Source organism: Rosa rugosa, chromosome 7 (genome assembly GCF_958449725.1).
Source record: "Rosa rugosa chromosome 7, drRosRugo1.1, whole genome shotgun sequence".
NCBI classification, from domain to species: domain Eukaryota; kingdom Viridiplantae; phylum Streptophyta; class Magnoliopsida; order Rosales; family Rosaceae; genus Rosa; species Rosa rugosa.
In genome coordinates, this window is record NC_084826.1 from 25,235,915 (window position 1) to 25,296,862 (window position 60,948).

General features: G+C 38.8%; 2 protein-coding genes and 1 pseudogene across 3 annotated transcripts; all 3 read right to left on the minus strand.

Annotated features, from left to right (window-relative positions):
* Positions 1-30,044: 30,044 nt before the first annotated feature.
* LOC133720733 (xylan glycosyltransferase MUCI21-like) lies at positions 30,045-32,987 on the minus strand. The gene is made up of 3 exons (XM_062147190.1): positions 32,212-32,987; positions 32,019-32,096; positions 30,045-31,589 (listed from the first exon to the last, which is right to left on the minus strand). The coding sequence occupies exons 1-3, from the start codon at positions 32,426-32,428 to the stop codon at positions 30,277-30,279; spliced, it is 1,608 nt and encodes a 535-aa protein (XP_062003174.1). The 5' UTR covers positions 32,429-32,987; the 3' UTR covers positions 30,045-30,276.
* Positions 32,988-54,727: 21,740 nt separating this feature from the next.
* LOC133723105 (xylan glycosyltransferase MUCI21-like) lies at positions 54,728-56,028 on the minus strand (annotated as a pseudogene).
* A 1,295-nt stretch (positions 56,029-57,323) lies between these two features.
* Positions 57,324-60,659, minus strand: LOC133721731 (xylan glycosyltransferase MUCI21-like). 2 transcript variants are annotated; one of them, XM_062148423.1, is made up of 3 exons: positions 60,175-60,659; positions 59,994-60,077; positions 57,324-58,768 (listed from the first exon to the last, which is right to left on the minus strand). In XM_062148423.1, the coding sequence occupies exons 1-3, from the start codon at positions 60,383-60,385 to the stop codon at positions 57,504-57,506; spliced, it is 1,560 nt and encodes a 519-aa protein (XP_062004407.1). In that variant the 5' UTR covers positions 60,386-60,659; the 3' UTR covers positions 57,324-57,503. The 2 variants fall into 2 exon arrangements, with proteins under 2 accessions (XP_062004407.1, XP_062004406.1); XM_062148422.1 differs by having other exon boundaries at positions 59,994-60,095.
* Between the last annotated feature and the right edge of the window lie 289 nt (positions 60,660-60,948).

The window sequence follows — 60,948 nt, forward strand, 5'->3', positions numbered from 1 at the left end:
ATGTCTAGTAATTTTGTAGACATCATTTCTATTTTTCAAAACCGATGTCCTGTATTTCATGGTAAATCAGTTTACTTTATAACAGCTGATTTGTACGTTGACAATAGATAACGGTTTGGTGTTTAGATATCGATGTGCATTGGTTTTGTGTACATCGATTTTTGGGTGATATTTCGATATGTTCATAATCATTAGACATCAGTCCAGTTTTAGGTACTGATTTGTAATCTCTGAATTGACATCGTTTTCTTTGACATTAGTGTTTTGTTCCCATTTATATACATCAGTTCATATATATATATATATATATATCTCAACATCTTAACTCAAGCACATCATCCAAAAATGGGACATTCCATTAATTTTCTTTCCAAAGTCATGATCCAACAGAAAACTCCAAGCCTACAAAAGCTAGCCTAGAGACATATGAATAACAAGTTACAATCAGTTTTATCAACACACATTGCCTCAAAGAAAAAAACTAGCCTTACTCCAAATCATTTTAGTAGTCAAAATTCTATACCAAAGTCTGTATATAATCAGCCACTTCAATGCACACCTCATCGCTGTTGGCTATATGATTTCTGAGTCTTTACCGCCCACTACAACTGTATAAACCAACACAATCAAGTCACAATCATTGGGTAAACAAGTTAATATTTAATTAACCCAAAAACAAAACAAACAAACTCAAACAAAGAAACAAACAAACTGCAGCACCTGAACTACAAGATGGATCTGCACAACTACAAGTCACATCCAATACTAATATAACTGGACTTTACCAAATTTAAACACACATAAATCAAGAAAAATGAATCACCCATATACCATACATGTGCATACATGCACGCTTTTAGAATTCTCATGTTGCACCAAATTAAATGCACGTATTTCTTAACGCAAGCAAGCAAACCTCTATTTTAGTTACATCATTTACTTTTTAAAGAAAAAAAGAGCTAATACTTTAGAAAAAAAATAAATAGATGGAAGAGACAGTACAACAGAAGATGTATTACCTGATAGAAGGCGAAGCATAGAGGCCATCAAATGTTATTTCAAATTTTCAATTAAGTCATGACTATACATGTACCTCTATACCATCACGAGTATAGTTGATGAAAGTAGGCAAAGCTCTTGATCCTGTTTGAACGTCTGCCACGATATTCAGGTTCTCGTCCCGCACTTCCACCTTTCAAATCTCCAATCCCACTCATTGAGTAGTGTAATTTAGAATCATAAGTCAACATTTGCTGAACTGATCTAAACTCAACATTTGCTGAAGCTGAACAAAACAGTACCTGCTTGCATAGGTCCTTCAAGAAACTCAGAGTATGCAAAGGGCTTTATGTCATTGAACTTAGCAATGAACGAGTGCTTTACGATATCGATGATCATTTCACAGACGAATACCACACCAGCGTTCTGCAGTACCCAAATGTTAAAACAGTTTCCCATCAAATGTTTCCTCCAGAATGTTTTGAGCTAGGATGAATATGATAAATGCATAAATGTGGAACCTCTCCACAGAATCTGGTCACAAACAAAAAATAAAATAAAATCAAAGAGGATTTAGGACCATCTGAAAAGAATATAAGACTAATCTAATTTAATTCATCGGACACAGAACCACATCGATCTAGTTTAATTAACATAGTCGCTATAAGCCAATAAAAGGAAGCAAACTCACCAAAGTATACCAGGCTATGAATGTTTTCCTTACTATATCGCTTGAACACATTGCTTTTTATCTCGGCAAAGTTATAGGACACCAGCAAAGCGAACAAGTCATTATTGTGAGCAACAATGCAGTTTGACAAAGTAATTGCCTGAACAAAGAGGATAAATGCATGAATAAGTACGTAGAGTCAAGGATCCAATGACATTGAAGGGAAAATAACAGAACAAAAATCATAAATTTCTAAAGTAAGGATATTTGAGGTAGTCACGGCTAAAGCTTGGTCGCAAGTAAATCTCCAAATCCAGAATCTCATGTTTTCTGTTGGACAACTACCAAGTCCGTCTACTGAGTTGTAGAGATATGACAAAGATTAGCTCATTGACTTCAGATGACTACTTTTGAAGCACTATGAAAAACAAAATTTATATAACTAAACACTTAGACACCAGATAACTAGAACTCTTAGTTCTACAAGATATTGTACACAAAGAGCAAGATCATATTGTGTATAAAACTTCACATAATTAGTACCTAGTACTCTATCGGCCTTCCAATTGTGCAACTTATAGTTTTCACAGACAAGACACAATACCACCACAATCACTATTCCAAGATACAAGTAATCTCCACTTCTAGTTCGCAAACTGAGCTGATAAATTAAACAACGATCGAAAAAGCTAACCCAAGCATACAAAAATTGCTGAACATGATTATGGCAGTTTCAGCAGAACTTAAAGCATGAAAAACCATGTAGATATAACTGAACTCCTAATATATCAAACCTCCCATAGTTAGCAGTAGTAAAGAAGCTTACAAATCATTTTCAGATCCCTCCTCATAAACAAAAGTGCTGAAAACCGGTCCCATTGATCTTTTTGAATCATTACCGATCGAGCTACCATCTCCACCTTTGCTCTTCTAGCAATACAAAACAAACAATCCGACAAGAAAACCAAACAGAAAGTAAGTAACTACACCGCTGTACTAATACAGAGAAACATCAAAAACAACAAGGACTAGCGAGACCACTCACCACGTACAATCAAACCATCAGTCCAAGTAGGATCGATATAGCTCACTAACAATATCAATGTACTTCTGCCATGCTTGCTAAATCCTCAATCACCAAATCCCCAAGAAAAACATTTCAACCTCCAGACCGTCCAATCTCAAAACCATAACAAAATCAACAGTACGTTCAAACTCAAGGTGACCATACAAATCATAGAATAAAGCAATTAAAACCAAAATTCATTGCAATAGAGAAGTTAAGAAATTCTTTGCAATAGAGAAGTTAAGAAATTCATTGCTAAGTTGCTAACTCTCCCAGTGATCTTTAAGCTGTCAAGCACTCAGTCTTGCATGGCTTGCAGAGGCTATGTAGACCATGAAGCCTTATCTCAAAATTAAACCTCCAAACATCCAAAATAGATAAAACCCAGATGCAAGCAATGACCATTTGACTTGAAAACAGACAATCCCACAGTTTATCTTGGTTATTACCTTCACTCACTACCCAAAACCTAATTAAGTAAAATTCCATCAATTTTCTTCAACAATATTCTGAATAAACCAACAAAACGACATCAAAATCGCACCTTGATGAGGATTGTGTTGCCCCTAAAGAGCTGGAGCTTCTCCATGGTCTCAGGGTGGAGCGCGACGACAGAGTTGACATCATTGATGGCCTCATCGACGACAAGGCGATTCGCTGCCTTCTTCCGCTCGAGAATCGCAGAGCTGAAATCCCTCTTAGTCCCCTTATTGCAACAATTTTCAAAGCAATCGCATCAGAAATCAAAATCCCTAAAAATTTCAGAAAATCAAAAAAGTTAGCTTAAAATCAAAAAGAAGAGGAATTGGATCTGAGGGATTACGGGTCGGACGATTTAGCTTTATCGGTCATGGTGGAAGAAGAGCAGGAAACTGACTCACCCAACTCATTCTCCTTATATGTGAGGTCGGGCTCTAGCCCACAAATCCATAGAATAAAAACAACTAGAAGAAAACATCGAAGAGCGAAAAAGAAAAGGGGGGCTGGGTTTAGAAATTCATACACCGATCTGGAGAGAGAAGCTGAGATGAGATGAGATGAGAAGCTAATTGATCTCGGTCAAAGGTGAAGAAAGGTCGAGAAGGAGCTCGGGTTTCTTCGACATTGTCAGGATCTATGTTTCTTCGACTCTCTTGGCGTTTCAGAGTCCGCCGGAAATGGAGGAGGAAGGATTGTGATGGTGAGGAAGAGCTCGAGTTTGGGAGCCAGCTCAACTGAGCTCGAGGGTTTCGATCTGTTTCACATTTGGGGTCGGGCGCAATTTTTTTCTGAGTGTGAAAGTTTTGAGTTTTAGTACCTACTTCTTCATTTTACTTAAAAACTTAGCGCGTTTTGCAAAAATAGGTTCCCGCAAATTTTCAAACAAAACTTTTAACACCGGTCATTTTAAGACCCGATGTTAATGATATACATTTAAATCGGTATTTTCTTAAAACGATGTTAGATTACGTTTTTACATCGTGTGCAAGTCTGACCGATTTAAAACATGCGATGTCTATGAACAGATTTCTAGTAGTGCGAGTTCATATTATTTCAAACAAAGCATTAAATTTGAAAACGATTTACAATTATCACAACAATTCCAACAATTAATTAATTCGGTTCGTAAATGAACATTGTGAGATTTACTCACCTTAAAGTCCCGCTGCGTCTTCTCTAACAATCAAGATAAAATACCGGACGTACTGCCAATCACCTAAAGCAAGTACAACCCCGATTCAGTACACGAATTAACAAAAACCATTAAATTCCGAAACTCACGAAACACACTAAAAATCCGAAAGTGAAGCCAATCGAGGCGAAACTTCATCCAAGACCACCCGAGGTCTCCGGAATACTTATACGATCAATCTATCAAAATTTCAAGTCAACAGGACGGCCAAATCCTCACGGATCGAACATCGATCGAACCGAAAACCCTAAAACCCTAACATACATCAACTTTCTCCAAAATAACCTTATAATATATCAAAACGACCGTATCGATGTGTAGATGGATAAACTGAAAACAGAACACAAAAATAAGGCCAGACGCGCCACCACGCGCCGCCACAAGCGGTGGTTCAGAATGTGGTCAACCACGGCGGTCAACGCCGGATCAACCACCTCCGATGCCAAAGTCATCAACTACAAACTTGTTCAAAATGAAGGGATGAGCCACTTTCATACCTGGAGCTAAGTGAGATTCGGTATAGATCGTCCTAGATCAAGCCTGGAAGGTGGATCAATCTCGTGCGTCTGATCAGATCCTAGATCGAATCAGGGACGTCGAAAACTTCAAACCTTGATCTTTCGCTCCACACTCAAAATCGTGATGCAAGGCTTATATGTGGATGATCAGGAGGAGGAAGAAAACCCAAAACGGGGGAGGATCGGCCCGTGCAACGCCGGCGTGGAGGAGAACCGGCCGCGTCGGGTTTGGGGCTCGGTGGAGGGCTTCGATCCAGCCCTGGAGGCTGCAACGGAACAAAGCGACGCCACGGGGCGTATGGGCGGCTCGCGGCGAACGCGGGAAGCGCCGGGTCGTGGCCGGAGAACGCGTGACGGCGCCGCTGGCGTCGGGTCGTGAAGGAAGTTTTCACAGAATCCTAACGTATGAAAAGTCAACCTTCGCATCCCCCCTAAAACCATACTTTTCTAATAAATAATCGTCCGAAATACTTCCGCTCCATCCACGAACCACGAAATCGTATCAACGAACTCTTAAATAATTCCCGAAGCATTTAGGAATTAATTACGAATTTTCATGGTATTACATTCTACCCTCCTTAAAGAAATTTTATCCCGAAATTTAAGCGTACAACAGTCCACCAAAAGGTGCGGATACCTTATTCTCATAACTCACTCGTGTTCTCACGATGCGTCACTCATGTCGCTGCGACTTCACAAAACCTTAACCAAGTCACTCACTTCCTTTCAGGTCGCCTTGCCAACCTATCCAGTTACGATAGGTTCAACAACAAGGTCACATTCGCATTCCCTTGATCGTACCATGATCAACCACAAGTGACTCATCATGGATATACTTCCTCAGCATGAACACATGGAAACGTTTTGCACACCAAACGTACACATAGAAAACATTTCGTACAGCAGACATACTAGGAGGTAAAGCAAGTCTATATGCCAAATCTCCACCTTCTCCAAAATCTCAAAAAGGTCTGACAACCTTGGTGTAAACTTCCCTTCTCGCCAAAAGTCACACTTCTCAAACTTGGCATAAAATTTTCCTCATTCAGAACCTGTAGCACAATCCGAAGATGCTTATCATGATCCTCCAACGACTTGGAGCAAATCCAGATATCATCCATGAATACTACCACAAACATATCCAAGTGAGGATTGAACATGCGGTTCATCAAGTTCATATAGGTAGGAGGTGCATTGGTTAGACAAAAAGACATGACGACAAATCAAAATGTCCGCACATAATCCCAAAAGCAATCTTAGGAACAACCTGCTCCTTATAGCAACATCTGAATTCGGACATCGATAATGAAATACTGATTGTCCAGGAACAGATAACACATCATCACTTCTGCCTCTAGTCCTTAAATAAGATTGCTCTCATTGTGATGACTTTGCCAACTTAATAACAAGTCAAAAATTTTCACTCAACGTTGTTCGATCTGTAGTCTCGTCTGGAATACAAACCGACTACAAACGATGGTCGCACCAACTTCCACTTCAACTACCCTACGATCACGCACACTGAACCCTCATAGACTTTCTTCTCCAGCTTGGCACACCAAGACATTCCCCAACAGATAATCTAGAAGACGAGGTAACCATAAACACCAAAGCTCCACCTCACATCATAATGCAACAGGTCCGACAGACCTCAGTCTATACTTCACATTTGAAGTTAAAACCGCATGCCTTAAACATCACCTCCAACACCTGATTCACTCGTTCAGTCCATCCAACAATCTGTGGATAAAATACTACACTCACACTTCGAGTAATTCCTCATAGCATTCTAGAATAGTCCCCACTCCACACGTACGACATGTCTAGGTCAAACATCTGATACAGGTACAATACCTAGCATCACTACACTACGACACTCTACCACTCCACTTGATGATCATTCAAACATTCTATGCGTCACAACTTCTGTAATTGCAGCACATCACTAGGTTCCGCACAGTAGGAACACTAGGAGATAAAGCAACTCAAATGCTGAATCTCCACTTCTCACCGAACTCGCAACAAGTTTAGCGAACCTTAGTCTTAACTTCACTTTGAAGTTCAAAACAAATGCCTTCAACATACCCTCAATCACTTGATTCATCTGATCAATCGGTCACTCAATCTGTGGGTAAAATGATACACCCGCATCTCGAGTGATCCTTGTGGCATTAGAGGATAGTCTCGAAACTTCGAAATGAAATTTGCCTAGACCCACAATTAATAACAACACCCTACCTAGTATCACTGCACTAGTCATCCTCACCACAGCACTTGGTGGTATCACAACCATCTCCAGAATTCCATTCCCGTACACAGCCCAACAATGGCATCTGAAACTACTGCACTATACGCAGACTACTCAAAAGTCCAGAAATCAGTTATCACAACAGTATATGTAACACCTCGTTGATAATGTAACTCTAGCACTACGAGAATTTGGAAAAGAAATCTGGCATTCACTCGAATCAATAATACAACATTCTTTTACAATCAACATTTCATAAAATCACAACAAGTTCTGCATGCATCAAAATCACACAAAAACTCATTCATAAAGACAACAAAGCATGCATCACAATTCAATAGGTGCTCTACCACCTCAGAACACAAAATCATGCTAAGGTCTAGCCTCAACTAATCCACGCACAAATCATCACATGGCACTGCACACATAATTATCGTCACACATACCACTACCCAGTACTACCACAAAATCACACAAGCACTGCTACAAAAGCTGTTACAAAAGGCACTGCCACAAAGGCTGCCACACAATCTCTACTACCACAACCATGAAGGGTGCATCACACAACCAACCACTCACAACAGGCAGTCACCCTCAAAAGTCTAACTACAGACATCAAGCAGAAATCCAACACCACACAATATAAATATGTATCACCAAAACAATTCATTCTCAAAAGCATACCAATAAAACAAGTCACCCAGTGATCTAGCTAGAATCATTTGAGTCAACCAACACAAAACAAATGTGTAGAAAAACAATGCTTCACTAAAATCAAGGACTAATAAATGCTAAACACCTCCCATTCTGAAACATCTCAAGGCTCTACCTGCCTAACGAGTGTAGTCAAACTAAGTTCAGCAACTACACCAATTGAAGTCTACTTATGGGTCCTCTGCCCTTTCCAGGACCCACCCTGAGTACTTGACGCACTACTGCTCTCTGTAACTATCTTTTCCCCTTTTCTCGGAATTCTCCGTAGTTGTCATCTCCTTCCAAGATGTCTAGAGTTCCTGTATAATGGCAAAGCACTAGCAAGGATGAGTGCTACATGATGCAACTGAAAAAGAACCACTCCCACTTTGATCACTAGACTCAGTTCCCCCTTGGGACTTCCGAGTCAAGAACACTAGATCTATCGGCCAAACAAACCGATACAACCACAAGAACCTGGCCTCATAGTCCCTGACACTCTTAATCCCTTGAACTAGAGTAATTGATGTCAAACTCCAATTTCTCCATCACTGGAGCAGAAAGGCATATGTCCCGGAAGAGTTCCACGAAACCCTCCCAAGTCATGGTCGATATATTCCTAATCCTCAACAATAAATCCCACCAACGTCCTACTTCACTTTTAACTAGGAACGTAGCTACCTCTTTCTTCTTCACGTCAGTATAGACGACCATATCAAAGTAGGTCTCCATGTTTTCGATTCATTGATCGGCCAACAGGAAATCTGAACCAACTTGAAATCCCCTTGCCCCAGTCTAGTGACCTCCCTAGTCAGTCTAGATAGGTGAGTAGCATCAACTGCCTCAACAACAAATGAAACAAGTTGTACTACCTTCTCCACAAGATAGAACTCCTCCAAAGAGGAAACCATGCCTTCACCCCTGGTCGGGCCTCTCTGAAGATTCATCACCTAGTGGACATAGCGTCACCACAAAGCATTCTCAAAATCACACTAAGAACTCAAACTTCACACAAGATTAGCATAGATACCTCGGAGTCACCTTAAACACATAATAGTATGCCGAATAAAATGCTCCACTAAGACACCACGCTATTAAACAAGATGACTATCCCTTGATAAGCACCTTCCACCCAATACCTCTATCGATCCAACTTAGGGGAGACACAACTACAATCGATCAAATACTTATACCGATATTAGATACAAGCACAAGTCAACGCCATGACCTTAACCAACCAACTTCAATCGTATAAAAGGACATTGTTTCCATGAAACAATCCTCGCCAACTCCACCAGAGTTTAAATCCAGAGGTTCCCATTCCTCAAAGACAACAACTCAAAGGAGCTACACAAAGCTCCACCACTTCACCTACAGGATAAACCTAAAGTTCCAGAGACTTATGCCCTGACTGACACCTAACACTACGACATACCCAATGATTATATCAGTACTGAAGAGCATCAGATGGGGATCCGCTGCAGACGGGCCATCACTCGAGTAGTACTGACAATCACCAAATATGTACCTTACGCTGTGATACCAAACTGTCACGCCCCGAATTTTGAATAAAGGAATTCAAATCCGAAACGCGAGAACAAACAATCACAAGAAGACTCTTAGAAAATTTTTCAAATAAACTAAGCAACAAACAAACTGAACTCACAATGTCAATACCGACTCGTTCTTTAGAGTCACATATTACATTACAATAGTTTACAAATTAAACTGAATATCAATTCAACGTGTAACCAGTCTCACCAACTCACTACACAGCGGAAGACTACAAGTAAAAGCGCCCTTCTACACCACGTGACGGAAAGTCCACCTCAACTTCGATAACGATCACCCGATATTCTAACCTGCACAATAACCCCTACACCATAGAATAGTGCACCGGGAATGTAAACAACAAACCCGGTAAGCTTTTCAGCCCGTATGAGTAAACTAAATTAAAATGACTCACGTCACTCATGCTTATAATTTCTCAATTCATGAGATAAATTAAAGCAACAACATTTAACTCCACAAACACAACCAAACATATAATCACACTAGGTAACAATTAGTAATCCCTGCATCGAAAGTTTAGTTCAGGAGATCACTAAAGTCACCCAATTCAAATTATAATAATCCCTGCGTCGAAAGTTTAGTTCAGGAGATTACAATTAAATCAAACAATATAATTCATATTATCTCAACTCACCCATAATATGAAAATCAAGTCCCTCTTGGACAACAAAAGAAAGAAACCACTTGAAACTCTCTTTTAAAAATGTGTACTCAAGGGCACGGTAACACAAAGTTATCCCCCAAGCAGTGCAATGTACCCAAGAGCACGATAACGCGAAGTTATCCCCCAAGCCGTACATTTGGCAGACAGACTAGAGCTCTAACTGAATTGTAACCTGACACCTCAGCCGAGGTTCAAGTATACAACATGCCTCGATCACCAATGTGACAAAAGGTCCTCAGATCGAACATTTAAAAGTCCACATGACCCAAAATGTTACACTCAACCCAAGATACTCTTTAACACAATCATATCAATCAATCACATGATATATTGCATTTCCGAAAAGAGTAAATGCTCAGAATAATAATCCAAATAATTCACAAATCATACGCATATCACCACGTCATGCCATCAACATATATATATTCCACGTAAATATATATATACGTAGTCATTCACGCAGGAATGACCACTAATACCAACTATAGTTCACACATTTTAAAACCAAGAAATTCATTTTATACTTAAATTCATTTTTTTACCTGGGAGCCGTAGCCCTATGAACCGTAGTCGATCGAGTTCATATTATTTCAAACAAAGCATTAAATTTGAAAACGATTTACAATTATCACAACAATTCCAACAATTAATTAATTCGGTTCGTAAATGAACATTGTGAGATTTACTCACCTTAAAGTCCCGCTGCGTCTTCTCTAACAGTCAAGATAAAATACCGGACGTACTGCCAATCACCTAAAGCAAGTACAACCCCAATTCAGTACACGAATTAACAAAAACCATTAAATTCCGAAACTCACGAAACACACTAAAAATCCGAAAGTGAAGCCAATCGAGGCGAAACTTCATCCGAGACCACCCGAGGTCTCCGGAATACTTATACAATCAATCTATCAAAATTTCAAGTCAACAGGACGGCCAAATCCTCACGGATCGAACATCGATCGAACCGAAAACCCTAAAACCCTAACATACATCTACTTTCTCCAAAATAACCTTATAATATATCAAAACGACCGTATCGATGTGTAGATGGATAAACTGAAAACAGAACACAAAAATAAGGCCAGACGCGCCACCACGCGCCGCCACAAGCGGTGGTTCAGATTGTGGTTAACCACGGCGGTCAACGCCGGATCAACCACCTCCGATGCCAAAGTCATCAACTACAAACTTGTTCAAAATGAAGGGATGAGCCACTTTCATACCTGGAGCTAAGTGAGATTCGGTCTAGATCGTCCTAGATCAAGCCTGGAAGGTGGATCAATCTCGTGCGTCTGATCAGATCCTAGATCGAATCAGGGACGTCGAAAACTTCAAACCTTGATCTTTCGCTCCACACTCAAAATCGTGATGCAAGGCTTATATGTGGATGATCAAGAGGAGGAAGAAAACCCAAAACCGGGGAGGATCGGCCCGTGCAACGCCGGCGTGGAGGAGAACCGGCCGGGTCGGGTTTGGGGCTCGGTGGAGGGCTTCGATCCAGCCCTGGAGGCTGCGACGGAACAAAACGACGCCACGGGGCATATGGGCGGCTCGCGGCGAACGCGGGAAGCGCCGGGTCGTGGCCGGAGAACGCGTGCGGCGCCGGGTCGGGTCGGCTGCGTGGGAGAGGAGAGAGAACGGAGAGAATGAGGGGCTGAAACGCAAAATGGGAAAATTTCTGGATTTCTGAATAAATCCGGATTTTTTCTATATTTATAGAAAAATCCACAAACTTCAAATCCTCATAACTTCTTCATACAAACTCCGATTTTCACGTTCCACATATGCACGAACTCATATCAACGCGCTCTACGACTTTTGTGAAGAAAGTTTTCACAGAATCCTAACGTATGAAAATTCAACCTTCGCACCCCCCCCCCTAAAACCATACTTTTCGAATAAAAAATCGTCCGAAATACTTCCGCTCCATCCACGAACCACGAAATCGTATCAACGAACTCTTAAATAATTCCCGAAGCATTTAGGAATTAATTACAAATTTTCGGGGTATTACAATACCGATCTTACCAGTACTTCTAGCAACCACTGATACTGAGGGAGGGCCATCACCGCTATTGGTATGATCTTGCCCAGTGACTCCAAAGGACTCTGAACTCTGAACAAGATGGACAGCTGCCTTTCCTCTGCCTCGAGGTTCAGTTGGCTTGGGTTTACTGAAGTATCCAGCAGGGTACCTGTGGGAGTGGTCAGATTCTGCTGGGCCCGCAATTAAAGCAATTAATTCCGTAGTTAGTATGGCGTTAAATTTCAGTCATGAATGCGGCGATTATTAAGACAATAACTACGCACAATGATTATGATTATAAGTGCGCAATGAATGACTATCATAAATACGCAATGAATGACGGTCATAAGTACGCAATGATTAACTGTTATTAGTGCAGCAATAATTGTCATCATAAAATGTGTAAATAAATGCAGCCATAAAAGCCGGAATAATGACGGCTTGCTCCCTAAGTAAGTCATCGCCTATATAAAGGAGGCTCGACGTCCAGGTAATCCATCGAATTCCAATTCTATCTACTTCACTACTGAGAAACGTACTGACTTAGGCATCGGAGGGTTTTCTGCAGGTACCCCCCCTCCTCCTTGAGCCGAAGGTCAAACTTCGAGTCAACGCTCGAGAGAAGCTTCTCGATTGTTCCCGGTCAACTCCCGCTCCAGTCCGCATTCATTGGTGAGTCAAACTCCTCTACAGAATTTTTCGACACCAACAAGTGGCGCCGTCTGTGGGAATAACTTTTCCCTAAAAAGTGATGGCGGGAGCTGCACCATTAGAAATCTCATTTCTGTGACGAAGGACTGGGAGTGATGGAATACAAGCCCCGAAGTGATAAAAGTCTGGGTAACGTAAACTAGCGTTTTTTCCTTTAGTAATCATATTCTGATTTTTTCCTTTTATATTTGAAATATATTTGTGGTTAGTGTTGTTGAAATGTATGTGTAAGGCTGGTGGCCAGAGTAAATACCCAAGGCCGGTGGCCAAGGAGAATAAAATGTTGTTGATCAGATTCAAAGGGAAATGGGGGCAATTCCATATCACATGCTGAAAATGAATCTTCGCCTTGAGGAAAGAATCGAGGTAGTTAGGGCCCGAGGAAAGATTCAGGGCGGCCAAGGCCCGAGGAAAGATTCGGGGCGGCCAGGACGGCCAGGGCTCGAGGAAAGAATTGGGGCGGCCAGGACCTGAGGAAAGAATCGGGACGGCCAGGGATCGAGTAAACAATCGAGGCAAGATTCGAAACAGCCAGAGAATGGAAATTTCCTCTTAGGACGAGTGTCCAAAGAGAAAATTTGGGGGCATTGTGGGAGTGGTCAAATTCTGCTGGGCCCGCAATTAAAGCGATTAATTCTGTAGTTAATATGGCGTTAAATTTCAGTCATGAATGCGGCGATTATTACGACAATAACTACGCACAATGATTATGATTATAAGTGCGCAATGAATGACTATCATAAATACGCAATGAATGACGGTCATAAGTACGCAATGATTAACTGTTATTAGTGCAGCAATAATTGTCATCATAAAATGTGTAAATAAATGCAGCCATAAAAGCCAGAATAATGACGGCTTGCTCCCTAAGTAAGTCATCGCCTATATAAAGGAGGCTCGACGTCCAGGTAATCCATCGAATTCCAATTCTATCTACTTCACTACTGAGAAACGTATTGACTTAGGCATCGGAGGGTTTTTTGCAGGTACCCCCCCTCCTCCTCGAGCTGACGGTCAAACTTCGAGTCAATGCTCGAGGGAAGCTTCTCGATTGTTTCCGGTCAGCTCCCGCTCCAGTCTGCATTCATTGGTGAGTTAAACTCCTCTACGGAATTTTTCGACACCAACAGTACCCAACCAACTTATAACAAGTCTCCTTGGTGTGTCCAGTCAGTTTGCAATATTGACATACAGACCTGCCTGGATAAGAACCCTGAGTCATGGGTTGTAATCCTGATCGTGGTGTACTTAAGCCAGGAGGTGGACCTTGAGCCCGTGGGGGCTTAGCTTGGATTGTCAGGCTAAAGATTTCAGAATGGACTACCGTTGTGTTGTCTTGCTGAGACTCATCCTTGCAGATGTAGGTAAAAGCCTCAGTAAGGGAAGGAGGCTCTTGCCGACGCAATAGCTCTCCTTTGGCACTGTCATGTCTAGCATCTAATCCATTCAAAAAATGGTGCACAAGCTCCAACTCCTTCTCCTTCTGGTACCAAGTAATATCCTTAGCATTCTTCAATTTGTTTGGTCGTCGCTGATCAATCTCATCCCAAACATTTTTCAGCTGGGTGTAGAACACTGAAACTACTTGCCCATCCTACTTCATCCTTGTTGCCTTGCACAACAACTCATAGATTTGAGAAAAATCATATTCATTCATATGGAGATTATTGAGTGTCTTCCAAACTTCTACAGCAATATCACACCTAATGATCAATTGGATCACCTCATCAGTCATGGCTTTGTACAAAATTGACAGTACAAGTCCATCATCATCTTCCCACTTGACATACTCTTCACTTTCCTGATTCACCGGCGCATTAATGGTACCGGTGACATGGCCCATCTTATGGATTCCACGAAGGTGAGCGGAAATCATCTTCTTCCATGTCCTATAATTCCCAAGTCCATTCAGTTTTGCTTCTACGAATGAATCTGAGGAAAATCTGGGTTTTGAACGGAGACTTCAACTTTCTGAATACCGGAATTGCTGGTATTCCCTCCTTCTAGAAGTGAAGCATCAAGGCCAGCCATTGGAATACTCGGATTGTGAGGAAAGAGAAAAGAAATCTGATCCTTGGGTGTTGCCTATCGTGCAACCTTTCGGTAACTCCTTTTAATGCGACCAGGTAAGGAGGGTTAAGATTTCGGTGGAGCAATGCTCACTTTCAACATTTCAGTTACCTTTCTCTTATTCGATCCTTGGCCTAGACATCACATTAATTTGGTGGACCTACTTGTGTTGAGCGAGTAAGCTCGACATTACAAGGATAAAATTTCTAATCTAATTTACCTTTTTTTTTCTTTTTCTTTAATGCTTGGGAAGTGAGGTAGCAACGTGGAGACAAGGAAAAGTGGAGACAAAGAAAGAGGAGACAACTTTTCTTTTCTTTTTCTCCCTTTCTTTTCTTCTCCTTCCTTCTACTTGGTCTGACTCGTCTCTTCTTCTCCTCCCTTTTTTCTTTCCCTTTCTTCTTTTCTTCTCCTCCTCTACTTTCTTCTCCTGGAAGTTGCAAATCGGTTTCGTCGGTGGGTACAAAAGGTGCAACAGCTGACAGATTCCTTGTGGAAGAGGTCGGGGCGGCAGCTTCTTCTTCAACTCTCTTCTTCAAATCTAATGGCGCCACCGGTGGTTCTCCTTGGCAATAGGTCGTCCGTCATCTGAGGTCCAAGCTGTAGTTTGGTCTGGCTCGAAGGAGGATCCTAGAGGCAAAGAAGGTCGGAGTTGCAGGTGAGTACAAAGGGCAGGAGGTATGGGTACTGGTAAAGGAAGAACAGAAACTGTTCTTGGTTTTATGGGTGTCAGTTTGTGCTTGATCTTGAGCAAAAACTTGGTTATGGGTTATGGGTATGATCTGGAAAAGAATCAAGATCAGAAAAGAATGAAGATCAGTTTTTGATTTGTTGATTTTGTCTGAGAATGGATATGGGGAAGAAATAAGCTTCCTGTGTATGATATTGTATGGATATATTTTCTGGGTAAAAAGATGAAGAACAGAGTTCTTCTCTTGGTATTTCTGGCAGCGGAATATGGGTATCGGTCTCAAGAGCAAAACTGCTCTGATACCATGTCAAATGTAAAGGTTTATGGTATAATTTGCCAGTGTTATTCTTCTCCAAACTAGAGGATATATATAGAAGTACAAATTGCCTATAGTTTTTTTTTTTTATTGTTCAATCACACGGTGTCCTCAAAGGCTTCCTAGGCCTAGAGACTAATCCGTACTCGGGGGATCTTGTCAGAACGCTTCCTCCCTCCTGGCCACCAAGAATATATTGGGATTTAACTCCAATAAGCGTCGGCGGGATTCGAATCCGGGTATGAGGGTTCCACACCTGGAGGCTCTTACCAATTCGACCACCTGTGGTGATTAAATTTTCTATAGTTAAGTGTGAAGGTAAATACAATAAGTCATGAACTACGGCCACATTAATTACACAAGATTTGTTGCTGCTGCCTTATTCTTCATGTCAGGATTTGCTACTGACTTTGTTCTTCATGTTGATATCAACAACATGACTCATAAGTCAACAATATTAACTTGTTTGAGGAGCCCTAGGTGTTGTCAGAGTAGAGGATCTTTTAACTTTGTGTATAGAATGCTATTCCGTTGTTGGGGCAATCCAGTAAAAACAAGGTACCGGAGCTCGCTATGCGCTAGCTCTCTTTCTTCTTCACCACCAGCCAATCCAAAAGCAATTAGTCGTTGAGTTTCCTTCAGCAAATGATACAGCCCCAAAAGGTGGTGCGCTATCATCTTTGTGGTGAGGCCTTGGCAGCGGTCCTCCTCATCAATCAGCTTCAACACAGCCTTTGGGGTAGTCTTGCTACTGCTAAGCCCACCGAGCTGTATCACCGCCTCCACAACCCGCCGGTGATGCTCCAACGTCCATGACGATGACATCTTTTGAGGTGCCACGTATAGGCTTTCAAGGGTGACTTTGTTAGAGGAAAATAATACTTCTGAGCTTTTTTGTAGCAGCCCAAGCAAGGAAATGTGGAAGTCAAGGTAAAAACTTCTACAACAACATCCTGCCAGGCTCAACAGCTCCACCTTTAGGGCATTGTGTACTCCAACTTTTTCTTTATCACCGCCCAACAAGATGAAGGTGTCAACACACTTCTTGTGGTGCTCCAACGTCCACTCAAACATTTTTGGTGAAGATGTTTCTTGCCGATCTCCTTCGACCCCGAAGCGAGATATGTTCATCTTGATAGCAAATGAGGTTGCTAATTTCTTTGTCTGGGACTGAGGTCCTTATATAGTGATTGTATGTCTCAATCCTAACTGGATACCTATTACACGTGGCATTTGGATTCATTTCTAATGCGTGTTAGTGTGGTTTGCAAAATGGGTAGGGAAGTGGAGTCCTTACTCAACATGAATTGGCTTAAGATTAAGAAACGTACGTAATTCTCAAAAATGAAAAAAAAAAAAAAAAAAAAGGAGAGATATTAGGGTTTGATATATATATTTATATATATTAAAAATTAATTGCAGAGGGAAAACAAGCTCTTGAGCTGCATGGTTCTGCTCGTGGGGCTCCGACACCTCGACCCGAACCGCAAGGCCTCGAAGAAAGCCTTGGAGCACAAGGAGGAAATCTCCAAGAGACTCGGAAGTCTAGCTTGTGATGTTATATATAAACCCTAACCACGTACATTGATGTAGAGTTCAACTCCATTGGCCGGAAGCCTTATTTGAACTGGTGATTCTTCCACTAAATAAGCTTCGGCACCAAGGCCATTAACACAGAAGACTTGGAGAATGTTCTTGAAACTTCCAGGCATACAAAGGTTGCTGTAAATGACTATTAATTATACGGGCATCATCACCAGGGTCGTTGTCAAGGAACAGGGAGTCTGCTGAGATTCCAGTTCAAGCTGCAATTAATAATAAGCTCTCTAAACTTCTGGTTTCCCAAATTTTGAGTTCAAAACCCAAGCCACAGGTCCCCTATGGCCTACATGTTCCATTCAACACTGTCATCAGAGTACTGTGGCAGTACGTAGTAACTTATGTTCTTCAATTCTGTATTGGGTTTTGTATAAATCTTCTAAATAAGTGCTCACGGGGTCCCACATTCTTGAATGCCTAAGATCAGATTTTGATTTAGCAAGCCAAAAGCGACATGATACAATGATCAATATCATACTTTTCTGTATTGTTCAAAGTTAGATGCTTGGAAATTATCCATTTGCTATTACAGACGTACTGTATAGTTGTTATCAACTTATCATCGCCTCAAAAAAAAAAAAAAATGGAGAGAAAGAGAGAGAGAAACATTCACAAAATCGTTCATAACCTTACTTTGCGGTGGCATGATCACTATATATAAACCACAACATGTCCCATTATTAAGGGGGTCGTCTTGGATATCTTGATGTATGTCATATCCTTATTTTTTTATTGTCTTATTTTTAATATTATGACCACACTTATTGTGGTTATTGTAATTGAGTGGTCAAAGATGTAAATATCATAATTGAACAACTTTTATCAAATGGAGAACTTTTTTACAATATAAAGTACTTACATATCTTTTGGTCTAATATTAAATTTATCATGTTCACAACACAATTGTTGTCAGAATTGTAAAATGGTTGATTATCTTGTAAAATGATGCAGTTTTTGAAGTAATTACTACAAATAAAACAAAAGTGAGCACTTTTACATCAATTGTTGGGGGTCGTGGTAAAAATGTGTAGTCATTGTAGTAATCATTTCATTAATGATAAAAACATAAAAATTTACCATTGTGACAACAAATTTGTTATCACACTTGTTAAATTATCCATAAACTAGTACATTAATTTAGGTGGAGTAATTACTACAAATAGAACAAAAATTACCGCTTTTACATCAATTGACATGGATTATGGTAAAATGCATGGTCATTGAAGTAATAATTTCATTAATGATAAAAACATGAAGATTTATTCAAAAAAAAAATATATAAAGATTTACCACTCTGACAATAAATTTGTTGTCACACTTGTTAAATTGTCCACAAACAAGTACATAGGTTGTAGGTGGAGTAATTACGACAATTAGAACAAAAAGTATAATTTTTATATCAATTGTTGTAGTTTGTGGTAAATTACGTGGACTGAAAGTAATTATAACTTCAACGACGGAAATTACACAATATATTACTTTAATTACGCAAGGGAGAACTTCATTACACCAATTAATGAGGACATACGTGGTTTTAGTCAAAATATAATGGTTTACCTATATGATAACACATTGTGGTAATATTTGTAATTTAGTTCAAAAAGCAATAATAACAAGTTGTACGTGAAGTAGTTACTACATCTATAACAAAGAATATCTATTTTTACATTAATGGTTGTGGTTGTTGTAAAATGCATGTAAAAAGAATTATATTTGGTTAAGAAAACTACTTATGATCTAATTAATTAGTAATAAAGACTATTTAACTAATACTAATTTTGTAAGCCTAAGTTAGAAGGTTTTTGTTTTTAATAAGGAAAAAAATGTAATTGTCAATTGATAATCTAGTATTAATCAAACATTAATTGGCTAATGATAAAATTAATTAGTAATAAATACTATTTAACTAATTGTAATTTGGTGAGCCTAAGTTGGAAGGTTTTTTTTTTATTGTTTTTTTTTTAAGGGAAAAAACGTAATTGTCAATTGGTAATCAATTGGCTAAGGGCTAAACAGATTACCAAACTTTAAATATTTTAGACCATTGGATATATTACTAATCTTATGGTCTAAAATATTTAACAAAATAGGTGTATGGCAAACACCCGAGGTACCTAAGAAAATTGTCATTATTAGTTAAGTGCTTTTAATCACTGAAACCTGAAACATAGAGATTTGATCGTTTGCAAATTGTCAATGCTCAAACAAGTTTAAGGACGTAGATTTTTAAAAGATCTAATGGATCGCATGTTGCACACACTACTAGTTTTTCATGTGGAGGGGGCAACGAGATCTTGGAATACTATATCAAGTTTTGCCAATTGGGAGCAAACAGCTATGGGACCAATAATCATTATGCTAGTAGCAACTCAGCCAGTTTTTTCAATTTTCACATTTGAAAATATAACGACAAAAAATCTAAGAATTCATGGCAACTTACAAACAAAAAGAAGATACAGCAAAACAGTAGTACGCACTACTTATGCATTATCGACTTCATAAGAGAATAAACAGAAAGAAAATTCTGAATGAACGTCTCTCATTTGCTTACATACTCTTGACTAGTTTTGCTTTCAAATTTTTTATTTTACTCTTAAACATCATAAAGTTTGGTGATTTGGATACCAAAAACTCTTTATATATAGCATTTGGTTAATTGTTTAGCTCTGGAACACTCTAAATTTGAGTTGGCTTTAGAGAATTCACAACGTAAACACTAACAGCAAAACTAGAATTCTAATTTCAAGAGATACAACCAATTCACACAACTTTCGGAAAACAAAAGTAATTTTCAAAACAATTTGTAGAAAACAGCGCAAGTACAAAAGACTTGAGGCTTCATCTTCAACCGCCAAATTGTCATAAAACGCGCTTAATATATACTTGCCTACCAAACATCAAGTAAAATCCTATAGCTTATCACCAAATGATACAGGGTTTGTAGGTGGAAATCTCTATATGCAAGAGATTTTACTCAATTAATGTGTAAAAGATTTTAGTTGGATGCCAAATGGTTTAATGAGTTTGAATCTCTCTTTGGAAGCTATAATCTTCTTCTTGTTTGACGTCTATCAAGTATCAACACTAACAACAGTATGTCGAGTGGGGTGTTGGTTTCAGAATGTAGACTAAACTAGGTGTTATTACTAAAAGTAAATCTTGATGGAGCTTTTTTACAATCACAGAATGATGGTGGAATTGGAGGGGTGATATCAGAATGGCTGATTTTGTTCAATATGTCAATCATGTCTCTTAGGCAAAGCAAGTTGAATTAGAGGCTATAAGAGCGCGCAGGTGCTGATTTACTCCAGCAGCTTACACTAAAAAAATATGATCCTTGAGACTTGAGAGTGACTGATCAAGTAGCTATCAGTGAATTTCTCTCAAATAACCATGTTCTTATTGAAGAAGACAGCATATTTAGTTGATGATATTCTACCTGGAATCTTAACTGTGCAAGGCTTACAGTTTGTTCATGCTTCTAGAACAGCTAATGGAGTAGAGAATAGGATAGCAGCAATGGCCTTTGAGTCTAATATCAACCAGACTTGGTTTGATCAAGCTCCAGAGTTCCAGACCTAGTGCTGGATGCATTACATATACAGTGTGATTGTAATTACAGTCCATGATTTGAACAAAATCATTCCTATTTTCACTATAAAAAAAATTCATCGAGCCCTAAAAGATTTGTAAAAAAATTATCATCTTAAGCATTTAGCGAGATTATTATTTTATTACATTGGTGACTTGATGCATATACTCTCGCAAGCATACGAATCGTGTCAGGATAGGGAAGTATTAAGCCCAAAATTATCGTACCACGGGGATTAGTGGCTAACCCACAATCCTTGGGTAGTCGGAATTAAAGTCACTAGCAAATAAAGCAAAATAGAGTGAATAAAAATACTAATCTAAGGCACCAAGCCCTAGCAATGCTCGGCTTTGATTTTCACCAAAGCTTAATCAAAACTAAGAACCTAGTGATGGATATGCACAAATGAGTGGAAAAGTTTAACATTTGGGGGTAGTTTCTAACTTAACAAAAAAGTAATAAAATGTAAAGCAACTAATAAAAATGCAAAGAAATTAATAAAAGTGTAAATAATATAAATGGGAATGCCGGATGTTAGGGAGGTTCCTTCACCAAATCTCATGTGTCGGAAGTTAATCTAATGTAGATGCAAATCTCCTACTTTGGCGGTAGTCATATCCAAGGCGGTTCAAGACTCAAGGACCGAAATTTCCTTTCATGGTATTCCTACTCCGGTTCAAGGGGCATAGGAACTCACTTGACATAAATTAGAGCCGGTTCAAGGGTCCCTAATTCACATCAAGAGGCCTAGAGATCGAGGAATTAGACTACTAAGCGACTCGCTGGCGCAATCACGCAACGGGTGTAAATCACCATGCTTATAACCCCTCGAATACGAAATTGAAAGTTTCTAGTGTAATACCCCGAAAAATCTAAATTAAATTCCGTGGATTTTTAGAAATGATTTCACGATAGTGGGAGCGAGTACGAGGCTTGGAGAAGTTGTGGAATTAGTTCGAACGATTAATTTTCGAAAACGAACGTTATTTAGGGGCTCGCGAAAGTTGACTTTTTATACGTTCAAAATTTGGGAAAACTTCCTTCGTGAAAGTTGTAGAGCTCGGCGATACGATCTCGTGCATATGTGGAACGCAATATTCGGAGTTCGTATGAATACGTTATGAATATTTGAAAATTGAGATTTTTCTATAAATAGTCAAAAAAATCCAAATTCTGTCATTAAAGACAGAAAAATTGGTTTTTTTGCGGAACAGCCCCCGGTTCTCTCTCTCTCTCGCTCGAAAACCCTTCCCAGGCCGGCCGACCCGCTGACCCGACCCGGCCCCATCTCTCTCCTCCGGCGTTCTCCGGCCACGACCCGGCACTCACTATGATCGCCGCAAGCCGCCCAGCTGCCTGGTGCCCTCCGCTTGCCCCGCCGTCGTCGCCAAAGCTGGATCGAAGGAGCCCAGCCGTGCGAAACCGACCCGACCGGAGAACCAGTTTTCCGGCGTCTCCTCGGCCGATCCTTCCTATTTTCGTGATCTCCTCCTCCCCCTGATCATCCTCATATCCTCCTTGCACGACGATTTTGAGTGTAGAGTGAAGGATCACGAATTGAAAATTCGACGTCCCTGATTCAATCTGGAAATCTGATCAGACGGCCCAGATTAATCCAACTTCCAAGCATGATCTAGGACGATCTAGGCCGAACCAGACTTAGCTCCAGCTATGAAAGTTGATCACCCTTTTATTTTGAAGAAGTTTGTAGTTGACGACTTTTGCATCGGAGGTGGTTGACCCGGCGTTGACTGCCGCCGTTGACCACCGGTTGACCAGTAGCTCGTGGTGGCGCGTCCAGCCATATTTTGGTGTTTTGTTTTCAGTTTATTCATCTACGCATCGATACGGTCGTTTGGATATATTATAAGGTCATTTTGGAGAAAGTTGATGCATGCTAGGGTTTCGGTTTTTATGCATTACTTTCGGTTTACGATTTGCGAAGATCTGACCGTCGGTTTTGCTTCAAATTTTAATATGTTGATCGTATGACTGTCCCGATGACTTTGTGTGGTCACGGGCGAAGATCCGACCGTTGGATCTTCGTATAATTGAGAAATGGTGATTCGGAAAGCGATTCGTGAGAATCCGACCGTCAGATTTTCGTATAATTTTGTGGAGATGTTTGTAAGGACGATTCAGGAAGATCTGACAGTTGGATCTTCGTGATAATTTTGGAGGATGATCCTGAGGGCGATCCGTGAGGATCCGACCGTTGGATCATCGTATAATTTCGATCCGACCGTTGGATCATCATTAAATTAGAATCTGACCGTTGGATTGTCGTTTGAGTATGTTTTTGAGTTGTTGGCTAAGTTAAGGTCATGTTTGATTAGGTGATTGACGGTCTCCCTTGGGTGAGCGGTTTCGGTGTGTATTGTGTTGAATTGAAGACGCAGCGGGAATATCGAGGTGAGTAAACCTCACGTGGTTCATATTACGAACCGAATAAATTTAATTACTTTATTTTGTCGTAATTGTGTGAAAATATTTATGAAATAAATATTTGTTTTAAATCATATGGGCTTGATCAACTACGGTCCATAGGTAAGTAAAATGTATTTAAACTATAAAAATGAATTTCACGATTTTATTGTGTGGACTATAGTTGGTATTAGTGATTATCCCTGAGCGGATAATTACGTATATATATATTTATGTGGAATATATATATGGATGGTGTGGCATTGTGGTATGTGGATTATTGAATTGAATATTTACATATGTCGGAAACATATATGTATTGGTAGAATTGTTGTGATGCAAACAATATTTGTGAGTGAGTTCATATATTGTTTTTGGGTATGACTTTTCGGGAAACAATATGTCGTGGGAAATGGTATTTCTATTGTTTTGAAAAGTGTTTGAGGATTTGGGGAGTTGCAGGTTGTGATTTCTCCTTTTGGGTTGGGAAACATTTTCAGGTCCGGTATGACCATTTTAAATGTTTTAATCTGACGACCGGTGGTCTGAGGATTTGAGAGTCACAGGTTGTGATTTCTCCGTTTGATTTGTTTTAACATTTTGGGTCCAGTGCGACTCGCTTAAATGTTTTGATCTAAGGGTCAGGTTGGCCTAAAGATCCGGGGTTTGCAAGTTGCATCCTCAGGCAATATATCGTAATTACGCCTTTGGCCCGGTTAGTGATTTCGATCAGTTAGAGCTCTAGTCTGTCTGCCAACGTGTCCAGGTTGGACCGGATTTTCATAATGATTTGTTAGGTTAACATTTCCTATGATTTTGTCACGATGTGACTTGTAAGAGTCCTTTTGGTAAAAGGTGTTGAGTTTTGGATGGATTTATTAGTGTGAGTTGATGATGTTTTTAATTAATTTCCTTGTTAATTCTTTTGTTTAAATTTCTATTCTTTTTCTCTTTTCTTCTTTTTCGGTTATATTGTTTATTATCTCTATTTATTTCCTTGATCATTTCTATGGTTCGATTTCCCGTTTATTTCTCGTTTTCATTTTATTGTTTGTTTTTAATGTAATCTCCTGAACTAAATTATATGCAGGGATTACTATGACTTCTGATTTTATGCGTGTTGGTTATTTCCTGAATTAATTTTCTATGCATGATTAATGTTCTTATTAGTTTAATTGGGAAGTGCAGTGATGGATGAGACTTGTAGAAAGTTGAGAAATATTATTCCGTATTGTGGGGATAAAGACATCTTGTTAAGAGTAGAGATGAGTGATTCATTTGATTTCTTTGTGTGTGATTTCAAATGATTTGGAGTTAATGATTTTGGTGATCGATTATCGAGATTGTGGTTTTCTTTGTGGATGTTGAAATTGTTGGTTGTTACTTGAGTTAAAAGTACTGTGTTATAATAAATCAACCATTCTTTCTTTTACTCATACTGGCTGTCAAAAGCTTACCGGGTTTTGTGTTGTTGCAATCCCGGTACACTATTCAAACGGTGTAGCGGATAATCCTACAGGACTGGAGAATTCAGGAAGGTGATCGAACTGTGTAGAGTAGCTGCTTTGTAATACTCTGATTTTCAGTTGTGAGGTTTGTTATGCTCATTAGAGCTTTACAATTTACTTTGTACGAGTGAGTTGTAATAATTAACTCGAGGTCTTCGAGTTTTGAATTTGAGCGTGAGTGGCGAGGTTGTTTCTGAGAAAAAAAAAATTCAGAACGTTTATTTGTTTAAGTTGTTTAATTCATGTTTCGGATTTGAATTTGTTATTCAAAATTCGGGGCGTGACATCTAGCTTAGGAATTAAAGGGGGTCAAGCCTCTAACTCTGTCCCAGACATGCTCAAAATACACACCCTAGAGTTGACTAGGCTCCTAGACATGCATTTTAATTCAACAAAAATATATATAAGCATCCATCATATGAAAATTGCATCATTACATTAAATTAAACATCTTTTACACAAAATTTGGGTTAGGGCACACAACCCTAACCCCCAACAAGAAAATTACTCACTACCCATAATTATGAACATTAAAGATACAAAATTCAAAGAGAAAAGAGTATAGAAGTGTAGGAGAAAATAAGAATAGTCACAAATAGCCAAAAAGCTAGCATGACTAGTCTTGATTTACAACTCCCACAATTACCCAAATCTTGAATCTTGTAGAGGTAGAAGCTTTTGATGAATCCTTGAAGTTTTGGGTGAGTAATCCTTCAAATTCCTAAAATAAAACTAAAGAAAGTATGGAAAATGGAGGAAGATGAGAGGAGAGAAACCCCAAATTCGGCCAAAAGGCCTAGGGTGTAGAAAAATGGGTCTTAAGCTTATGCAATGTGTGTGCAATTAAAGGTGTTTAAATACCTTGGGTTCTAGGGTCAAGCTTGGACTTGTACCCTAGATCCAATGGCTCAAAAACAAGTAGAAAATGGGTAAAATGAAAATACTAAAACAACCTAATAAACATGTAGAGAATTAGAAGTTTAGAAAGCATTTTGGAAAATATAAAGAAAATAGGAGGACAAAAGTGTAAATAAGTGTGTGCCTAGTGTGAACACAAATAAATATCTCCATCCACATGTGTGATGTGTGTGAGGTGTGTGGTTCACTAATTATTATTATCATTACATCAATTTTGAATTTGAAATTTGAATACAAAGATATAATACAAATGGGCTTGGGTCTTCACTTGTGTGCTTCTTTGGTCTTGGGTCTCGGACTTCTTGCTATTGGGCGTTGACTTGGTTGATCCGATGGTCAATCAGTTGACTTTTCGTCTTTTTGTCGATAACTCCAATTAGCTCTATTTTTGCGCAACTTCTTCTGAAATCCACAACTCCGTTTATTTACTATAATATAAATAAAAATAGATTAATTACATAATAATTACTTTGGAGATTAGCTTAATTCTAGTGTTTAGAACGTAATTACGCGCATAAAAATGCGTGTAATCAATTGGCCCAAGTTGGAACCAAATAAAATTTATTATTTGACCGATCGAATATTCATATATCGAGGTTTTACTGTAAAGTAAAACTGCTAGCTGGTCATGGTAGACACAAACAAGCCAGTTTTTCTTTATACAGCCGTTTGGATTAGAACTGAAGCCATTAGCTTGGAGAACAATCCATTTCTGATATTTCAACGCGGGGTGAGTAGGCAAATAGAGCAGATTATTAGAATTAGTGATATCTTGACATGTACTCCAAGCACAAAGGGAAAATTACAGTTTGGACTAGAACTGACGTCATTAAACATATTGGCCTACTAACACAATCCCATTTGGTTGGAGAGCAATCCATTTCTGATATTTCAACGCGGCTAAGTAGGCAAATGGAGGAGATTATTAGAAATTTAGAACTATGAGTGATATCTTGACAAGTACTCCAAGCACAAACGGAAAATTACAGTCTGGATTGAACTTATTGGCCTACTAATACAATCCCACTCGGTTGGAGAAGATATTTTAACGCGGATGAGTAAGCAAATGGAGCAGATTATTAGAACTACGAGTGATATATATCTTGACAAGTACTCCAAGCACAAAGGGAAAATTTAGCAGCTGCATTAACGCACCAAAAATGCTTACAAGAGACACATCAAAATCCTCCTTGAGTGCAATGTCTCGTATGTGACATGTGATCGATTTTTATGAGTGAGTTCCCAAGTCACTGCGAAGGCAATGACATAAGAAAATGCTAGCTAGAATTACTTTTAAATTCAAAAGTATTGTTATTAAGATCAGAATAACGCATAAATAGCCTTGTAAATTCGCCAACACCCCAATTTTTAAATTACAGGACCTTCCATTTCCAAGATACTTATCCAAGGCATCTCAACCCTGTTAAAAAGAACAGTGAGTGCAGTGTAATGACTTAAATAGTCGGGGAAGCAGAAAACTTTGACTAGCTACCTAGCATCCCTTATTATAGAGGGCGAAAATAAGGTTTCAATAGATATTTTAGCATTCAAGTCATTAAACTTATTTACTTAATGCAAAAACCTGAGAACATAACACAAATGATGTCCCAATAATAATATAAAAAAGTGAAAAATTGTTCCCTAATAAATGACAAACCGAGGGCTATTCACTATCTATGTAGATAACCACGTTCTGTAACAAAGTCACCGGAAACGCTCTACCTGCCGGCGACCCGCGTTCCGGATCGGACGAACCCAATCGCGGGGCGTTCGCGATCCGGATCGGCAAACATAGCGATCCCATATATGCCGCCGGATCTGTAATACTCTCTATCAGTCAAACCCACACCAAACCCAAACATTTTCTCCCATCTCTCTCTGTTTTCTCACTGTTCGTCTCTGATCTCATGGCAATGGGCCAATGGCACTCAGACCCATTGACAATGCTCTCCCAATTACACCAGAAAGACCCAAGAAGCCAACCAAAGTTGCTCTTCCGATTCAAAATCAATCAACGCCAAACATAGCGATCCCACTTGAAGAACGAAGAGATTCGGCGATCCGGCGACCACTTCTTCTTGGCGGCGGCGGCGGCAGTTTCTTCTTGAAGGGTGAAGACTGAGTCGGCACCTTCTTGAAGCGTTGTTATTCACGACGTGAATTGAGATTTTTTTTTTTAGTCAAAAGCATAGATGATTAAGCTGATGATGATTATCTACAAAAAAAAATTAAAGGCAGCTTTCTTTATTATTTATTTTTCTGTTATTTGTTAATTTACTTGTTCATCCACCATAAGGATGGTGGTTGTTATAGTATGTTAATAAGGGGTATTTAGGTAAAATAAAAGTCCTTTAGGATTAGGACTAGGAATCTCTTTATTATTTTTTATAATTTTATTTATCATAAGTAATTTATTTTAATTAAAATTAGCTAATATATCCTAGCGTACCGCATACCGTAAAGACCAGCGTACCGCGTATCCGTATCGAAATGTTCCGCGTTTCAGGTGACTTTGTTCTGTAACTAGGTATAAAATACAATGACAATTGACAAGTTCCTGGCAGTGGCCATGTGGGTTCATGGTCCATTTGTGCATTATCTGCCTCCTTGTGGAGCTTTTATTCCATAATTATTTTTATTTATAAGGTTGCGTACTTGTGTTTGGAACCATTCTATTCTGATCAATTCCTGAATAGGCTTAGCTCTTTATCATGTGACACAAAAAGTCTTTGTTTATGAATCTCACTGCAATCATCATTTTCTATTCTGCGATCTGCATAATGGAAATTGAATGTGCTCATCATGGTAAAAGATAGAACAAGTAGCAAAACTGCACGCCCTTTTCAAGATATGTACTATATATGCTTCTTCTCCCATCATTTTGGTTCATTACAATAATGCATTCCCACTCTGAAACACCTCACATGGAGAGTTGCGAACCTTTCTATCCATCTACATCCCTCATGCATACCTCAAACGGTTAGATAGATTTTTGTTTGACCTGTCATGGACCTGTTTTGGTTGATTGCCAAACAGACGCAGACAACACTCACGTGCCATGTGTGCCTCTGCCAAACACGAAACACAAAAATATGGCAACGGTCACTGGTGCCTAAAGATGATGCATACATAACAGAGATGTATATCTGACAATTTGGAATATGCACGGTTGGTTTTGGTCAAGCAACACTAATTTGTAGGATTATCCAACAAAGTATAACATCACTACATTTATATGAAAGTTCTATGGTATATTAGCATATTGGTAGATCAAGATAGATCAACTTCATATAACAATATATCAGCTCCCTGAGCAAGTTCACTCGTTGAACTTGACCGGTCAAGACTATTCACTGCTTTTTTGCCTTGTATTTCCACTATTGAGCTTGACCAGTCAGATACTGTTCACAAAATGTCATGACTAGTCAAGTTTTTAGTCAAGAAGACATTTTGTTAACAGTATCTGACTGGTCAAGCTCAATAGTGGAAATACAAGGCAAAAAAGCAGTGAATAGTCTTGACCGGTCAAGCTCAACGGGTGGACTTGCTAAGGTCGTAATTGAGCTAGTTTATTAAGTCAATCTATCTTTGTATTTACTTGATGTATGCATTACCACACCCAAAAAAATAAAAAATAAAATAAAATAAAATAAAATAAACTATTAAAAATTTTACTTGATGTATGGATAAATGTATGGTAAAGAAATCCAAAAAGCCTACAAACTTCCGTCCTTATACCCCATTTGGTTTGGGAAGTGTCAGAATTCAATTTCCCACAGATATGGAAAACCAAACCCAAAGATGCTAAATGGCTTTGATTTGCTTAAATCTTGGGGATCCCTTTCCCAAGCAGCATGTTTGTTTTTGACAAATTGCAAGTACCGGACAAGAGAAATGGTTTCTTTTTCAAGAGACCTTGTGTAAACACGACTACACAAGCCTCCTAAACTTATTAACTAATCAAACAATAACTGACTCACGAGTGAAGAAAGAAAAACGCAGAAAGAAACTTTTGTTTCGGCGTGATTTTTGCAGCCAAAGTAAATATCAAAGAATCAAAAGTCAACATTAGTCACAGAACCAGTTAAAGAAAAAATTGCTTTTGATACACTTGATAATTAAAGAATGAAAAAATTCCTAGAAGAACAAGTATTTACCAAAACTAAAGCTTCTTTGTCCAATGCTTGATGTACAGAGTTCATATATGTTCAACAATTTCTACCGAGTACAAAGAAACCTTCCTCGCATAGCCATTTTACACCATTTACAACATCAAAATGATTTATGTAAGGCAAAGAATCAGTACACCTTTGAAATCACTGTGAATATTGCAGATGGGGACGCTGGTTCATTCTACTCAACATGTAATCATAAGCACGAACCAAACGTTTCCGAAATCTCCCAAGGTCTAATCTCACAGTTTGGCCATCAAGATAGATCTTCTTTGTGTATTCCCATCCCTTTTTGTTTACGCTCTGTGGATCTCTAAGAACAGGATCATCTCTATCATATTTGCCGTACAAAGAGCTCTCTCTTGCGAGAATTTGATAGCCAATGTATTTCAAGCCAAGCTTCTTTGCAGGTTCTCCATAATACTCTTCTGCTGCCCATTCAGTTCCGAGAGGAATAACTTGGATGAAAACAGAGTGCGGCTTCATGAAGAGACAATGAGTCATAGCAGCACCATGAACTCCAATCATGACATCACTCGCATCAAGTGCCCGATAAATCTTTGCTAACTCTGTTGTGGGGTCTGGTCTCAAAACCTCAACTTCAAAACCGATTTTCTCAGCCATCTTCACCAATAAATTTTCATTAGTTATCGCTCTTGATCCATTCCGAGATATGATTAGCAGTTTAGGCTTCTTCAAAAGTTGATCTTCTTCCACTTCTTTTTTGATTTCTAAGGAGCTTTCAAATGTGGGAGACACTGAAAGCTTCTCCTGCGCTTCTCGTTCCTCATCTTGAATTAGACCTCTAATTCGAGGCCAGTAAGCTCTGTCTAGGACATCCCGGAAATCAACAATGTCCTTATTCCTCTCCATCAATGAAGAATCAACAGAAAGCTCGTCATGAATTCTCAAACCAACAATGGCCTCAGGGAAGCAATGAGTTCTCTTATCTCCACTGAAGTCTATAGGTGGATAATCTGATAGCTGTGAAAGAATGTCTCCATATTTCATGACCCACCAATTATGATAATCCTGAATGACAAACACAACCTTTTTGTCGAAATGCTGGGACGTAATGTACAATGGCAGAATCCCATCATTGAATTCATGATAAACATTGCCAGTATAGCCCCCAGTCGAGAAAAACACGGCTGGAACATCATGTTGGACATCACACTGTTGTTGGTACATGTCTAGAGTACTGTCTTTTTTTGCAATGAGGTGTAATTCATCAATGGTGTTCATCACACTAGTTTCCCATTTCCGGGTGTATGGTTTGATCCTTTCGTGTTGGAGTTCCTCATTTTCCTCAACAATACCTGAAAACAGACTTTTGGAGCTACTTCTGTCTTCAGATCCATAGACAAAGATCGAAAAGGAAGTAGACTGGGTTCTCACATCCCCTTTCATGATACAAATATCTGAACGAATACTGCTACGATCACAACATATAGCTCCTGCACATACAGAAAGAAATTACAATTAATTTTTACTTTAACTGAACAAAAGCATGAAACTTTATCATAGGGATATATAGTATGATCAAACTCAAGACAAATGAGAGAGGGAAATGATTCAACTTCTAATTAATTACACAGCTTCATTACTGAGAAAACCGAAGAACATAGAGAAGGAAATTTCAATTTGAGGCACTATTCTATTAGTGACTTCAACAAAGCAAAAGCACTCAATAGTATTAGAATTTTATTTTCAACACTGTTTGATTATCTTCTTTTGAGGCACCAAAAGGAGCAGTCATCAGTGAATGTTAGTAATCAAAAGGAACACCTTTAGCCATCCAATAATCATGTCTGACAAAATTTTGAAAGGTAAAAACTGATCATCCAAACAATTTAAATATAGAAAGGGAGAGGCAGAGTACTAACCATCAGAGATCGAAGAACACAGGGGAGCATTTATATTCATATCACCAGCAAGCCCTTCATCTTCTATCAGAGTTGAATCTACAAAACATAAACGATCCACCATTATAAACATACAGATAAACTGGAACAGAGAAAACAACTGAAAAAAAAAATTAATAAAAACTTTGAGACAGAGACAGAGATAGGAACTTACATAAGAGAGAGAAAGTGGTGCTGGAACTGAAAAGGTGAGGGGCTAATATGAAGCTGCAAGAGAGAAGAGAGATGAAGAGAAGATAGAGAAGCTTGGGGCTTGATCTTTTGTAATAACCAGAGTTTGCAAACTCCATCAGAAACGTCTGAGACTCTTCATCTTCGTCTATATGCTTTTCACCTTTTTTCCACTGATGACACCGCTGATAGCGCACCATTGTCTTCTGATAAAGCTTCGATTTTTAAATTTTTCTCTTCCCCTGTTTTCTCACCTTTTCCCTGTTCAGCTTTTCAATCTGGGCTGGTTTTTGAAGTGAACCCAGAAAGAGAAAGAGAGAAAGGAGAGAGGTTTATGGGTTGTGATGGTTTTGGGAACAAAACCCAGATGAGGAAAAGGAGAGAGATTAAGAGCAAGAGCAAAGCTGGTTTTTTTCTCTCTCTTGGATTCCTCTGTTTCAGAGAGATAAAGAGAGAAGAGAGATGGGTTTTTTTTTTTTTTTTTTTTTTTGATGTAGGAGAGAGATGGGTTTGGGGTTTATTGGAGAAGGTGCTTGTGAGTTGAGGCTTTTAAGGGAAGGAAGGAAAGAGTTAAAAAAAATGAAAAGGAGCTGTCAAAGACTGAAAGGAGGGAGGGAGGCTCATTCGTTCAGTTTTCTCTGAAGAAATCGAATATTTTATAGGAGTTGCAGCCAGTCAAATACGTGTAAAGAAAGATGGACACTGTATCGCAGAAAAGACCTGTTGAGACGTTGAGTTGAGTCGAGTTGTGCTGGTCCTTCTTTCCTCTCTCCCTCCCTCCCTCGGTTGGCTCCTCATCTTCTTATTCTTTGGCATCTGGGAAATTTAATTTGTGCACTCAACCCATTCCCACGTGCCTTTGAAAGCTGTGTGCAGCTCGCCAGCTTGGCACTGCTACACTCCCTTATATTAGGATATTTAGATTATGGACCAATTTATGGTGGAATGGATTGGCCACTAAGAAAAGAATTTGCAGTCAGACCAGTTAATAAGTAAAGATATGTTGAGAGCATCTACAATAAAATAGGTAGTAAAAAAGTAGATTCTTAAAAAAAAGAAGAAATTTTTTTTAAGCAACAAAGAAAACAAAAATTACAAAACAAACCCACGAACACAGGCTCATTCCAGCTGATCCTCAAAATTATCTTTTTGTTTATAGTTTGGAGCATTTTTATGGTGGGGAGCAACCTACTTACCCAGAAACGACCCAAATTATCGGTTTGAGAATCCAAATCAAATTTTTGACACGGTTTAAATTTCTCAACGACCGAATTAATCGCCAAATTTAGTTGGACAAGGTAGGGATCTTCTCTAGTTGGAGCAACTTTCAAAAAATTGTTAGTTGGACTGAATAACATCAAGTATATTTTTTTTGTTATTAAAAAAAATTTGCATATAAATATTAACGGCTGAGATCTGTTGGTTCAATTGCACGGCCATTGCATAGAAGAACTTTTCCTAAATTGAAATTGGATGTCCAATAATCCTCTCTTTACTTTAGTCATTTTGGGTAAATATTTGAGTTTTCATAAACCTAATAAAGAGTCATGATCGACTCTTTTTTTTCTTTTTCTTATTTGTGAACACATAAGTATTGACGTTTGACCTATATGATTGTCCACGATTTAATTAAAATTAAATGTGTTCAATCTTAAGTCATCAATGCTTATATTATGCTGGGCCAATAACAATTAAGGTCACTTTTAATAATTTTATTACTCTATATGCTACCTTTTTTTTGGGGGCCAATGATAAAAGAGGTCAATTTGAAGTGCTTTATTATAATTTAGGATACACAAATGTCCCTATGATAATTAAGGTCACCCATTAACAACCTACCACTGAAAATACAAATAATTACAAAAACTGTCACCGCATCTCTCTCTGTCCCTCTGTCCCTTTATCTCTCTCTCTCTCTCTCTCTCTCTCTCTCTCTCTCACACTGCGGCTCCGATCTGGATACCCACGGCAGCTGCTCCTTCTCCGCCGCACACGATCGCACCCTGATCAAGGGCTTCTCCGGCTGCCCCTCCCCGTCCTCTGGGGGCTAGATCTCTACAAGAATAATCTATGTTGGGTTGACGACGACGACGACTCGGACTTGTCCTGGCACGGGGTGAACTTCTAGGACTTGATCGTCACTTTTCAAGTTTAGTCTTGGTCAAGGTCAGTACCATTTTCAAAAATTCTTGCCTGATGATGGGTCTGCAATTGTGTTCTACAATTGGGTTTTAGTTATGCGTTTATGTTCATCTTTAATAGCATCCCCAAATGAAAACCGTGATGCTTCATGTGACCAACCAGATGAAGTTATAACTCCTACAGCGGAAGGTATGAGATGTGATTCCATGAGGGAAAGTTGTGTGGTTGCGAATGCTAGCCAATGTTCAGATGATGTTTCAATTAACTGCCAATCATCGGATTTGATTGTTTTGGATAAATCGGATGGAAAAGGATGGAATGAACTGTTAGAGTCATCGATTGGTGGGTTATCAGCTGAATCGAATGGTGATTTCTTTAATACTATAAAACTGCATTTTTTTTTATATGTTCTCTATTGGTTTGGTTTCTAGTTTGATTCCTGCATACATTCTTTAATCACATGTCACTAACTAAGTAACTGACCATGTCACTAACCAAGTAAGTAATTGACAATGTCACTAACCAAGTAACTGTCAGAAGCCAAGTCACAAGTTAATAGCCAAGTCACTGTTAATCACATGTCACTAATTAAGTAACTGACCATGTCACTAACCAAGTAAGTAACTGTCAGTAGCCAAGTCACAAGTTAATAGCCAAGTCACTGTTAATCACATGTCACTAACTAAGTAACTGACCATGTCACTAACCAAGTAAGTAACTGACAATGTCACTAACCAAGTAACTGTCAGAAGCCAAGTCACATGTTAATAGCCAAGTCACTGTTAATCACATGTCACTAACTAAGTAACTGACCATGTCACTAACCAAGTAAGTAACTGACAATGTCACTAACCAAGTAACTGTCAGAAGCCAAGTCACATGTTAATAGCCAAGTCACTGTTAATCACATGTCACTAACTAAGTAACTGACTATGTCACTAACCAAGTAAGTAACTGTCAGTAGCTAAGTCACAAGTTAATAGCCAAGTCACTGTTAATCACATGTCACTAACTAAGTAACTGACCATGTCACTAACCAAGACCATGTCACTAACCAAGTAAGTCCAACCAAGTAACTGTCAGAAGCCAAGTTACATGTTAATAGCGAAGTCACTGTTAATCACATGTCACTAACCAAGTAACTGTCAGTAGCCAAGTCACAAGTTGATAGCCAAGTCACTGTTAATCACATGTCACTAACCAAGTAAGTAACTCACCATGTCACTAACCAAGTAACTGTCAGTAGCCAAGTCACAAGTTAATAGCCAAGTCACTGTTAATCACATGTCACTAACTAAGTAACTGACCATGTCACTAACCAAGTAAGTAACTGACCATGTCACTAACCAAGTAACTGTCAGAAGCCAAGTCACATGTTGATAGCCAAGTCACTGTTAATCACATGTCACTAACTAAGTAACTGACCATGTCACTAACCAAGTAACTGTCAGTAGCCAAGTCACAAGTTGATAGCCAAGTCACTATTAATCACATGGCACTAACTAAGTAACTGACCATATCACTAACCAAGTAACTGTCAGAAGCCACTGTTACTGGTACAATCACCAACAAAATTCTAGTGATTTTTCTTTATTCCATCTATATAAATGCACTAGAGATACAAAAGTATTGCTTGATTCCATCCTTGTCTTGAATAGATATAACTATTTTGTTTGAAAAATAATTTGATGGTAATACATTGCATTTGCAAAGAAAATACATGACACAGTTTCTAAAACTCATTAACTAAAATGTTGGAGACAAAATTCAGGCTATATGATTACAGTAAACCTATTATATAATGTCTTAACTTCAACAATGGAAATCAAAAGTGAGCGACGTAGTGATTTCCGCTTCTCTAAAGGTTGAACCATGGAAGGCCAAAAAGCCTATTAGGTGGAAAAGTATTAAGCAACTAACATCTTCAAAGAATGCGAGAGACCACTTTAATTCCTGTGAGCTGGTGAATGTGATCTGCTACGGCATTTGGTCCGAAGATGTATGCGACTATTATATAAACTTTCTTCCTTTGGGAGAAACGAAGACTCGGAAAAAGTAGGGCTGCTGTCCAAAAGACTAGGTGCTTACTGATAACCCGAGTGAAACTGCAAATGTGACTAGATGAGTTGCAGACCTTTTGGCAGGAAATGCCCAATGTCATCATATGCAAAAAGGTAAAATCCCAAGTTCATATCATCATAAATTCCCTGCAAACAGAGACAATTGACCAGGATTTAATTGAGTCACACTTGATATCTCTTTTGAATCCACCATCGGGTAATAAGAAATCAAGAGAAGCAAGCGAGAATACAGCAAAATCAATCAATTTCTATCTCAAAGTTGGCTGATTATGTTCCTAAAAATGATTGATCCAACAGTGCCCATTAGTTTGAGAATTCTACTACACCAATTGAAAGAATGATAAGCATCAACTATAATACCTCCAAGCACTAAAAAATTGCTTCATGTAGATAGACTTCCCTCATAACAAAAAAACATAATTTTCAATTGAGCCACACTTCAAAAAGCTTTTAGGCCTAAAATGTATGTTCTAGTACCTAGTTTTGACAATGGCTAATATGTTAAAGATGTGAATTACAATCCATAATTTTGACAAGCCTATAAAGCAAAGAGATACTGCAACGTACTAACCAAACCCCCTTGCATATAATTATCAAGAAAAAAAGTTGAACAATATATCAGCATCTCACACCATATTTGAACCACCACAAACACATCATGTCAGGTTTGAAAATGAGTTAAATAAATTACATACCTGGCAGCATCAAATACGGGCTTTCCATTCCATCTATGGTTTACACAGTTTTAAAGCCACAATCTCAGACAATAACCAAAAGGCAGAGCATGCCAATACAAAGAAACTTGTTGATAAATTATAACAAAAATCCCATCCACAAGGGAAGCAAGACCATACAATTTTCATGCGTTACAGCTAAGATTCAATCATCTTAACACATATAACAAGGAAATCAATCATCCTAAGATTCAATTAAACAACAATTAAATGAATGATTAATCTAATGACTCAATTAAGCAGCTAAAGAATTCAAACTTCTGATCCGAAACACAACAATTCAGGATCGCGAAACCAGATCAAACAAGCTTAATCAAATTGAAGAGAGAAGCGAGCTTACGTTGATGTCATCACTGGAGGAGATCTCCTTGGTGGCCTTCTGGCTGAACCAGTAGGACCCCGCCTTGTTCAGAATCTGATCCCTGTAATTTCAATCCTTCCATTCTTGCCGACGACGACGTGTTTCGGCTTGATCGCGACGGAAGACGAAGAAGAAGTGACGTGATTAAGGCGAGGAGCAACGAAGCCAGAGATCCAGAAAAAGAGAACAAAGTTGTGGATTGAAGCTCCAAAATCGAGATTACATATCGTCGTAGACAGACAAAGCGCAATTGGAAGCTGGCGGCGGAGAGAGAAACTCGGAGAGAGAATCTCCGATCAAATCGAATCAAGCTTTCTGATCAAAAGAGAGAGAAAATTTGAGCTCTGAAATTTTGATTGAACAGTTATAAACGTTTGTTACCTAAATAGGGGCAGAATCGGAATCAAAAAAATTAAAAACTGACCTGTTTTAACATCACCTCATTATTCATAAGGACTAAATTAATATTATTGACAAGTCATTATGGACCTTTTTATCAAGTGGGAAACTAAGTGACCTTTTTATCATTTCACTATCTAATGTGACCTTTTCCCTCATTTCCCTTTTTTTTTGTTTTTGGATGCTAGTTGGACCTTTAAATTTGATATTTGGATCTCCATCTTTTTTCAATTTTCAATAGATTTTGTCAACTTATATGAAAAAACAAATAAGGACGAACAGAGAAAAGTACAAACAAGAAGAGTTCTTACCTCCCCCATTAATATAACATTCAATTTTTTTTTTTTGAAATTTCCTTATATTACCTGTATAACTTTATAATACACCTAAAACAATTAAGTAGAAATAATTAATTTCTATACATGACCCCATCATTTAATATAAAAGTAAATTCAAAATAATATGCTTTGGAATTTCCTTAAACTAAATTTATAGAATATTTTGGTATAGTTTTTTTGTTTATTGAAATTTTAGGATAGTTATTACTAATTAAGATTCAAGGTAATTAGATTTAATCATATATTATTTATTGATAACACAAAATCTTTTCTAGTATCATCCATATTGCAAAACAAGCAAAAATAAACTATGATCTAGATTAAAAGAAAAATCTTTATAATCGTCCTACTTGTTCGGCCCTCCAAAAATCACTTTTTGGTTCCACTACTGAAAGTATATAAAAAATGTAGGCAGCTTCCTCACAAAATTTTTCGTGGTTAAATTAATAGAGACAAAAAGAAAAAGAAAAAAGAAAAAAAATAACAATAACAAATTATTGAAGATACATATTTAATTGTTGAAGGGTGTTTTGGTAAAATTAAGGAGGTGTACTTAGTTTTTTAAGTACTTGAAAAAATGAATTTGAGGTTTATTAAGTAAAGATGTCAAATATCAAATTTGGAGGTCTAACTAGAACCTCCATTTTTTTTTCTCCTCATAAAGCCAAAAAAATATTTTTTAAAATCAATATTTATAAATATGTCTCTGGCGAGTGATGGTGGGGTATGCAATTAGTCTCTGGCTTGGGACGGTGAGAAGTCAGGCCGACGCAGGTGATGGCTCATGGCGTCAAGATGATGGGGTCGGGCTGGATCTCCATCGGCGAGATGATGGGGCCGAGATTATCCTTCTCTGATGACGGGTAGTGGAGCAGCAGCAGGGCACGAGGTCAGTGATGGTCTGGGTGCCCAAAGTTGGGCCTGGGCCTCTGCTCTATTGGATTGCTTAATAGGGTTTGGGGTTGGGCCTGCCTACTTGGGGTGTTGCAAATTGTATATGAGCCCGATGTTATTAGAGTTCGTATTTGGGACCCGGGAGACTTTTTAAGGGCCCTAAACTTTTCGGCATTTTGGAATTGCTTCTTTGGTTTCTTAGGTAAAAGATTGCTCTCTATTCGGCGTATTATTTTGCTGGAGTAGGCAAGGACAGTCACATTACTGCCGGTTACCTTGATAGGAGGTTACCCCCTATTCGACGTATGTCTTTGTGTGGAAGTATGGTCGACCATACTATTGGTACCATTTTACATAGCCCGGATTCTGTCTGTTGCTTCATCAAATGCTTAATTGCATCCCTTAGTACCCTTTTTTAAGTGTTATTTCCGATACCTTGTTGCATCTAGTATTGGTTTTGTTATTTTATATTTTGATGTAGTTTCTACATCTATAAGTTGTTATTTTCTTTGAATTATTTTTAATAAAATGGCTAACTATTTCTCTCAAAACAAAATAAATCATGGTATGAACTTTCTCTAGTTGGAGCAAATTTTAAAAAAATGTTAGTTGGACCAAATATGATTCAAGTACATAGTTCACTTGCATCTCCAGTGCATAGAAGAATTTTCCCTAAATTGAATGTCCAATACCTCTTTACTTTAGTAATTTTGGGTAAATATTTGAGTTCTTTCATAAACTTAATAAAGAATCATCATATACCCTAAGTATTGACTTTTGACCCATTTGATTGTCCAGGATTTAATTAAAATTAAATGTAACATTATTGAACAATTCAATCTTAATTAAGTCATCAATGCTTATATTATGTTGGGCCAATAATAAATAAGGTGTTGAAGGAAACCCAGTTTGTGTGTGCCTGACCCAAACATGATTACTTCTTCTAGTTGTAATAGGGTAGAATATTCTAGATCTCCTAATCCATATTTGGCTAGGATACCTTGTACTCCAAGGAATTGTACATGTAATCCTCTATATAAAGAGACTCCTATTATCAATGAAATCATATCAGTATTCTCTTAAATTCTCTTATTTTAAAACATGTTTATCAGTAGGGAAGTTCTAATCCTGAATCAAAAAGCCAAAACCCCAGAAAAATCCTAAAATTCCATTATGCAGCACTTGCCTCACAAGAAGCCCCCCCCCAAAAAAAAAACCCGCCTAGCCCTTGTGTCGCACACTTATGCTGCTCGCTAGTAACATCTCATGCTTGCCCAGCGCTACCCTTGTTAGCCAAATAGCCACCCTCAAGTATAAAGGGTATAAGTAATAGTATATGGATTTAAGAAAGGTTGTTGAACCCACGAGGATTGGATTCCTATCACTAACTAGGGTGTGAACCTAAGTAGAGCTACAATATGCAAATGTAGAATCACGGAGCTAGAATCACAAGGTAATCTAAGCTCATGGTCAGTATGTGCAAGATGGAGTAGTGATTTAATTTTGGTTTTTGAAGATAGTTTTGAATCGAAAACAACTAAATGCACAAAGGTAAACTAAATTACTCTAAACTAAACTAGTGATCAAATAGATGAAAGTTAAGATTTAGATTGTCTACCACCAACCTCTCTTGCAAGTATTGATGCATTTCAATATGATGATGCTAAACTAATTAACCAATTTCTCTCCTTGCATCTCTCTCGGGTATAATAAGAGACATGCTCCTTTTGTGATATCAAGCAACCCCTCTCGGGTGTAGTACTTAACTACTTAAATCATGCATTTTAATCCGGTTAGGTATCTAGTGCATTACCCTAAGCGCATAAAGTTTGGAGATGAAGAAATCATGCAAACCAATGAAGCTTATCTCTAAGTGATTGTAATTCACAATCCCTACATGCACACTAGTGTGCTTTCATGCTTTAACATTCAAAGATTACCAAGCTCTAAACATTATATCATGACATGGAAACACACATACTCAAAGTGGTATAGTCGAAGCATATGCATTCAACTCTTGAACTAGCATCTAGGCATGCTAAAGAAAATTGCAATGACATCATATTATAGCATCAATCCATACAAGATTGGGTATAGATTTCAACTCTAATCCCAACAAAGTACTACTCACTCATGATTACATATACTAACTTCATAATCAAATTAAACACCAAAGTATAATCTAGAGTAAAAGGGATAGAGTTGGCTTAGTGGTGTGTCGGATGGTCCTCAAGCTCACGTCTTGGTGGTGATGGTGATTCCCTCTCCTTTTTGCTCTTGAAGATTTGATGAAAAAAGATAGTGGAGCTTGTATTATGTATTGTGTGAATAGGTGGAGTAGATGGATAAAATAATGATAGAAAAGAGAGTGGAAAAATGATGTAGTAGTGGTGGTTAATGGAGGTATAGGATACGAAATGGTGGTGGTGGTGATGGAGGAGATAGAGTAGTATGGATGGTATGAGTTTGGAATTTGGGAGGTGGAGATCGAGGTTTTGTGGTGGAGATAGAAAGAGAAAAAAGATGTAATGAGTGGTATGGGTGGTGCCTGTTCCTTGTGAGAAGAGATGCTTAAATAGATAAAGATAGAGGTGTGAAAATGATGATGAGAAGCCAAGATAGCAGCTCAAGCATTGTAAGAAGCATAGAGGTGGAGTATGAGAGTGCTAATAGATCCCAAAAACAAGGGAAAATGGTATTGAAGAGATGAAGTAAAAAGAGGAAAGTAATGATAAGCTATTAAAGAGAGTATAGTAGAAAAATATAACTAAGGAGAAGAGAGGAGCAGCTACCTCTCTTTACTGTGCATGGAAATCATGAAAATGAAGAGCGTTGGAGTGGTTTTGGGCACCAAATTCAAGGTGACAAGCATGAGAGACAAAGGTGTGCATAGGGTTGCCTATTATTCAAAAGATATTATGATGGATTAATCTGGCCATAATCTTGTAGGATTCTTCTAGGACTCTCCTTGTTGCAGCATCATAGACCTTCCAAAAATGCACAAGAAATCCGCCCAAATAAGATTCTCAGCCAAACTGTCCTGTTTTGACTAGGATATGTTTCTTTATCTGAAACTTCATTCTTAGACAATGATTGACTTGATATTGCCGTGATTCTGGATGGTTCTTGACTTATCCATGATCTATGACATCATATCTTCAAGAATGATCAATAACCTTCTAGAAAAACTCCAAGTAAGTTACCGGAAAAGATCTCCCAAAAAGCTTCGTGAAAATCTGACAATTACTGCCTTATTGGGAAGCCTATTTTGCATTTGATTTCCTGCTGCCTCGTTGATGATTCTGACCAGTTCTTTAGCTCATGTTGAATTAAAATATCATATATTTAAGGAATGCTGACCCTTTCTGTAAAGGTGCAGTTGGAAGAATGCAAGAAATGCTCTCCAATACTGTTCCCGAAAAGCTGATTCTGCAACTATAGTTTTCTGCTTTGCAGCAATTGTTTTGCATAACGATTTCCGTGGACTTCCCTTGTAATTTCCGGCCAAATGAGTGATTGAACTTAGTCCTTTGCATTAGTACTTCATGATCCATGGCTTCATTGCTCCATTTAAACTCCTAGTTTTCTGGGATGCTTCACGAAGTACTTGTGCCGCCAAAAGTGGTGGTGCATGGAAAATTCGTAGGAATTTCATTTTTTTCTCCTCTTGTTAAGATTTTCTACAAAACATAGAATTAGATTAGTCAACACTAAACTGGACTTTTAGAACAAGTAATTTCCATGTTTTGAGGCACAAATATATATATATATATGAATTTTGATCGAATAACCCTACGCCCTCTAACCTCAACTGCTTTCTGCACAAGCACTCCTGCTCACAAGCATTTGCATTCCTGCACCTCTGACTCGTCTGCACTCAACTAGGATTGAAGCTCAACAGCAATCCGGCCTTAGGACCGAAAGCAACGTTGCAATCCTAGCTTCGTCTTCAAGATTTTTTCAAGTTAGTTTTTATAAAAGTTGCTGTTTTGATTTAAAATTCCTGCTTTCTTGCTGTTCACTCAAAAATCGTGTCGGCCGCGTGTCACCGGGCCGAGGGCTTCTTTGGCTTACACGTGTCCTTCTGGAGTGGTGACGTGTGAGCGGGCGTGCCAACTCGCGGCCGGTAGGCCAAGCGAGGTTTTGTTATAGATTGTAGATCTTGCGCCGATCTAACTTCTGATCAGTTGATTGTGGGCCGAGGAAGGATCAATCTCGGCCGCAGGGTTCTCTCTGCCTTGAATGCAAGGACTTTAGCACGGATCGGCCTTAACTAGCCGCAGTCTTCCTGCTATGTAACTCGGTGATTGAGGTGAAAGTGAAGTGATGATGATTCTTTTTGTGATTTTGAATAAAGTAAATGACGTAAAGCAAATAACAACAAATAAATAGCATAAACGAAAGTGCAGGTAAAGAAAGTGCAGGAATGTAAAGGTGCAGCAAATAAGTGTAGGAAGATAAATACTGGTAAAGAAAGCGATAAGATAAACACGTAGAGATTGATAAGAATTGCTGAATTGTAGAAATGTATTGAGATAAAATTTGTGTAATCGCGTAGAGCGTTTGGTCGAGGACCTCTAACAATGAATCCTATGGTCCTTTTTATAGTGAAGCTAAACTACTGAATGAAGGAAAAGAAACAATCTCAGTCTTTACAACTAAGACCGCATTGATTACAAATAGAACAGTATTCATGTTTGTGATATTTTTGACGTTATCAATGATTGATTCTTTCATGAGCAATCAATCAGGTCTTGTAACTGATGATTGACAATAACACCTCCTGATGCTCATTCAAGTTAATTGCCCCCAAACTTTGGTAACGTCTCTCCTGACAATCAATCTCTTTGATGTGCCGCGGCTAATTAGCCGCGGTTATTCATTACGCCTTGTGATTCATTTGGTCTCTTCTGATCTAATAATGGTTCTCTGCACATGTTATCTTCGGTCATAAATTTGACAGCAAACATTTAATGTGCCGCGGCTAATTGAGAATCAACTTTGTAAATCTTTAATGTGCCGCGGCTAATTGGCCGCGGTCTTTTTTAGCCGCAGTCCTTCATTAGGCCTTGCGGGCCGGGCCCACCTATTTGCTACGTGGGCCTTGCCAAATATAGGTTCAAACAGAGCCCCCCTAGTCCCTTGAGCTTCGGCATAGATGCCGAGTGGTTAAGGGACTAAAAGATTGTTTCAAGAAAAATCTCTTGGCAAGGTTCACGCATTATAGGCGTTGGTGACATTCGTCACGCAGCAGTCACTCACCGCGGCTCTTCGTTATGCCGCGGCTATTCAACCGTTCAAGTGCGGCCCTATGTTGAATCTGGGACTTACCTATTCATCTGCCATGTAGCTCACATCGATCAACCAATATATTTGTCATTGATTAAAAACACGGCAATTAAATCAAAGATTTGGCTGCCAATTCTTTAATAACATCATAGCTCCCTTTTTAATTATCAAGGTCATGGCTGCCAAAAGGAATTAAGGGTGCCCAAAAGATCATGGCTAAAGAATCATGGCTACTAATTATACAATAGAATCGTGGCTTTCCAATTAAATATGCATGGCACATTGGCTGCCAATTAATTGCAAAGATCATGATTTTAATGAATCAAAGAATCATGTTATAATATGAAAAACATGGCTGCCATGTAATGAACGGAATCATGGCTGCCAAATTGATCATAAAATCGCTGCCATGTATTTGGATATGCATCATCAATACCCAATCGATATCTTCATAAAAACTGGGCACTCCAATTTTTTTTTTTTTTTTTTAAGAAAATCACGGAAATATGTAATTAATTGCATATTGAATGACTTTCAATATGCCGCACTCCCTTTCCTTTTTGGATACCGCTTTCTTTCTTCCCATTATTTTCATGATTCTCTGCAGCCAATGAACATTTAAAGTCCATATTTGATGAGGACTCAACCTTGAGTGTATTTTAACTAAGCCATATTCAATTTCCTTTTTGAATGTAACTTTCTTTCTCTCCCAATATCTTTAGATCTCCTGCGGCTACTTGAAAATTCATACACCGCCAGATCAGTAGGTAGAATATCTTTCTCTCCTTAATTTCTTCAACTTTGAAACTACGGTCACCGGAATAACATTAACTGCAGCACCACCATCAACTAGGACTTTAGACACTGGATATCCTTCAAAACATGCAGTGATATACAATGGTTTGATGTGCTTGACCATGTCCTGAGTTGGTTTGGAGAACTGAGCATGAGATTGCTCTTCAATAAGAACTTTTGGTAAAACTGCATCCTCAACATCCCCTTCCATTGACTGTGGCTGGTCAGGTTGCGCTAAAAAATCCATGGGAAGAACATAAACCATGCTTACTGCGGCCTCTCCTCCGTCAGCTGACAATGTCATTACTTGATTCAGCGATGATGACGCTACAACTCCTTCATCCACCTCACCTCCTTTACAGTGGTCGGGGAGGTCTTCACCATGGTCGCGGCTATTGAAGCTTCCGCCGCGGCCAGTGAGGTCTTCATCATGGATAATGAAGTCTTCTTTAAAGCTAACATCAGTTGGCTTCTCAAACTCTGGCTCTTCTTCTACCTCAATCATTGGCTGCTCATCTTCAATATGGAATTTTCCATCAGCTGGTACTTGGTTGGCTTTTCCATCGCACACAAGAGAACTGGTTTGTTGATGAGTGTCATTGCAGTCTATGTCCATGTTTGCTAGTTCCTCTTCCAACTCAAAATCAGAATCTCCCTTGCCCAGCTCCGTAGCATATTCAAGTTCTCGTTGGCGAATGCGTTCTTCCATCTTCACCAACAACTTCCTCTCTTATGGAGTTACTCCATATGTACTGATAACCGAATACATTTTGTGGTACTCCTTGAGATACTTGAGATCTCGTTGGGATACTGGTAAATCAACAGTGTCCGCCACCAACTCCACACCATCTAATTGTGCCTGATATAAAATCTTCAATCCTGCACTTGATGTACTTTGCACCATCAAAGGCTCAAGCCCTGGGTTTTATGTTAAAGCCTTCAGAGTATCAAGTTCTTCCCACGTCGGCCCATACAAAGCTAAAGCCGAATGTGTCATATGGTACTCCTTCATGGTAGTCCAACTCTTCGAGGAAAAAGGAGGTAGCTTGTTTCTCAGGACTTCAACTTTTAACTTCTCAACTTGAGAGTTCCCCTTGACTCCTGGGGGTAGCTTGTCAGATGCAGTTGCTGGAGCTTTCTCTGTAGCAGCAGGAACATAAATGGTTCCTTTCTTCTCATCCTCTGCAAGTGGCTCTGGGGTTGTTGTTGACATAGAAGTGGATCCTCAATCAAATTTCCTTGTTTGATGACGACTACCATGTGGCTTTTGTCGATTCTCTCTCTCCCGCCATCCACGTAACCTTTGTGTGTTGCTTTTGTGCCTCTTGATCTTTTCTCTCCAACGCCAACCTTCTAGCCAAGGCAAGCTCCCGTTGCTGCCGGCGTTTCTGGGTTTTGGATAAAGGCTCAATGCGGTGATCTCTAGACACTCTGCCGTACCACCTATTGTCATGGGTGACCGGAGGCTTGTATGTCCGTGGCCTCTTTTCATCGTATCCCCGGGTGCCTCCATTGTTCCGAGTAGAATTCCTGCTGGCCCAACTAGTGCGGCTAGTACGGTCATACACCACAGGAGATTTTCCTTTCACTCGATCAGTCTGACCATGCTTTATTGGAGAACCTTCCTTTTTGCTGCTGTCATAAGGAAGGTTATCATAATAAAGCCTTCTACGAACAGGCTTTGACTCAATCTTTGCGGCTACTGGTCTCTCTCTCTTAGCGTGCTCTTCTCCACGCCTTCTATAATAACTTGGTTTTGCGGCCGAAGATATTCTCTGACCGCCTTGCACTTGTGACTGAGACTTTTGAGAAACCCCTTGATCAATAAGCTTACCCTTGTCCCTGACTCTATTGTTGTCATGAGTCTTTGGTTGCAGAATTTTATCAAGACCAACCTTTTTCTGGCACCTTCCGCATTGCACTGCGGCCACTGGAACTTGAGCAGTTGTTAACTTAGAAGGAGAAAGGTTGATTGATCCCACCATTACTCCTTCAGCCATAGAGAGGTCCATCTGCTTTGCACTCACGCCGGCTGCCATGGGAATCCCAGCACTAATCATATTCACTTTGGCAGCCGGGAAAGGGTCGCTGTCCACTTTCATTGTAGAACTTGACTAGTCAGGGAACTTGAGCTTTCCCTGATCGATTAAGTCCTGCATAACATCACGATAGATAACACAGTTATTAGTCGAATGTTTCCAGGAATTATGAAACTTAATTACAAAACATTCTTCCTTTCATTTGTTCAACAGATGGCAAAACATGTCCAGCAGATAATTTCATTAATTTCACTGCTAAAAGTTGATCAAAGATCAAATCAGCCTTGCGAATGTCAAACGAATACGTGCGTCGTGGAGATTTATAAGTGTCGTGTAGTGAACGTGCAACTGACTCCGTTTTCTCTAAAGCCTTGCACACAAAAGGCCGATTCACAGTAAGCTCGGCCGAATTAATTTCGGCCATATCTTCGTCGCTACTCCACTCTTCAATATGGGCCGCGCCAACGGCTTGACTAGTGTAGTATGTGCCTTTTGAAGCAAGCCTTTTCTGCACTTCTTCTCTCAAAATTGCATCGTAGCTTATGACTCTGGATTCAAGTTCATAAAGATCTTTGAATGTCAGACCTTCGAACTTTTTCTTGAACTCGAAGCCAAGTCCTGCCAATGCCATCTCTACAAACTCGGATTCTGGTAACTGCGCTTTGCATCTGGCTCTTAGGAGTTTAAATCTCTCTATATACTCTTGAGCGGTCTCATTGGTCATCTGAAATGATTTAGCCAACTCAGCTACTGGTATGTTCTACTCTGCCTTGTGGAATCGGTCATGGAAAGCTCGCTCAAGATCCCTCCAATTTTGGATAGAATTGGGTGGTAGGTTCACGAACCACGAAAAGGCTGAACCGGTAAGAGAATTGACGAACAACTGCATGCGGTTCTCTTCACTATTTGCCTCACCACACTGTGAAATAAACCGCCCGATGTGTTCAACCGTGGACTGATGATAAGCATCCCCAAAAAACAAATGGAAAGCGGGAACACGGTATCGATGCGGTAAGGGAACTTGGTCGATATGAGGTGGATACGGCTTCGTATAAGTAGGTCTATCTACCCGCTGGTGCAGATCACCCACCATGCCCTCCACCAGATTCTGAACTTCATTAAAGAGAACAGGTCTATTATTATCACCATGCCATGGCTGCATTGGTTGTTGCTGGTTTTGGATAGGCTGCCATCGTATTCCATGCTCTGCGTGATGTGGTGGATTGTGATGCAGGGGAACTTGTTGCCCATATCCTTGATTTGCCTCTTGGTTCAGCCAAGGCTGCGGACCAGTAGCTTGTTGTTGCGCATATACATGTTGATTGAGGGGTTGAACATGTCTCGCAACATTATTCTGGTTGAGGGCTTGATGAGCTAGGTGGTTCTGAGGCCGTGGTATTTGGAATACATGATTCTGGTTGCCTATATTTTGCCCTAAGTGTCCACTAGGCAAGGCTTGTTGAGTTGACACTTGTTGAACTAATTGTTGTCGCGGCTCTAAGAAAGACTGTTGTTGACTTAGAGAATGAACAGTAGCGGCTGGTCTCATCGGCAATGGTGCAGCCTGTCTAGTTGGAGGTGGTACTTGTTGTAATTGACTGCTTTGACCTTGCTCCAAAGACCAATTTCTATTGCCTTCATTCTGACTTCTCTGCAGCACCTGTGTTCCTGTTCCAGTCTGAAACCAACGTAGCCACGCATTCATCATATCCGACTGGACTCCCATGCTGCGGTTGAGTTGCCCAAAACTACGTTCAAGATTGCGGTCAAGCCGAGTGAAATAATTTTCAAGACTTCGGCCCAACTGGCCAATGTCGTCTTCAACGTTATCAAGATCATGGTTAAGACTCTGCCAAGATACATCAGCCGCAGTGGTTGCAAGTGCGCTTGTAGGTACTAGTTCATACAATGGATTAAATCCTGATGGCCACGGAGTTTGTCCTGTACCAACCGTTGCAGAGGCATTAAGCGGATCATACAACGGATTATAGCCTGGAGAGAACCCCTAAGGGAACGATCCAATACTGGCTGTAGCTGCTGGCACACTGACTGACTCATAAGGAGGGGTATACCCTGGTGGCACTGACTGACTCATAAGGAGGGGTATACCCTAGTGGTAGGCCCCATGGATAAGTTACAGGATCATACGTCGAGTACCAGCCGCAGTTGTAAAATCCAAGGACTTAAAAATCGAGATTTTCGCCGAAATATAGGCGAAAATTTCGTTTTCTCGGGTTGGCGATATTTTCTCTAGATACCATGATAATTTCGTGCGATATTTTGGAGATATCGCGATATTTCCGGAAATTTTGGAAATTTGGACGAAATTTGTCCTTTCGTTCCGTGGCCCAACAGCCCAAATTGGGCCCTATCTGCCAATTTGGAATCAAAATTCGGAAAAAAGGAGCAAACCAACCTCAAAGAGGTTAGAACCTTGGTCGTACCTCATACATTTAAACAAGGAAACCAGTCCTGCTGGAGAAGGAACTTATACTTATTGGAATATCGTTTTATATATTTCTTCACATATCTCATCTTTTTTTACCTTCCCCTTTTCAACAGTTTATTGGGTAGTTTATTTTATTGTAATTAATTAAATTTATTATTTTAAGTACTTTGTACATGAATAAACTACTAATTATTTTATGTACGAGAATTAGTAAAGTATCAAGATTATAAATATCTACTAAATTAAGTTTCAATAAATGTCTGCTCAATGTATAGTTGTGTACTAATTTCCTTTAAATTACACTAATTTAATACGTAATAATATTTTTTTTAATATATAGTTTTTTAAAAAAGAGTAGATAATTGATCAAATAGACATATTCTAAAGTTTCATATATAATTTTTATGTTTTTCTCTAAGTTTTCATGGTTTCTATCGAATTTTTATCGATATCGATACTTTCTCGAAATTTCCATTTTTTGAATGGTCGATATTTCCTCGATCATCGATATTTTAGTCATTGGTAAAATCAACTCGGTTTGTTGTCCCTGAGGTTTGCACGATATGTGACTGCGGCTGCTGACTGAAAGATAGATGACTCGCTATAGTGGAGACTGACACTACCGTGGCGGTTGTAGCGACTGATGATGCAGGATGTGCCATGACTCCACTCGTAGAGATCCCACTTGACGTCGAAGCTGATGGTTGAACTGATATCATTGGGAGACTTGACATGGGCACAATGAGATCTCTAGAGGTAGCTGATCTATTTGGACAAAAAGAAGAGGTGTGGCCCTGTTGCCTACACCTGTAACAACGACTCCCTCGAGACTTGGCGTAGGGATCTGGTAACATTCACCGAGTGTTGTCCCACTGGGCGTGCCAAAAGATGTTCGCTCAAAAATCGTGTCGGCCGTGTGTCACCGGTCCGAGGGCTTCTTTGGCTTACGTGTGAGCGGGCGTGCCAACTCGCGGCCGGTAGGCCAAGCGAGGTTTTGTTATAGATTGTAGATCTTGCGCCGATCTAACTTCTGATCAGTTGATTGTGGGCCGAGGAAGGATCGATCTCAACCGCAGGGTTCTCTCTACCTTGAATGCAAGGACTTTAGCAAGGATCGGCCTTAACTAGCCGCAGTCTTCGTGCTATGTAACTCGGTGATTGAGGTGAAAGTGAAGTGATGATGATTCTTTTTGTGATTTTGTGATTTTGAATAAAGTAAATGACGTAAAGCAAATAACAACAAATAAATAGCATAAACGAAAATGCAGGTAAAGAAAGTGCAGGAATGTAAAGGTCCAGCAAATAAAGTGCAGGAAGATAAATACCGGTAAAGAAAGCGATAAGATAAACACGTAGAGATTGATAAGAATTGCTGAATTGTAGAAATGTATTGAGATAAAATTTGTGTAATCGCGTAGAGCGTTTGGTCGAGGACCTCTAACAATGAATCCTATGGTCCTTTTTATAGTGAAGCTAAACTACTGAATGAAGGAAAAGAAACAATCTCAGTCTTTACAACTAAGACCGCATTGATTACAAATAGAACAGTATTCATGTTTGTGATATTTTTGACGTTATCAATAATTGATTCTTTCATGAGCAATCAATCAGGTCTTGTAACTGATGATTGACAATAACACCTCCTGATGCTCATTCAAGTTAATTGCCCCCAAACTTTGGTAACGTCTCTCCTGACAATCAATCTCTTTGATGTGCCGCGGCTAATTAGCCGTGGTTATTCATTACGCCTTGTGATTCATTTGGTCTCTTCTGATCTAATAATGGTTCTCTGCACATGTTATCGTCGGTCATAAATTTGACAATAAACATTTAATGTGCCGCGGCTAATTGAGAATCAACTTTGTAAATCTTTAATGTGCCGCGGCTAATTGGCCGCGGTCTTTATTAGCCGCGGTCCTTCATTAGGCTTTGCGGGCCGGGCCCACCTATCTGCTACATGGGCCTTGCCAAATATAGGTTCAAACACTTGCACTCGGGGATTCTAATATCCCTTCTTTTACCTCCTACCTTTCTTATAATGTGGGATAATTTAGTCAAACTGTGGGGGTTCGTGCTATCTCTGAACATTGATTCATTGAGAGTGTTTTAACGATCGACCATAACATTATTGTTTTGGTCTAATCCAAAACTTTTGGAAATTAATTTTTTGGGAGCGATTTACGCTAAAAAATTTACTTTGTTTTTGTGGTAGCGTTTTAGGCTCCAAAACTAATTTGTTCTTGTTTTCCTTTTTTGAGAATGTTAAACTTGAACAAACTCGACTTTGCTTCACTATGGACACTACTCGAGTATATGGTTGGAAATAACGTACCCAAGGAATCTATTGGTTGCGCTTGAATAGTGCTTTGGGAATATCCGAGACTCTCAATTTTCAAATTGCGTAAGAGATGACAAATCTCCACCTCACAGACTATAAGTCAGTACTTGAGTATTATTCAGAAATCCTCAGCATTAGATCTACGATGTGATCCTGCAATCAGAATGTTACAGATGAAGAATAGATTGAGAAAACTCTCTACACCTTCTTCGAACAAAAGATTATAATGGCACACCTAAGAGAGGACACCGCGAGCGAAACCCTAAATCTAAGGGTAATCAATTCAGACATTTTGGTCCATCTAATTGCTTTAATCAGAAAAGAAACCGCAAAAACAATCAAGCGAAAGAAGTTGAGATTATTGGTACTTAAGTGAGCCTCACTTCACCTACATCTGTCCCTTCTTACCTAGTTGTGTTTATGTTGAAGTTACCAAAAGAAGTTGAGTGACTACCATTGTTTGCATATTAGTTATTTGGATTAGACTTATAGTCAGAAACTTTGATGTAATCGTTGCCTTCAATGATTAAAATTTCAATTTTTATTCTATCTCTCGATTCTGTTCGAGCGTTTTAGGAATGGACTCCAAAGAACTATATTGTCTCGCGGATAGTACGCACACTTCGCCATGGCAACTATTTTTAGGTGTTCCCTATACATTCTTATGTGACACCTATGGGCTATGGCAGGCCCATCCAAATTGATTCAAGACTATGGAATTGCTCAATTTGCTTTGTCCAATGACACCATAATGACTGTCACAAAAAGCTCTCTACGCTCTTAGAGCTGGAAGAACTCTTTTGAGCTTTCGAGATATCGAGCCAACGGATTTCATGCGGAAACTCATTGTGAGAAAAGAAACTAATTCATTTGCATTAACTCTAATGATTGCGGACATAAGCGCATCTTAGAGAAGCTTGTTGTCTCTCTAGTGGATTCTATGTTACCACTATTCGAGCTATTGAATTCAACAATGCCATATGAGATGACTTATGAAATTTTGACACATATTGGCTTTGGCATGACATATTAGGTCATCCTGGTCGTGATATGATGATCCGTCTACTAAACACTTCGCACGGACATTCTTTCTTTCGAGCGACAAGAAGCAAGAATCAAAAGATAATTCAAGGAGGAACTCAGACCTCCGCCGTCAACCGCTGATCTACCACCGGCGCCACCGCCATCCCCATGCAGCTTCCTGCATCTTTTGACACCAATAATGACGTCATCACTTCCTCCTATGCTTCTAACGCCAAGTGACCTACCAAATCTCTCTAGCACTAACAGCAGCCACCATGACCATTTGGCAAAAAACATGTCATCACTTTCTCCTATGCTTCTAACGCCAAGTGACCTACCAAAGCTCTCCAGCACTGACCGCAGCCACCATGACCATTTGGCAAAAAACATAATTTATTTACCTCAAGGTGATACTAAATCATCAAACTCCAAGTACACCATCACTAACGCTATTAGAGGAAGTTATTTTCTTGGTGGAAGTTATTAGAGGATAAAAAGTCATATAGAAAATCGGGGGTAAACAAATAAATCAAATTTCAAGTGGCTAAGTCACAAGTGGAAGAGAATAATGAAGATAATCAAGTACAAGTGAAGAATCAACTTCATTTGCCCATTATGACTGCCATGACCATCTTCGGCAATAGAAACAGTAATATCAACATTTGAAGCACACCTAAAGTGACCCCTAAAATCCCAAAAAACAGCTCCATAATCTCCAACACCCTCCTCACGCTTCCAAGCGCCTGTGTAAAATTGAGCTTGACCCAATACATAACAAGAATATTGGGTATGTTACTCTTCTAATTACTCTAGTATTTCCTGGTTCTTTTGTCCTGATTTTATTCTTCTCGGTTCATGTTGTAAATAAAATGATAAATTACAAAGGCTTGAATGAGATTATCGACATTCTTAGTCAAATTCAATTCTTATTATATGGAACCCTTTTAAGTGCTACATACTTGCATTTAGAGTATTTTTGTTTTGATTGATTCTTATGGTCTTGGGTTGTACAGTGCTTTATAGTTCGTGATTGTCAGTTACTATCCAAGAACTAAACCTACCTGCAATAGAGGGACCAAGAACATTAGGATAGTGGGGCTTAGCAGAACTAAAGAAGCTAAAAAAATTTGTTATGAAGGTTGCAGATTGCAGCAATTTACCTTTCTATTGCAGTTGCTTCATACCCTATTCTAAATTCCAAGGAAATAGGACAACAAAAAACAATAGTTAGCTTAGTCAATGTACACCGGATGGTATCTACTTGTGCAGTTAATGTAGTATATAGCGATGGACATGTTGTATGATGATGGATTATCAAAAACTAGTACTCTTGGTGACACTGCTGCTGGTTGCTTAATTTTTTCATCATGTCATTGGTTCTGTTTGCTAAAACATCTTTCGCGTGCAATTTTAATGGTTTTCCTTGCGCCCCTAAAATCTCAAACCCGACATTGTCATAAAATTCAATAATAATGAAGTCTTATAAGAATTGAAGAAAGAAGAGCTGCTGCTACTAGAGTCATAATGTTTCAAACATTAGTTTGAATGCTTAGGAGACGCATGCTGTATACACACACACACAAGCACTAACCAATCGCTTACGAAATCTTCCAAGGTCTAATCTTCCCATCCCTTTTTGTTTACTCTCGTTGGATCTCTAAGAATAGGATCATCTTTATTATATGTCATACAATGAGCTCTCCTTGGTAAGAATGTGATAGCCAGTGTACTTTAGGCCAAGCTTCCTTGCAGGTTCTCCATAATAGTCCTCAGCTAGCTCCCCATCCAGGCTTCATAAACAAAAGATGTGTCATGGCAGCACCATGAACTCCAATCATGACATCACTTGAATTTAGATCCCAGTAAATCTTTGCTAAATTCAGTTGTTGGCTCAAAACTTGAACTTGAAAAACAATTTTCTCAACCATCTTCACCAAGAAGTTCTCATTAGTTGTTGCTCTTGATCCATTTCTAGCTAGATATGATAACCAATTTTGAATTCCTCAATTTTGGTGCTTCCACTTCTGCCTTGCTTTTTATTGATATGTTCCATGTTGGAGAAACAGAAGCAGAAAGTTTGTCGATATTGTGCTTCTTGTTCTAGAATTAGACTTCTAATTCTAAGCTTATAAGCTCGGTCTGCTAGAAGATTCCTCAGACCAACATTGGCCTCAGGGAAGCAATGAGTTTTCATATCTCCAACAAAATCTATAGGAGGATAATCTGATAGTTGGGAAAGAATGTCTCCATATTTTGTGGCCCACCAATCATGAAAATCAACAATTACAAACACAACCTACTTGTTGAAGTGCTGTAAAGTAATGGACAATGGCAAAATTCCATCATTGAATTCATGGTAGACATTACCAGTATAGCCTGCAATTGAAAAAAACCAGTGCTGGAGCATCATTTTGACGTGGATGGTGTGTGCGGGAGTACTATCATTCTTTGCAATAAGGTGTAATTCAGTAATGGTTGCCATGGTATTTGCTTCCCATTTTCGAGTATATGGTTTGATCTTTTCATGTTGGATTTCGTCCTCATTGTCACCCTTTCCATTTTCCTTGCTATAACGACTGACAGATTTTTGCTGACAGATTTTTCATGAAGCTTGGTTTGTCTGTGGATCTATAGATAAAGATAGATAGAAGAGAAAGAAGTGTTTGTTCTTACATCCCCTTTCATGATACAAGTATCTGATCGGTAACTGCTTCTATCAAAATTTATGGGTCCTGCACCCATGCAGAGAAATTACGGAGGACTCTGAAATGGTTTAAACTCATCCAATTAACTACTATTCGATCCGACTTATTAAGGTAACAAGCTAGTAAAAACAAAAAAAAAACATCCAAGGAGAGAAACTCAGAAGAAAAGTACTAGCCATTAGAGATTGAAGAAGCAAAGAGGTTTACATCCATGTCAGGAGCAAGGCCTTCATTATCTACTTCTGGAGAATCTACAGAAATCAAACGCCAACAGGTACATCTTTGTATATTATTAACAATTACAGATAATTAAAGAGGAATATATAATAGGAAAAGATGTGGAGAGTTGAGAAACAACTTACGTAATGGAGAGAAAATGGTGTTAGAGAAACAAAGATGAAGGGTTAATATGAAGATTCAAGAGAGAAGACAGAAGAAGCGAAAAGAGAGAAGCTTGGGCTTTGTTAGTCTCTTGTAATAACAAGATATTAAAAAGATTCGGCACTCTTCGTCGAGGCTGATGTGAACCTTTCGTTCCCTGTTGATATCGCATATATAGTAGTGTACCATTTCTGATGCAAAACTAGAGGGCATGGTTGTGTTTCTTCCAGCTCTGTGCATATGAAAAAACAGGATGGCATATAGGAAGGACGCTTTATATATACATAGGTAGTTAGCTCTTGTTTCTATTATGAATTTTTGATTAGGAAACAAACTTGTTAAATAGTGACAAGGGGGACATAGCTCTTAGTCTATGAGTTTGTTAGTGGTTAAGCCAGAATGGTAGTCTGCAATCAAATCTATAAATAGCTACCCTAGTTTTGTGCAGTAGAGAGTGGGCTAGTTCTTAATACAGAACGCTTTTGCTAATTCATCCTATTTCTGAAGTTAGTCTTTGGGATTTAGTACCAGGTTCTATAGATTTAAAATAGTCTTAGTGCTTATATGATCAAAAATTTCACCAAAAACTAATAAGCAGCAAAAACTAATAGTCTTAGTATGGTAAGGCACTTAGCTAGGGTTGGTGTCATCCGTCTTTGATTGTGATATTTGTCCTCCTTCAGTTTTGGTCCTTTAGGCACATTAGTAAAGTATTTTTCCCTAACATAACAAATGATTAAATTGAAAATTAGTTATTCCTAAAAGAAAATAAAATTACAAATAGTTTATTATGCACTTTCACAAAGTCAGGTTAGAAACAGAAAAAGGAGGATCAAAATAGAAGGCCTCATTCGTGGGGCCGTGTGCCCGTGTATATATCATAAATGAAACTGCCATCTATTTTTAAGAAGATACAAGGATCATCTCTAGCATAATCTCAAGATTATGATAAGAATCACAAAGTGCTCACGTGATACTGAAAAATTAAGGGATCGATGGGAGAGAGAATACATTCAGGGTCGGATTCTGTCGACCATAAATGTTTTAACAGAAATGCCCTTGATGCATAAGATCAAACAATAAAAAGACCTAGATGAAATGAGTTGTGAAAAAAGAGTTTCTGCAGAGAAATCATAGTATTTACAAGATTAAGCTTTCTTTCCCAATCCTTATATATTTTACATGCAGGATTATTCATCAATTTGTTGAAACTTTGTACATACAACTCTTCCTAGTTCACTTTTTGCCATTTACAACGTCCAAAATACTAATGCAAGGAAGGAAAATACCATATGATATCAATGAAATCAATGTGACTGAATATTAGGACTCTGCTGATTCAATCTATCAACGGTGTAATCAAAAGCGCCAACCAACTGCTTCCGAAATCTTGGGAGGTGTAGTCTCACTGTCTGATCCTCAAGATAGATCGTCTTTGTGTATTGCCATCCCTTTCTGGTTACAGTCCTTGGATCTTTAAGAACAGGATCATCCTTATCATACTTGTCATATAATGAGCTCTCTTTGGTAAGGATTTGGTATCCAATGTAGTTCAACCCAAGCTTCTTTGCAGGTTCTCCATAATATGCCTCTGCTGCCCATTCAGTTCCGAGAGGAATGACTTGAATGAACACTGATCCAGGCTTCATGAACAGAAAATGTGTCATGGCAGCACCATGAACCCCAATCATGACGTCACTCGAATTTAGAGCCCAATAAATCTCTGCTAACATTGTCCTGCTATCTGGCCTCAAAACTTGGACTTGAAACCCGATTTTCTCAGCCATTTTCACCAGCAACTTCTCATTTGTTATTGCCCTTGATCCATTTCGAGATATAATAACCAGCTTCGGCTTATTGAATGGATGCTCTTGCACTTTTCTCCTGATTCTTGATGGCTTTTTCAACTTGGGAACAACAGAAAGCTTTGCATGTTCATGCATTAGACTTCTGATCTGAGGCCGGTAAGCTCTGTCTAGGAGATTTTGAAACTCGACTATGCTCGCATTCCCTTCCATCAATGAAGAATCCACAGTCAGCTCATCGTGAATTTTCAAACCGACAATTGCTTCAGGGAAGCAATGAACTCTCTTATCAGTACGGAAATCTACTACAGGATAATCTGAGAGATGGAAAAGAATGTCTGAATATTTCATGACCCACCAATTGTGAAATTCAAGAATGACGAACACAACCTTCTTGTTGAAATGTTGGGAAGTAATGTACAGTGGCATTATCCCATCATTAAATTCATGGTAGACGTTGCCGGTGTAGCCCCCTGTTGAAAAAAACACTGCCGGAACATCATGTTGGACATCACATTTATGATGGTTCATGATCAGAGTGTTTTTCTTTGCAATGAGGTCCAACTCATCAATGGTGTCCATAATATTTGTTTCCCATTTTCTGGTGTACGGTTTGATCTTTTCGTGTTGGAGATCCTCCTCATTCTTCACTGCTTCATCTTGCGATTCGTAGACGAAGATAGAAGAGGAAAGCGAGTGTGTTCTTACATCCCCTTTCATGGTACAAACATCTGAACGGATACTGCTTCTATCACAACATATAGCTCCTGCAGTTACACAGACAAGTTAATTACAACTAATTAGTGTAATTTATTTGAACACATAAGAGACACGACTAGTTGGGAGAGATTGAAAAACAAAAACTGCAAGTGTATGAGAGATAGTTTCTACTAAATCCCTAGCTTTTGCTGGAGTACTGAAAAAGAAGATCGAGAAGAAAAACAAAATCTCATGAATTTCAAGCAATTGGGTCTTATAAACTTCGATCACCCAAAGCAAAGCACCAGCATACCACAGCGGGATATTTTCATTTTTAGTTAGTTTCTATTTTTGGTCAACCCTCCAAAAGTTAAGTCTTGGAACAAACTTGGTCTTCAAGGAATTCGTTGACTGATGAGGAGGTCAGGTCGAGTTAACACATAGGACTTTCATGAGTTTTTGATAAAATCAAATGAAATCATATGACCTTTTTTTTTTTTTTTTTTTTTTTTTGGAGAACTAATCATAAGAACATTTTAGCCATAAAACAAAACAGAAAGAATATTAGCCATAAATTAGTTGGGCTGCCAAGGCTTGATGCAGTCTTACAAGTAGATGGAAATTTTTTATGCCAGCGGCCAGTACACTCTTTTACTTGCTTTCATCAAACAGGATTTTTGACAAAGTGATCTTAACCCTAATGATAAAAAAATATTAATAAAAGTTCTTTTATTGATGGAAAAATATATATTAAATATTGGAACATAGTACTTAATTAACTCCTATTTTCACAATCAATATTAACAAAAGAATTTTCAAAATATTTCATAATTTCAATAAACAAACTACGTACTATGAATAATATTCTTTGTTAGAAAATTTCTTGCACCGAGTGTTTTGGTGACCGTGGATCATAAGGGATCAAGTCTTTGATCTACACTTCCCATCAGGAAAATCAAAATATCAAAGTAACAATGTTTATTAGTATCCAACCATCCACCAACTGACTATTAGTCTACTTTGATAGGTTTAATAGTCTAGGCTCGAGGCTAGACCGCAGCCAACTGCGCTGGGGCCATGAGAAAACGATGACGTTGATGAAACAAAATTTCTCCTTAAAATTTATAACAATACTGGTTTTTTTTTTTTTTTTCTTTTTGTCCGATCAATACTGTTTTATTATAGATAAATAAGTATAATAGTACTGGATTGATGAAACTTTGAAAGGTACGTAACAACTTACAACAGAAACAATCTAAAGAGAAAGCCAGAAGAGAAGCAGAAAGCACAAACCATTAGTGACTGAAGAATAGAAGGGAGCCTTTGCGTTTATAACAGCAGCAGTACTAGGGCCTTCGTTTTCTACTTGTGGTGATTCTACAAAAATACAGAAAGCTACATATTTATAAACAGATAAAACGTACACTTTGTAGCTAATAAATATGGGAAAACCAGCTGGGAGAGAAGAACTTACGTGAAAGAGAGAAAGTGGTGACAGAGGAAAATATCAGATGAGGGGCTAATATGAAGCTACAAGAGAGAAGAGAGATGAAGAGAAAGGTGAGAAGCTTGGGCCTTGATCTTTTGTAGTAACCAGAGCTCGCACACTCCATTGCAAGACTCTGACCCTCCTCATCTTCATCGTCGGTAGGCTTTTCGCCTTTCCTGCGCTGGTGGTATACCATTTAATTTCTTTTGCAGAAGGCTTGTAGTTTTTCTTATCTATTTTTTTTCAGATTTCTGGGTTCAGCCTTTTGAACTGTCCGGCCTACCAGTTTTGATGTTAAGCCAGCTTCAACGCCAAACTTAAAGGAAACAGAAAGACGTACATAACAGAGAAAGAGAGTATATATATATATGGTTAATGAGATTGGTATGTGTTTATTGATATTAGGTTTTGGTTTCTACCTTAATAAGAGTGAGAGGAAGATGAAGATAGGAAAATGAAAGGTAGGCTAATTGGGGGGAGTTCTTACCTATAAATAAATAAACATATATATATATAGATATTTAGGGGAGGCTAACTAATTTTGTGGTGTGCATGGAATTTAATAATGCAAGACGTTAGAAAGTCTAATCATTGGCCGTCGTATTCTGATTCTTGTGAAACCATGATATTGTTGGATCAAATAGCAAGGAGAGGATTATGTACCAGCGAACTAAAAAATCGAAAATAATTAATTTGAGTTGAATAGTATTTGTCATGTGTATATCAAGAATGTCAAGCCATATAATGAGTCAAAAACTG

Coding starts and splice junctions, on each gene's coding strand:
- LOC133720733 (XM_062147190.1), bottom strand. CDS start 32,428: ATGGTGCGCTATCAGCGGTGTCATCAGTGGAAAAAAGGTGAAAAGCAT. Junction 32,097..32,211: donor CACCACTTTCTCTCTCTTAT/GTAAGTTCCTAT, acceptor TATGTTTTGTAG/ATTCAACTCTGATAGAAGAT. Junction 31,590..32,018: donor GTGTTCTTCGATCTCTGATG/GTTAGTACTCTG, acceptor CTGTATGTGCAG/GAGCTATATGTTGTGATCGT.
- LOC133721731 (XM_062148422.1), bottom strand. CDS start 60,385: ATGGTATACCACCAGCGCAGGAAAGGCGAAAAGCCTACCGACGATGAA. Junction 60,096..60,174: donor CACCACTTTCTCTCTTTCAC/GTAAGTTCTTCT, acceptor ATAAATATGTAG/CTTTCTGTATTTTTGTAGAA. Junction 58,769..59,993: donor CTATTCTTCAGTCACTAATG/GTTTGTGCTTTC, acceptor GTGTAACTGCAG/GAGCTATATGTTGTGATAGA.